This window comes from Gossypium arboreum, chromosome 6 (genome assembly GCF_025698485.1).
Source record: "Gossypium arboreum isolate Shixiya-1 chromosome 6, ASM2569848v2, whole genome shotgun sequence".
NCBI classification, from domain to species: Eukaryota; Viridiplantae; Streptophyta; class Magnoliopsida; order Malvales; family Malvaceae; genus Gossypium; species Gossypium arboreum.
The window spans coordinates 123,425,878-123,497,966 of record NC_069075.1 but is presented as its reverse complement, the minus strand read 5'-3'; the positions used below and the strand labels follow the sequence as shown (position 1 = coordinate 123,497,966).

At 33.6% G+C, this 72,089-nt stretch overlaps 4 protein-coding genes and 2 long non-coding RNA genes across 11 annotated transcripts; 5 read left to right on the top strand and 1 right to left on the bottom strand.

Annotated features, from left to right (window-relative positions):
* The first annotated feature begins 21,630 nt into the window (after positions 1–21,630).
* Positions 21,631–25,386, top strand: LOC108486793 (U-box domain-containing protein 34). 3 transcript variants are annotated; one of them, XM_017791030.2, is made up of 9 exons: positions 21,631–21,898; positions 22,038–22,159; positions 22,286–22,401; positions 22,603–22,724; positions 22,806–23,008; positions 23,137–23,226; positions 23,333–23,761; positions 24,065–24,814; positions 24,913–25,386. In XM_017791030.2, exons 1-9 carry the CDS (start codon positions 21,715–21,717, stop codon positions 25,105–25,107), a joined length of 2,211 nt encoding a protein of 736 aa, XP_017646519.1. In that variant the 5' UTR covers positions 21,631–21,714; the 3' UTR covers positions 25,108–25,386. The 3 variants fall into 3 exon arrangements, with proteins under 3 accessions (XP_017646519.1, XP_017646518.1, XP_017646520.1); XM_017791029.2 differs by having other exon boundaries at positions 23,125–23,226; XM_017791031.2 differs by having other exon boundaries at positions 21,785–21,898; positions 21,998–22,159; positions 23,125–23,226.
* LOC108486794 (glyoxylase I 4) lies at positions 25,335–27,193 on the bottom strand. Its single transcript, XM_017791034.2, has 5 exons — positions 27,016–27,193; positions 26,518–26,680; positions 25,995–26,078; positions 25,692–25,895; positions 25,335–25,540 (listed from the first exon to the last, which is right to left on the bottom strand). Exons 1-5 carry the CDS (start codon positions 27,061–27,063, stop codon positions 25,452–25,454), a joined length of 588 nt encoding a protein of 195 aa, XP_017646523.1. The 5' UTR covers positions 27,064–27,193; the 3' UTR covers positions 25,335–25,451.
* An 8,511-nt stretch (positions 27,194–35,704) lies between these two features.
* On the top strand, positions 35,705–37,620 carry LOC108484603 (protein ALP1-like). Its single transcript, XM_017788454.2, has one exon. It carries the CDS (start codon positions 35,811–35,813, stop codon positions 37,341–37,343), a length of 1,533 nt encoding a protein of 510 aa, XP_017643943.1. The 5' UTR covers positions 35,705–35,810; the 3' UTR covers positions 37,344–37,620.
* Positions 37,621–38,540: 920 nt separating this feature from the next.
* Positions 38,541–50,824, top strand: LOC108486305 (uncharacterized). Of its 3 annotated transcripts, none has more exons than XM_017790288.2 (16): positions 38,541–38,937; positions 39,884–39,981; positions 41,055–41,456; positions 41,525–41,804; positions 42,416–42,711; positions 44,736–44,918; positions 45,116–45,871; positions 45,995–46,089; positions 46,219–46,278; positions 46,393–46,481; positions 47,065–47,640; positions 47,973–48,047; positions 48,282–48,352; positions 48,457–48,514; positions 49,420–49,696; positions 49,863–50,824. In XM_017790288.2, exons 3-16 carry the CDS (start codon positions 41,164–41,166, stop codon positions 50,471–50,473), a joined length of 3,720 nt encoding a protein of 1,239 aa, XP_017645777.1. In that variant the 5' UTR covers positions 38,541–38,937; positions 39,884–39,981; positions 41,055–41,163; the 3' UTR covers positions 50,474–50,824. The 3 variants fall into 3 exon arrangements, with proteins under 3 accessions (XP_017645777.1, XP_017645776.1, XP_017645775.1); XM_017790286.2 differs by having other exon boundaries at positions 38,544–38,937; positions 40,925–41,456; XM_017790287.2 differs by lacking the exon at positions 39,884–39,981 and having other exon boundaries at positions 38,542–38,937; positions 40,925–41,456.
* Positions 50,825–51,019: 195 nt separating this feature from the next.
* LOC128293970 (uncharacterized) lies at positions 51,020–53,362 on the top strand. Of its 2 annotated transcripts, none has more exons than XR_008284132.1 (3): positions 51,020–51,120; positions 51,299–51,401; positions 53,161–53,362. It is a non-coding gene; the product is annotated as an uncharacterized LOC128293970 (long non-coding RNA). The 2 variants fall into 2 exon arrangements; XR_008284131.1 differs by lacking the exon at positions 51,020–51,120 and adding an exon at positions 51,131–51,163 and having other exon boundaries at positions 52,438–53,362.
* On the top strand, positions 53,361–54,035 carry LOC128293969 (uncharacterized). Its single transcript, XR_008284130.1, has 2 exons — positions 53,361–53,483; positions 53,558–54,035. It is a non-coding gene; the product is annotated as an uncharacterized LOC128293969 (long non-coding RNA).
* The last annotated feature ends 18,054 nt before the right edge of the window (positions 54,036–72,089 follow it).

The window sequence follows — 72,089 nt, the reverse complement described above, 5'->3', positions numbered from 1 at the left end:
TCCTTTAATTTTTAGGCTAGATAAAAAAGATAGTAATTACTAGTACTTTTAGTCCTTGTGGATATGATATTTCGGTTTTCACCATAACTATACCACTATTCGATAAGTGTGCTTGCCTTAGTCGAATTTTTAGTTAGTTTAGCGACCATCAGCCATTTAACACTTTCAGCTAGTAAAACAAATCTTTTGCACTTTATGCGATTTAGTTCTTTTTCGAAATTAAGCAAGAAATCGTTAAAATTAGTTCACCATAATTTCCAAACATTCATATAAACATGCTATAACACATAAAATAATATTAAAATAATTTCTCCGACTTTGGATTAGTGGTTCTGAAACCACTGTTCCGACTAGGCCTAAAATCGAGCTGTTACAAAATATTTATCTTCTAATAAAATGGTTTATCATGTGGGTGATGTTTATACTTATGTCTTGTATTATACAAATGAAATAGGTAAGAAAAGGTAACAAAACGATAAGTTCTGAGTTGAGATGTAATATGATGAAAAAGGGATTAATGAGTTGAATGATGTACTTATATGTAAAAAACTTACATATGCTATGGATGAATTTACCTAGTTCATGAATAAATATACTAATTAGTGAATTGATGTTGTTATTTAAGATTATGCTAAGTAAATGAAATGGAAAGTAAGTAAATGGAATGGTAAAAGTAAATGGTGGCTCATAGTATTATGAAAAGGCTAATGATTGAATAATATGTTTTATAAATCCTATTATGTTAGGAATGAAAAATATATGTGATATTAATCAAGTTACTCATTTATGAGTTGATGGTTATAAAGTTTGATAAACTTTGTGGAATTGGTATAGGTTTATAATTACCTCATAAGTTTATTATTAAAATGGTATGTTATGTTTAAAGTTTATACGAGCTTACTAAACATTCATTGCTTACATAGCTATTTACCTTTACTTTTTAGATTATAGGAAGCTCGATCGATTTGGAAGCTTGTCGGAGATCTATCACACTATCCAGCGATTATTTTGGTAGATTTTGATGTCTTGATCAAGGTTATAATGGCATGTATAGGTGTACTTGTGGTTTATATTAGTTGATGAGTTTGGCATGTATATGTCATTTTGGTTGATGTAACCTTGGTACTTTTGATGTCTTACTGATGTGTGTAACTTTGACCATGTGTTAATACATGTTTGAGTGGCCAAGTTGAGTTATGCTTTGAGGTAGATATGATTTATTTGTAATGGTATAAATATGGTCAAATATGGCAAGTTTGGTATGAAAATAGGTTAAATGTGAATGGTTGATGATTGGTTAAAAATACGCACGTTTAAATAGGTTTGATGAATTGTGTTTGAGGTACCTTTTGGTATATTGGTTGTATGGACATTTGGCATAGATATTTAGTCATTTTATGCATGATCAGGGCATGTTTTAAAGTCTTATTGCTATGTGCAAGTTACTTGTAGGTTCATGTTTGAAATGGTGAAAGAAATGGCTTGATTTTGACCATTTTCTTGTCTACACGACCTAAGACACGGGCGTGTGTCTCAATTATGTGTCCCCTGTAGGTTTTAAAGAATGCATTTCGAAAGTTACATGACCTAACACATAGCCTGGCACACGGGCGTATAGCTTGGTCATGTGACTCAAGTCAGTGCGTTACACGAGCATGGACACGAGCTTAGACACGGTCGTGTGTCCCTATTTTGAATGTTACACGGGTGTGTGTCTCAACCGTGTGAGTTACATGATCGTGTGACCCCTACAGTGTGAAATTTTCTATCTTTTTCCATAAAGTTCTAAATGTTTCTAATTTAGTCCTGAATCATTTTTAAAGTGTTTCTAAGGCCTTAAGGGCTCAAATAAGGAATGATAAGAATGTGTTTGAATGGACTATGATATGATTAATGAAATGTTTGGAAATGAATTTTTTTATGTTATGGTCTTTTAGTAATGCTCCGTAACCCTATTTCGACGACGGATACGAGTTAAGGGTGTTACATATGATTTTATAATTGACTATGATTTGAGTTAGAATTTAATATTATGTTTTTTTGGATTATTATGTGTAGATAAAGATGATGTAAGACCATCAAGAGGGAAAGGAAATGCGATAACTGATGACAAGTGACGCAAGCTTTCAGTTTATGTTTCTGTGATTCGATTTAATTTAATATTGCTTATTCATTTTAAATTACATGTTTTAGTTATGAGGTAAGTATATAATGTCTGTACGAGTTAATGTGAGATGTTTGATATGGTATACTGAGATAGGGGACTAAATTGAACAGAGTAAAGAGTTGCATGGTTTATCTGATTTTTGAAATTGATTTCAAATTGGATTGAGATATGTTGTATACAGTACTGGAATGGTGAATTAATGGTGAATTGAGATTGATAGAATCTGAAATAAATATATAATGAAATTGGAAATTGGTTTTCTATTAAATGTACAGGTTATACTTCGGTTTATTTGATGATACACTATGTGTACTGGTATAATTACTTCAGCTTGTTTGATGATGCAATGTGTGTACCATTATAATTGCTTAGGCTTGTAAATGGACTATGTTTTCTAGTATAATTGCTTCGGCTTGTCTAATGATGCACTATGTGTGTCAATATAATTGCTTTGACATATCCAATGATGCACTATGTGTGCCAGTATAATTGCTTTGGTTTATCCGATGATGCATTACGTGTGCTAGTATATTTCCTTCAATTTATCCGATGATGCACTACGTGTGCCATTATATTTCTTTCAGTTTATCCGATGATGCATTGCAATGAGATATTGAAATGTAAGTTGGTTAATTCATTTGAAATCTGGGTCAGGTCAATAGGATTATATGACATGGTTTGGTTAGGTTAGGTTATATGGTAGACTGAAATGAAATATGAATGGATTGGTATAATTGCTCACATATGAAATGTGATAGTCGATAGCATGTGAAAGACCATGCAAATTAATTAGAACGAGCCCCGAGGGTCGATTGAGTATTTATGAGCCAATAGACTTGTAAATGATTGAATTGATGAGATGAAATTAAATATGTAAATTGATGTGTACATATATGAGCATATGTTATAAATGGTGATATGTAATGATCAAATATGTATGAAGTGAGACGTATGGAAAATGGTTAAATAGATGTTAGAAAGAGAGATACGAAATACCAAAAGAAATTATTACTAAGTCATAATACAATTTTGTGTATGAATTAGTTGAACAATAGACTTGAATTGATTATTTAAAGTTGAATAACATTTATGTTATATTGACTTGAATTATAGAAATACCATCGAGTTTTATCATTTAGCATCCAGATTGTTTTTCGTACGCAGGTTAGGTTCAATTCGAGATCTCAAGCATCGACTTCAGCATCCAGTCAACAATCTCGGACTCAGTAAAGTTTGTATATCCCATTTTGGTTTTAATTTGGCATGTACCTAGTTGAGTCACTTTTTGCATAGCTTTATCTCTATATGAACTTGAATAGAGGTTGATAAATGTGAATCTAATTACTTGAGTTATTATATGTTCATATATAAATCTTATGGTTGTGATGTGTTTGATGTTGCAATGGTAAACGATTTTGATGAATTTGGTATGGTTGAAAATGACCATAGGTGACATATATTAGATAGCCTACTTGATCGTGTTAAGGCTTAATTTGTTGTTGTAATAAGGTAATGTAAATCATGTTTTGGATGTTTGAGGTTGACATATGATAGCTGAATGTTGAGTAGTATGTATGTGTTTGGATTTGGTAAATTGTATATTGCTGATCTATATAAAATGCAAAAATAGTATGTGACATCGCGACATCAAAGTATCACGTAACAATGAGAAATGACCTATAATGTCACAGTGCGATGAGGAACCCACCGTCCCGACGTGACCTAAAATAATCTATTACATCACGACGAGGAACTCCCTCACGTCTCGATGTTGTTCCTATAACTTTGAATTTTTTTACAATTTAAGCTTGATTCAATCTCGTGTTAAACTTAAAGCTTTCGTAAGCTTGTAATAGATCCGTGAATGATTATTTATTCTATTGTTTGCTTATAATTAATTGTTGGAAAATTTGGACATCACATATATAATAAGGATAATTATATGTTATTATTTACTATCATGATAGGTTAGCCCAAATTAAAAGTGATCTAATTTGGTTAGAATTTTATTGGGCTTTTAATTATTAAATAAAGTATGGGTCAAATATGTGTAGATACTCTTCTAATCAAATTCTAATTAATGATGGGCTAATTAGAATTTGATTAGAACTAATATACCAAGGTTATAAATATTAGGGTTATGGTCCCCAAATTACACACAAGATATCTTTTCTAATATCCCATCATTAGGAAAGAGAGAGCAGATATTCTCTGAATTTCTTGTGTGCTAATTTGGAAGATCAAATCCCCAAGATCCAGAAAGTTTCAAGGAATCCATGGATTCAGGTACGCTTCCACATCTAGTTTTGTTCTTGATTTATTCTTGATGATTTGACATGACAGATCCTAGTTTATTAAGTTGTATTTTAAATTTATTTTATAAATCTAACATTAATACGTTTGTATGCTTGATGATGTGAATCATATTAAATTTGATTATAGTTGCTCTGAAAATGAATGTGGCACCTTATAGCTCAGACTCGGCAATCGAAACGAGTATGGGTTGTTACATATCTTATAAGGGTAACACACATATGACTACGCCATAGGACGAGCACTTGAAAAAGTAATTTTTGTAATGATACATAATATGGAGAGCTCAGCCATGGTACTTTAGTGCAATAATTCTGTGACTATATAATGTTATAATTAATAGAAGAATAGTTGGAACTTAATTACAAATTATTTGAGCCCTAATTATATACGTCCAATTGATCCCTCCTCTAGCTCGGTATAACCTAGATGGTGTATAGTTGTCAAAGCCGCAAAAAAAATAAAACCTCCTTGAAAAAGAATAATTAGTAGAAACGGCAAGTAGGATTGAATCCACAAAGATTGGTAATAATTTTATTCCTTTAATTAAAACAAATATAATAAAAAATAGGGGTTTTTTTTAAGGACAACTTAAAAATTACAAATAAGATTTGGAAAAGGAAAAGAAAGAAATGATTAAAATTTTAAGAAAAATCAATAAGATGAAACTGTAGTTAAAGTAATTTCTTCTTTTACTTCAAGGGTTTGATCATTGATGCAAAGATGAATTTCAATGTTCTTTAATAAATTGATTATAGTTGCCGACGATCACCTAATAACCTAATCTCTTCTCACCTTCTCGATAATCAAGACAATCGCCATTAATTACTTCTCTTATTGGCAAATAACCCTATAATGATCACTTAGGAATTTACTCTATCAACAACCTTAAGAACAAAAGAGATTCGATTCTAACCAACAAACGCACAATAAGGGTTTATTTAAGTTAGACCACATGTCCACACTACACAAATAATCATGCAGTCGCCACAAATATTAGAAATCAATTGATTGATTTATTATTTAATTGACAAAACAATCATTCTAAGCTATTAATGTAACACCCCTAACCCTTATTCGTCGCCAGATAAGGGTTAAGAGGTATTACCGGACATATCAAAACATTTCGCGAGTACTTCACAATCATAAATTATACATCGTCATATCATAGTCAAATATCACCATAAAGTCCATTTCTTAGGTCAACGAGACCTTAAACATGCATTAGGAAGAGGTCGTAACTAAACCGAACACATACAAAATTTTTACGAAACTTTTAAAATTTTTCTTTGGGTCACATGGCCTATCACACGCTCGTGTGGCTAGCCCGTGTGTAAGCTTGACTTGAATCGAAACTAAACATTTAAGGACACGGTTGAGACACACGCCAATGTACTCAACCATGTAAGCAATTATAAGACATCTGTAATGCTAATTTGCCACCCATTTGAGTCCTCCCTACAAGTCCAACATCAAGCATCATATATGCAACATTTTCAGCAAAATTCAACTCCAAACATGTATTAATCAATCCATAATATCATCAATTAATTTCATGTTCACTCTCTATACCAAAACATACCAAAATCACATGACAAATTCATTCACTAGTACGTGATCAACATCTCAAATTACCATATCAATCTCATACCAAGATTATACCAAATCCATAACTAAATCATTACTCAACCAAAACATGTAACTAAGACACCATACATACATACCATGAAACATACGTCCCACAATGAGCTTATACCATGCTCGAATATACACAAACTTTAACAACATTAACAAGCCATTTTTACAAGGCTACATATATACAAATCAAAATAAACCATATCGAAACTAGCCTATACATGCCACATAACCAAAAAATCAAAGCTTTTATTTACCGAAGCGATAATTGGATAATGTGATGAGGTCTCCGACGACTTCCAACCTGAGCAAGTCTTCGAAACTCTATAAACATAGGAAAAACACACAGAGTAAGCTTTGAAAGCTTAGTAAGCCATAAGCAAATAAATGATCCCAATGATATTTATAATTCAATTTAATTAGGCCGAATTTAGCAAATCTCAACCACATATACATTCATCATACTCGTATATTCATATGACCATATTAAGTAACTCCACGTATTTTATTTATCAATCAACATATAATCATGCTTTCTAATTCGAATAATAACCATTAGCTCAATCATTTAAATCAAGCTCGCACATATTCATTACATCGCCAACCAACCATGGTCATTTATTACATATCATACATAAAGTTATATCAACTTCTTTATAAACACTTCCAAACTCAAACATCCATAATTCTCTTATTCACATATTCCAAATTCGTATACATGAATCATATAGCCAACCAAGATCAACTTTATTTTATTAATCATACATCACATACCAAGCATACTCCAACTCAATCATTTTAATTTCATTATCTGTTAAAGTTTTCGAACCAAGCAATCATACATCATAGCCATGTTTCATATTTCATAATTCTCATGTCTAAAACACAGGACCACAATTTCATATAATGAGCGTATATAACATATCATTCATTTGTATACATTTATATCATTCATTGTAATATATTTCATGTATGATCATATGAAACATACTCACCTTTCATTTCTGAATTCCATAAACAAATCACACATACCTGAATCGGATAATATTTCACATAGTTATTTATTTCTTCGAATACTCGTTGAACCATTCAGAATCAATAAGGATACTCGGATAGCTTATAAGCTCGTACAATGCCAACGTCCTAGACGTGGTCTTACATGTAATCAAATATCGATGCCACTGTTCCAGACAGGGTCTTACATGAAATCATATACGATGTCAATGTCCAAGACGTGGTCTTACACGTAAATCATAAATCGATGCCAACGTCCCAGACGTGGTCTTACACGATAACACATATCGAAATCCTATGTCATGACATATGTATCCTAACTATTCTTATGGTTCGTACGGGGCTTTTCAAACATCGTCACCTCATTGGAACTTTCTGAATTTCACATATTTAATCAATCCACGCTCGAAACAAATTCCCCAAAGCTCAATTCAATTCAACATATATATATATATATATATATATATATATATTTATTTACAACTTAATTTGGCACATATAATGCACCTAAATTTCAATTTAACAACATTTATTTACTTATGAACTTACCTCGGATAAAGACGAATGAACCGGGATGACTATTTTACAACTTATTTAATAAGGGCAATTTGTACTCAAATTTAGATTTCCCCCGATCCAATTCTAATTTCCTCTTTTCTTGATCTAAATTAATATAAATTAAACTTATTTAATCACACATGTACTCAAATTCAGCCAAAAACACATAAAAGGGAAATTTGTACTTTAGCCCCTAACATTTCACATTTTTCACAATTTAGCATTTACTTCACAAAACACAAAATACACATAATTTCATTAAACTCTAGTATAGCCGAATTTTAATAAGGTTCATAAAAGCCCATTTCTTTCAATTAGTTCACATTTTGACCACTCAATTTACAAAATTCACAATTTAATCCCAAATAGACAATTTTACTAAAAATCACTTAATTAAACATGGTAATCTATCAAAACATATTTATTTTTCATCATCAAACCACAAAAACAACAAGCTATCAACAATGGCAAATCTCAAAATCATCATCGAATTCGAAAATCAAGGCATGGGCTAGCTAAAACACGAAGCAACAATCTCAAAAACGTAAAAATTATCAAAAATCGAACAAAATCCATACCTCAATTTTAACTTCAAAGTGCCAAACCCTTGAACAAAGTAAATGGCTTCCTTTTCTTTTCATATTCGGTCATAAAAGATGAACACCCACTAACTTATTGATTTATTTTATTTATTTCTTATTAATATACCTTTTACTATTTTAACCTTTGTAATTTAATTAGAAAACCATATAAAATAAGCCCATAACCGTCCATCCCATGATATAATGGCCAAATTACAACATAAGGATCCCATCTTTAATTAATCAAAGCAATTAAGCACTTTAACAATTAGAATGCCACTTTTACATTTTACGTGATTACGTCATTTTATCAAATTAGACAACTAATCGATAAAATTAAATCACGAAATTTTCACACATATCAAATAACATGCTGTAATTACTAAAAATAATATTAAAATAATTTTACGACCTTGGATTTGTGGTTCCGAAACCACTGCTCCGACTAGGGTCTAAACTGGGCTGTTACAATTAAAACCGACCGAATATTTAACAAACCTAAACAATTGTAATTAAACCAAAAGGCATGCAAATACTAAAGAATAAAGAAAGATTAATAACAATTCGATCTCAAAAACTTCATAAAATAAAATTTTGAATATTACTTTGACTAGAAAAGAAAAGTTTAGCAATCCATAAAGGAAAAAAACACAAAATCAAAATAAAGTTGAAGAGGAGACAATCTCGCCTCCCCTAAAAAATCCTAATTATAAAGTTTATCTGACTTAAAATTAGGGTTACAAACTTGCTTGGATTAAATATTCAAAAATAAGAATTTAGCCTTGTATCCTAGGTTTAAAATAGTAATCGGACCCACATGATATAGACAGTGACACCATGGCTTGGAAGAATAGCGCTACAATGCGAGGGTGTGAGGATTTGGGGTGCAACTTGTTGGGTTGGGGCGTAGCTTGCTAGGCTAGCCCTGAGCCGCGATCCACTCATCTTTGTTTAGGCATTCTTTTGAACTTGCTTTTTTTCATTCCCAATGACTTGCAACATTGCATTCCAAGCTCGTACATACCTAATTTATGTCATGGAAATACTCGAAATAATCACTTGCAACTACCTAACATAAAATCAAACGAAAAATAGAGAAAATAGAAAAACATGCGGAAATGACACTAAATGCACAAATGAAGCTAAGACATGATAATCCACTCAAGGAACAATAAAAAGTAAAGTAACAGGGGTTCAAAAATATAGGAATTATGAGTGCTTATAAGATGTTTTGCATTAATCAATAATATGGAAAATGTGAAATGACGAACTAAAGAAATAGATCCCATGTATCATTATATGTATTGAGTGCATTTTCTCGCTATGAACAAGAGATGACTTGGGAATTAAATTAATTTCTTTGAATTATTATTTAATTGTTAATTAAATAAATTATGTTCAAAGTGGAATTTAAATTAATAAAGCCATCGTAGTTTCATGAGAACAAGTTAATTAAATTGATTTACTTATAGATTCTAGTACACTAGAGTTGTCATGACTTTAAATGAATTAGAATTGGGTTGAGAAAATAATTTAATCAATTTAATTAATTAATTTAGTTAACTAAATGAAGAAATAATATTTTAGGGTGTAGGAAAAATGTTTATTGGGTTGGAAAAATTATATGAGTTGGTTTGAAGACCAGGTAACACATATAATTGACCCAATAAATGGAGAGGCCTAGCTAAGTCTAGTTTAATAGAGAGGGTTGGCAAACCCTAGTCCCAAAGAGGGTATGCCACATCCCTTCATACATATGCTCCTAGAAGGAGTCTTGTTTTCTATAAAAATATTATTACTCAGTTAAATCTCTTTCTAATGAGACTCTTGTTATTTTTTCTATATATAAAGACTAAGAGCTAGGTCAAAGACATATCTCTCATACGTTGATATTCTGACAAAATATAGTCAATTTATTTTCTGCATAAATTCTATAGTCAAAGGCACATCTTGTTATTTTCTTCTGGAGTTTAAGTTTCTCTTATGCTTTTACTTGTTTAGAGCATTCTCCTAGATAGTTATTACTTTCTGCTTTAGCAAACACTCTAGGATTTTTCATAACAACCTTCCCTTCACCTATGAAGCCTAGGCTTCCTCTCATCTGATCTCTTTTTCCAACTAATATCATTATATTCAATTTGTCAGTAATGAAATGAAATTTCTCAAAAGTCTACCTTGTATCTTCCAACTCTTCTTCAGGCTTTTCAACCCTTTTTGATTGCTCATTAAGCTCCATTAACTTTGCATCTACTTGTCCTTCAAGCATGGATACTCCTTCTTCATGAAATCATTCTCAATTGAGAACTTTGAGTTAACTTCACTGAGAAGATTTCATTTTTTCCAACTTAAGATTGTAGGCTTTCAATAATTCCTCATGTGCCTTTTCCTCATTGCACTCCATTGATTCACAATCAGAAACATATGATTCATCCAAATTTTAACAAAATTGCTCACTTGTTCCACATTAGATTTTGATTCTAAGTTTGTTTCCTCATCGCTCCAAGTCACGCACAAAGACTTATCCTTCTTCTTCTTAAGATTAATTGCACATTCTGCTTGGATGTGCCCAAAGCACTCATGGAATTGAATTTTGTAACAACCCGATTTCCAGTGATATTGAAAATAGTGGTTTTGGAACCCCCGTTCTTCGATAATTGAGTTTGTAAATATTATTAATTAATACTTATGATTTAATTATATTATTATATTGGAATTTGGTCCAATGACTTTGTTAAGTGGACAGTTATTTAAGGTACAAGTGTATTGATCCTAAAGTCAGTGGTTTTGAAAATTAAGGTATCGAGATCTCATTTCCATAAACCAAGATCGTAAATATTTTTATTAAATATTTATTGAGTGATTATATAATTGAATTGCATTTTAGATAGGTAATTTTGCCAATTTAATGACTAATTAAGGTTCAATGACTAAATAATAAAAATTGTAACAGTTAATCGCTATTGATTTTTATTAGTTAAAAACGTTTAAAAGGTAAATTATTGAGTGTTTATGTGTAAAATTGACCATTTTAAATTTAGTGGATGGTTAGTGCTTTATTTTTAAATGTTTTATATTTTAAAATTTTCTTAAACTGTTAATTTTATATGTTTAAAATAAACAAACACCATCTTTTTCATTTCTTCTCTCCCACCTGAATCCTCCATTTTTAAAGCTTTAAGTTTTCGTCAAGCTTTTCCCTCTTACATGGTAAGAAATTCAACCATTTTTTTCGTAAATTTTATATTTTTAATGACAGTTTTGAAATGTTTCCATTGATGTTTTTGTTGTTAAATGGCTTGGTTGTAAGATTAGATTTGATTAAGAACTAGATTGTAAAGCGAAATTTATTAGTTTTGAGCTTAGGGACAAACAAAAATATTTCAAAATTGACATGAAATTTCTATAATTACTAAAATTAGAGAGATTTAGAAGGATGTATTTGAAATCAGATTGTAAAACGGGGCTTAAATGTGAAAGATATGACAGTTTCGATTTTAGGGACTAAATTGAATAAAATGCAAAATTTTAAGAAAATTATGTAAAATGAAATTAAGTTTTCATATGCCTTGAGTAAGATGATATAAGGTAATTGGCGTTGATATTTTGAAATTAATTATTGTATAGATTAAGAATTGAATCAACCAGTAGATAATTGAAGAAAAGAGAAAGTTGTGAATTAGTCCCTAACACTTCAATTTTTGTTGTTGGTACCTAGTAAGTTCATATCATATGATTGTATTTAAATTTTTACATAACTCAATTATGATATTATGTATGTTAGATAGTAATTTCAACTTTTTTGCAATTTGGTACAAAATGTGATATATGGACTAAATTGTAAAGAAATGATGATTTGAATGAAAAATTGAATATGATGATTTGGAGTTTATGATATTTAATGAATAGATAGCTAATTATTATTGATTAATCATATTGGTATGAATTTGATTTATTATCGAGATAGAGGACTAAATTGAAAATAACGTAACTTGGTGAAATTGGCTTGAAATTGAGACAAAATTATGCTATGCTATGTATGAAATGAAATCTTGTTTGAAAAATTGATGATATTGAAATCAATAGAATGAGAATCAAACTTATAAGGAAATTGGATTACTGTTTACCCTATCCACTGTCAGCACTTTGGTGCCTACTGATTTGCACTTCGATGCCTATTATTCAACAATTCGATGCCTACTGATTCGCACTTTGGTGCCTACTACTCAACACTTCGATGCCTACTGATCAGTACTTCAGTGCCTAATGGTGTGGGATAGTTACCTTCGTATTTGTATTTGTTTATTATAATCCATCTAGCTAAATGTTTTAAAAAGGAAATATGTATATATTGACTAATTCTATGTGATGTTTGGAAATGATGATGATGGCGGTTATATGGATATATATGGTTGAATTCAATAAATGATTTATATGTATGATGGTTCTGATAGAATGATAAGGCACTGCATCATACTGAACGAATTAATAGTATTATGGCTATATATGAAGTGCTCACCTTGTGCTTATGAAATATTGTGATAGGAAACTTAATTAAATTAGTTATTTTGGGATGTTTTATTATGAAATGTGGTAAATTTATCGTTTATGTACCCATGAACTTACTAAGCATATCTAATACTTGCATTGTTTCATTTTTTGTTTCTGTAGTTGACATTTTGCGGAACGCATTTATTAGATCATCCCCGGAGCTCACACTATCCAGCTTCAGTTTTAGTATTCTTTTGATTGTATTAAACTCAGTTATGTGGCATGTGTTAGGTTTTGTTGTGAATACATGTTTGTTTTTAAAGGATGATGAAATGATTCATATAGTATGTTTATAATAAATGTACATATGATTTCTATATAGTTTTGAAGTGTATAATGATTTGCTTAGAATGATAATGGTTTTGATCCTTATAAGGTACTTATTTTAAATTCTCCTTTAGTATGTTATAAAGAGTTGGAAGGTAATATGGTAAGTTATGAGTAAAACATATGAATAGTTAAATGTGATTGTGATAAGTGAGTTAATGTGATGCGAATATTTACCTAATTGTTTGGATGATTAGTTTTGATTCAATTGAACATTGTGCATTCATGCCATTGAGGCACATTAGTTAAATGATTAAGAATGTTGTATGTTATGTCTTGGAATGATTTTGGATTGAATTGAATGAGTTTTTTTTGCATATCTTGATGTATTTATAGACTACTTTCTCTATAAGATTTATGGTTTGAGCATGAAAGGTTCCAAATTTTGCTATTTTTTACCATTAGGGATAAAGTATTGATACCATGGATCAAAGTATCGGTACTTTACCAAATGAACAATGTTTTTAAAATCAACAGAATGCAAAAATGGTATCGGTACTTGATTTGAGTATCGATACCCACACTCATATTTTGAAAAGTTTACAACTTGGTTCTTTTTCATGCTTGGATTAGTTTAATCACATTTATAAACTCGTTTTAATCTCGTTTCTATTGGTAAATGATATTGCACTTGAAATGTAACACCCCTTACCCGTGTCTGATGCTGGAACAGGGTACGAGGCATTACTATGAGGCATTACTATGAGGCATTACCAGACTTAATCATTCACAAACATTCAAAAATCAGGCCATAAAATTTCTTTTAATACAAAACTTTTCAAACACATGCATGTCGTCCCTTATCGGGGTCTACAAAGCCCAAAACATACATCGAGACTGATTCGGGACTAAACCGAGAACTTGAGAAGTTTTAGAAAAACTTAGAAAATTTTCCCCTGAAATAGGGTCACACGACCTTGTGGACATAGGGACACGCCCGTGTGCCTTTGGCACACTTGTGTCTTCAAGCCGTGTAACTCTCTATTTATGACGTCAGCATGCAAGTCGAACCACAGGGTCAAGCCACACGCCCGTGTCTCCAGGCTGTGTCCCTCACATGGTTGAGACATACGACCGTGTCTCAGCCCGTGTAGCCAACACTTAGGCTATTTTCCAAGCCTTTATGTTACCCATATACCCTTACAATATTATACATATTAAAACCACAAGTCATGGCCTCATTTTAGTGATTAAGCACTCTTTATTTAGACAGATTCATAACATTAACATGTCCTCTTATAAGCAATGCATCTACTCATGCAATACCAAGTCTAGATTCCTTAATTCACATTCATAAGACTTGTCATTTTGATGATCACTTCTACCATTATACTATGGTTACCAACCATGCATGGCAAACAAACATAATCACATCATAAACATTAGACATGACACGAATAGCTAGGTTTACAAGCCATAATCAATATGAGTCGCATCTCATGGCCATATATGTATAATTCAATATAAGCCAATACATTTGGCCAAAGCATAATAATACATGTCAATAAAATAGATCCCCATACATGCCACTCAGTTGAAATTTCTAATATATGCTTCATTATTCCAATGGTAGTGAATTGATAGTGTGATGCTGTCTCCGACGATCTCCAACACCGAGCTAACCTGTCAAAGCTAAAAGAAATGAAAACGAGAGGGTAAGCTTTATAGCTTAGTAAGATGGTATGAAAATAATAAGCAATTTATCAATATGCTTCCACCAATTCTTACAACATGATCTCAAGGTAATACTATCATAATCGTCTTTTTTTTACCTATGTTCTGGTCAAGCTATTTTCTCAAGTCATAGTCACAAAATTACCTATATCTAGAGTTACGAGACTCCAAATTAAGATCCACAAATTTTTCCCAAAACTAGACGCATATATATTCTTATCATAAAATTTTCAAAATTTTTGGTTTAGCCAATTCGTACATTTTATTCTTCAAATTCACCCCTATTCTGCTGCTTGACAGCTTCCACTTTTCCTTACTAAAAATTAATTAACTCCTCACACGGGATTAGAATGAGGTTCTTGTTTGTTTCTTTTGAAAACAGACTCATTGAGGATTCTAATCATATAAATTGTAACCCATAATGATTTTTTTACACTTTTTAATGATTTTCAAAAATCAGGACAGGGGATTTCAAAATCATTCTGACTATGTCTCACAGAAATTTAAATATTTCATAATATGAAACTCTTTTGCTCACACCGTTTCTTTTATGTGAAGCTAGACTCATTAATCATTAATTTTATATTTTATTCAGCCTCTAACTAAATTTCCACAATTTTTGGTGGATTTTCAAAGTCGGACTACAGCTGCTATCCAAAACTATTTTAGTGTAAGTTAATGATTCTAAGTTTATTACACCTTATTAATTCATTTTCACCACATTGGTAAAAATACATGTTTATACATCATAAGTATAGACCTATAATCATAAGGTCATCACAATATCATTTTCACAGGCATGACTTACCCATTTACATCCTCACCAAATGTGTATCATAAACCGAAATCATTTCTCATGAGTTTGGCATACATGTCCTGTGTTACTCAACATGATCATATACTTACTCATATTCATCCCTTATCAATCATACAACATGAATTAGATTCACATCTCATCAATTTCATGTAAGTGCCTGTACCACTCACACATAGCCATAAGCTCTATCATTCGATATAAATCATACATCTCCCGTTAAACCATTTGGAATACTACAGGATATTCAATAGCCCTAAACATGGGATAAGATGCCGATGCCATGTCCCAGACATGGTCTTACACTAGCTAGCACATCAAAGTCGATGCCATGTCCCAGACAAGTCTTACACTGACACACAACAAGCTGACGCCATGTCCCAGACAGGTCTTACACTAGCTTGTATATCTCGAGGCCGATGCATGTCCCAGACATGTCTTACACTGGCTCTCATAATGTGGCCGATGCATGTCCCAGACATGTCTTACACTAGCACACATTTCACCCAATGTCATGGTATGAATAATCAAGTCTATTCCAAATGTTCAACCGGAAGTCTTTGTTACATTAATTCTCATAATTCACGTTCTCATCACAACTCAACAATTCATGCTGAACTAATGATATAATACATGATAAATTAATTTGCATTATTTACGTACAACTTACTTGTTCCAATGGAATATCATATTCCATCGAATTTTTAAGCATTCAATCAACACATAAATGTTATTAACAATTTGGCATCACTTTCTCATATATATTATTATCAACATAAAATTTAATACAATTATAGCAAGATAGATTTTCAAGTATATTAACAATAGCATGGATATCATGCTTATTTAATCACAAGGACTTACCTCGAATGCAATTTCAGCTAATTACGCCATTTTAGTCTATAACCTCGTACTTTCTGATTTAAGCCCGAATCTCAGTTCCTTGATCTAAAATGATGAAATTCACTCATTTAATCACTAAATAAATTTAGACAATAAAAAATTCACATTTTTTGAAAAATGACCATTTTGCCCCTAAACTTTCACAAAATGACCATTTTACAACCTATGCTCGAAAATCGATTTTTATCGAATTTCTTCATGTATTAAGCCTAGCCGAACCCTTTTTACTCTTATAGCAACCCAAAGTTTCCATTATTTCACCACATTACTATCTATTTTACAATTACTACAAACTAATCCTTTTTAGGTGTTTTTCATGAACACCACTTCACAAAAGTTGTTTATTAAACAACTAAGATTCATTTTCTTTCATAAAATTTCAGAAAATATCACAGATTCCCTCATGGTAAAACCCTATACTTTCATCCATTTTTCAAAATAGCCCCCCTTTAGTTAGCTCGTGCTACAAGTGTCCCAAAAACACAAACATCAACAAAAATGACCATCAAAATCACTTACTTGCAAGGGGTGGAAGTTGCTGAAATTTTTAACTCTCTAAATCCCTATTTTGCTGGTATTTTCAGTGGAGGAAGGAAGAAAGATGAAAAGATGACATCCCTTTTCTTTTTGTTTCATTTTTAGTCAAAATTAAGCTACAAATTACACCTAACTTTGACTTTTCTACTCCTATTTGTCTCTATGGCCGGCCAAGCTAATAAAATGGGTCTATTTGCATTTTAAACACCCCAAATTATGGTTCTCTATAAATTTAACATATTTAGCTAGCAAATCACAACTTTTTCCCTTTATGCGATTTAGTCCTTTTTCGCAAGTAAGCATGAAATCGCTAAAATTATTTACCAAAATTTTCATGCACTCATATAATCATGCTATAACACATAAAATAACATTAAAATAATTTATCCAACCCCGAAATAGAGGTTCCAAAACTATTGTTCTGACTAGGCTCAAAATCAGGCTGTTACATGAAATTATCAAATGATTCAATATTTATTTGATGTTAAATGTATAATTTATGAATTTGATTATTCCAATAATTATAGTAGCATTATGTAGATCAAGTCTGGCGACCGGACCAAGTAAGGGTCACTACAAATTCCCTATTTCTTCTCCTTAATAGATTCACTTGATTCAAGTATAATTATTTGAAATTTTCGGGAATGAAGTATAAACAGGAGAAAATTGAAGGACCAAAAGAGAAAATAACGTAAATTTCTTATGACATGAAATTGGTGTGTAGGGACTAAATTGAATAAGTGAAGAAATATGAAAGACTAAATTGTAATTTTTGCCAAAAGTGAATAATGACTCAATGGCTGAATTTTGAAGAAACATGAAGGATAAAATTGTCATTACTCATATTAAATTATTATATGGTGTAATAATTATGAAAAAAAAGTGTTAAATTATGATTGGTTGAATATTTTATTATTTAATTGATAAATTAAATTAGATATTTGTATGGAAACATGAATAAAATTCTTCATGCTTCCAACGCCGCTTATATATGCATGAAAGGGAATTTTTATTTCTTTAAAATTTGGTCCCTCACCATGAAATATCAGTTTTTATCTCAAAATCCTTGAAAATTTCCCTTGCCACCCAAAAGGAGGAGTGAAATAGAGATACGAGAGAGTTAGAATATCATCTTGAAATAAAGAAATTGGAAATGGAAGTGGAGAAAGTTGTGGAAAAAGTGAAAAGATCAAATAAACAAGGTAAGTACTTCAAGAATTTTATTATATTTAATTTTAAACAAGTATAGATTATGCTAAATAGTTGAATTAATTATGAATAAACTAATATTATGTAACGAACTTATTTGATATATTGAAATAATAATAAAAGGACTCAATTGTAAAGTGGACAAAAGTTTAAGATTTAAATAAAGTGTTAAGATAAAGAGTTTAAATGATGTGTTAGGTATTAGTGCATTAATTACAAAGTGATATCAAAGTGAAATTATGGTAAACAATAAATTTTCATGATGCTAATGACTAAATTGTAAACTTTGAGAAACTTAAAATTAAAAAAATTGAATTGAGAAGCATAAAATTAGATATGTGAAGTAAGAAATAATAATGAATTATTTTATTAAAGTTTTATGTGATAATGAAATTGAACAAAAAGTGAAGTTGGAAGAACAATTATAATAATTCTTGAGTTTTTGTAATGTTAAGGACTAGATTGAAAATAATTAGAAATGACTACATGTATTAAAAACATAAGAAATTTATTTCTAGTATAGGTACTTATTATGTTTTAGTGTTCATTAAGTGAGAATGAAGAAGAAGTAATGAAAATATTGTAAACTGTGAAAAGAAAGTGATATGAATTATAGTATGAAAAGTGAAAATGTAATTAAGTTTACATGTAAGCTTTAAGGACTAAATAGAATAATAATCAAAAGTATAAAGTTATGTACAATCAAATGATCTTGTATAATAATCTAAGAGTTTGATAAATGAAATAAGTGTTAAATGTCGATATGAGTGATAATAAGTAAATTTTTTACTAAAACAGTTTTAAATAACAGCAACAGTTCAACGTTGAAAATTCACCAAAACATTGTAGAGATCGCTTTAGAGGTTAAAATAAATATGGAATTAAATCTTATTAAGTCTAATTTAGCATAAAAGAAATGGTGTAAGTAAATGAATAGTAAATCATGAGATATATGAATTTTTTAGAGACAATGTTAGAATGATTTCGGGTTCCCCAAATTTTACAAAAATGTTTAGGAGATGAAATTTATATGCTTAAAATATTGATGAGTCTACTTTTAAGAGAAACAAACAGAAACATTATATGAGTCCTATACTGAAATATAATTATTTTTTAGTAAAGAAGGGTTAAAGTTGCCTAGCAGCAGAATAAGGGAAAAATAAAAATAATTTACTGTTACTCAAGTAGACAGTTTTGCTAAAATTATGTAAATAGTAAAATTGAAATTAATGTTGCATATAGGCATACAATACTAAAAGGCATAAATTATTGTATAATTACATGTACATAAAGAATGAGGAATGGAGAGGAGGAGGATAAATAACGGAAGAGTTATAATAGTAACAAATTGTTGCAATGATGGATTCGCTAATGCATAAGAGAAGTTTAAATGTATTGTTGAGGTACTAAGTGAGTTCTTGTTATAAAATGAATTAAGAAAGTCTTAAATGATAAATTGATTGGTATATGTTAGCAATAGTTATGGTATGTAAAAAGAGTAAACTATTCTTTTATAAGAGTAAGTCCTCTAAAGGACTTATTTGTAAAACTTCAATAATTATGTTACTTTTATAGACATTGTTATCTTTGATCGAATAACATGTTATATTATGTGGACTTGATGTGAAATGAATTGGATCGATTAAATTTTAATTTTTGGATAGGGATTTAAGTGGAAAAGTTTTGGAGACAGGGAGCATGTCACAACAACGGGAGAACCATCCCGCAACAATTATTCAATTCAGTGAAGTCAGTGATTGATGCCACGGCGTAGAACCCTCTATGTTGCAACGTCACCCCAAAATTTTGCAAAATTTTTATTTCAATCCTTGTTCTCTATAAAAAAAGGCTAAAAATCAGCATAATATACTACTTTCATAAAAGTTTTGATTTAATTCAATGTCTTCAACACATGAAAAGTAACTTTTCTTATTTAATAAGTAATCTGCCTTGAGCCGAAGAAATCAATTTTTAAGCCTTCAATTTCAACTTAATTGGTCTTCAAGTTATGGGCTTTACACGTAAGACAAGTAAGACAACTTTGAAAATATGTGAACTTTGAAAATAGACAAGCAACACGATAAAACTGTGCCGGAAGATATAACCACTTTATCAGCCAAAGAAGCAACTATGAAAATCACCTTGCCTCTAACAAATACTTTCATAGAATAAATAAGTAGCTTGAAAATCACCTTGCCTCTAACAAATACTTTTATAGATTAAACAAGCAGGAGCCTCCAATGAATGGGATTTTGCCATTAGTATCATCTTTTTGAAAGATTTAACCATTCATATTTCATATACGTAAGATCGATTTATGAATGGTGAACATTATTGTTGTTATGATGACGAAACTTTATTAAATAATAAAATAATAAAAACAAATGGAGGGGAAGCATCGGCCCGATTAATACTAATCATGTATTATGAGAGGTTTAAACCTGGTGTACATGATCTCATATATGTGATGTCATCTGGTAGATCACCACCAATTCCCAGTTTTACACCTTCTATAAAAGCCCTACAACCTCTCACCATTTCTTCAAAGTAACAAAGATTCTCAGCTCCTGTAATACTAAATCTACAGCTTTTGTTCAGGGATGAAGCTCAGGCTAGCAATCACGTGGTCGTTTCGATGGATGGAACAAGGTAAGGTAGTTAGGTAGCTAGAGCTTGTCATGTTGGTAAGTTTTAGAGCAGGAAGGTGACAGAAGAGAGGGAGCACACAGGGCTCTTTTCTTGCATGAGAGGGTCATGCTTGAAACCTTATGTGCTTCCTCTCTTCTGCCACGTAGCTCTCTCTCTCTCTCTCTCTCTGCCTCTCTACTTGCTTTTAAGTGCATCATCAACTTCTTGTTCATTAATTTCTTCTAAAGTTTTCTTAATAATTTCAACATTCTTTTCTTGCAGCATATGTAACTATATAGTATATATATTGCTCAGCCATCAAATTTATTTTGTTAGAAAGGAAAAACAACTGAAGCAGTGGACCTACAGCACAACACTGTCAACAACAAGACAACAGAAAAACACCATCAATGCAGTTAACAAAGTAGAGCAAAACAGAAAACACAAGTAATCAGCTAAGCAAGACAGCACCAACTCAACTATATATATAAGATACTTGGGTCTTTGGCTTAAAAACATTAATGAATGAATTAATGGTAGATGGAGGACACCAAATAATGATTTCTGATGCATATTATGTGGAGTTTGAAGTTGAATAAGGTAGGTTACAAAATTTCAATAAAAATAAATTTAATCAAACTTGATTTATGGATATTCACAGAGTTGGGTTCCCATTGAAGCCCAAATTGGTAAGTGTAAAGTTAAGTTTGATATTTATAGCCCATACTTAGTCTACTAATAGTTAAAACAAGTCAAAACATCCTGTCGTCAACGCTACCTTCAACAGGGTTTCAAAAAAGGCAACGATGGAGATGAGCGTTGGCAGTGCCAACACTGGTGGTTCTCCGACAAAGCTAACTACCGTTGCGATTGCCGTCAAGAGTGGAAGTGGTAGCAGACGTGCAGTTCGATGGGTCGTGGAGAATTTGAAAGCGGATCGTTTTGTTTTGGTCCACGTGATGCCAGCAGTCACCTCTATCCCAACACCATGTAAGTATTGATTACAAGGTTGATCAAATATATTAAATTTTAAAAAATGATAAAAGGAATTTTGACAATGAATGATTATGCTGAAAAAAGTGTTTATAGCTTTTGTTGCGTTAAATTGTGTTGGAGATGATTACTACAGCAGGAGATCAAATACCTATCACAGAAATGGATGAAAATGTGGTCGCAATGTATGTTCAAGAAGTGAAACTTAAGTTTGGGCAAGTCTTTATACCATTCTTGAACTTATTCAAAACAAGCAAGGTAAGTTTTGGCTTCTATTGTAAATTTAAAGATTCTTTTCAAACTAATCTTGCAAATGAGGTTTAAATCGGATACATTTTTTCTCATCTAATTTTCTTTAATAAAATTTGATTCGTTTTTGGGTAGGTGGAAACAGTGGTGCTGGAGGATGACCATCCTGCAGTTGGGCTTCTAAGATACATTTCTGAGTTTGGGATTCAGACTCTGGTATTGGGTTCTTATAGTTCCAATTATATTAAAAGGTATGCTTATGCAGCTCTTTGTTTGCTGGTAAAACCAGAAATCTATGTATGTACTGAGCTTAATGGCATCTATTTATTTGCAAGTTTTGCTATATGAGTTGAATACAAAGCTTTTGAATAGGAAATATTGATTAGCTAGTTTTCAGATGCATATTAGCTTTTTCATGGCTATGGAGTAATCTTCAGCAATGTGAACTATAGGAAGTTGAAGGGTCCTGGGGTACCTAATTCTGTCCTCAAGTGTGCTCCAGATACTTGTGATATTCGGGTTGTTTATAGACAAAGAATCATCACAAAACAAGCTAATCCCCTATGGACTAGCGGTAAGAAATATTTGTGTCTACGTTGCAGCTTTCTTAGTCAGTTTACTGACAGTTTTGTTTCTGTCTTTCGCAATCTCACAGGGACCAGTTCCAGTGGCATGAAGAAACATATATATGGTCCTATTAATGCTTCTGCAGAATCTACAGCGAAAAACTCCTTTGGGACAGCATCATCATTTGAGCTTAACTACCCATATTTACATGCATTTTCATCTAGGGGATCTTTAACAAATGCTAGTTCTATTAGTCACTGTCATTCATTGGGTTCTACACAGAGTGAAAAGGTGAGTTTTCTTGGGTTCTACACAGAGTTTTCATCTAGGGGATCTTTAACAAATACTTGTAATTTTGGTATTCCTTCAGTTTCATGTGCTATTCGGATGATTTTTTATATGTGCAGTTGAATCTGCAGGCTGAAGTGGAACAGCTGCGTCTAGAATTACAAAATACTGTTGCCATGTACAAAGAAGCTTGTGAAGAGCTTGTCGACACCCAGAACAAGGTGACGAAACAAGCACTTGATAATGTTCTCTTATCAATGCTCTTGCAACAAATTCTACATTCTTATACAAAAGGTTCTGCATAGCCATTTATACTTTAATTTGCAGGTCCGATTACTTTCTTCAGAATGCCTAGAGGAAGCAAGTAGAGTGAATGCTGCTCAGGAAAGAGAAGAAGCATTCAGAAAAATTGCTGCAGAAGAGAAAGTAAAACTTTTGCAAGCAATGAAGGATGTTGAAGAGGCAAAACACTTGCTTTCTAGAGAAGCTAATGGAAGGCAGATGGCTGAACTGAATGCTCATAAAGAATCCTTGGAAAAGCAGAAATTTGTCGATGCACTCTTCTGCTGTGACAGAAGGTACAGAAAATACACTAGGGATGAAATCGAAGTGGCAACAGATTTCTTCTCCGTTAGTAATGTGATTGGTCAAGGAGGATACGGGAAAGTCTATAAATGTAGTCTTCATCGCACTCCTGTAGCTGTTAAGGTTCTTCAATCCGATGCATTAGACAGGAAAGAGGAATTTCTAAGGGAGGTAAGCTTCTGCAGCGTATACTTTATCGCTGCAGTCACGTTAACCAACTGATATGTTTTTCTGACGACCATAATCTTTTTGAAAAAGATTGCTCCTGCTCTGACCTCTATGCCATGTTCTTTTTGCAACCATAATATCGTTATCCATAAAGTTCATGAATTTTTATGCTAAGTCTCCATTTTGTGTATTAAGGGTTATGGTTAGTTTCTATTTTCGATTAAGCTTTTGGAGAAATGCTCCACTGGTAGCTCAATGTATCACTGCAATTATGACATAACAATTTCTCCCCGAAATTTGTTGCAGGTTGAAGTTCTAAGTCAGCTACACCATCCACATATTGTTTTGCTTCTTGGAGCTTGTCCAGAGAATGGTTGCTTGGTTTATGAATACTTGGAAAATGGTAGCCTGGAGGAACATATTCTCCAGAAAAGTGGAAAACCTCCTCTTCCTTGGTTTATTCGGTTCCGCATAGTTTTTGAAGTAGCTTCTGGACTTGCGTTTTTACACAACTCAAAGCCAGATCCTATTGTTCATAGAGATTTAAAACCGGGTAATATACTGTTAGATAGAAACTATGTTAGCAAAATTGGGGATGTTGGGCTCGCTAAGCTTATTTCAGATGTTGTGCCTGACAATATCACCATGTACAAAGACTCTATTCTTGCTGGTACTCTCTTCTACATGGACCCCGAGTATCAGAGAACCGGCACCATCAGACCAAAATCAGATCTATATGCTCTTGGACTTACAACACTCCAGTTAGTGACAGCTCGGCATCCTAATGGACTTCTACTGGCAGTTGAAAATGCCATTAAAAATTGCTGCTTAACTGACATTCTAGACAAGTCAATTACGGATTGGCCACTAGCTGAAACTGAAGAATTAGCTCGAATAGCATTAAAGTGTTCAAAGCTTAGATGCAGGGACAGACCTGATCTTGACACGGAGGTTCTGCCAATTCTCAAAAGACTGGTTGATGTTGCAGATGCTAGTTTAAAGTTGGGAAAGAACAATGTATATGCTCCAAGCTACTACTTCTGTCCGATCCTTCAGGTCAAAAACTGTTAGCAGATCCTATTCATGTCTTAAGCACGATCTTGTATGGTTCATTCTCAATTATTTTTCTGTTCTTTTTCTTTTTGGTGACACAGGAAGTGATGGATGACCCTCACATTGCTGCTGATGGTTTTACTTATGAGCATAGAGCAATGAAGGCATGGCTTGGGAAACACAACGTATCACCGGTTACAAAGCGTCAGCTTCAGCATTCTGTATTGACTCCTAATCACACATTACGCTCTGCCATACATGACTGGAAGTCACGGGTGACATTATCTAGTACGTAATATTAAGCAGGTGGCGGTTCCTTTTCTTGGAAGTTACTAGACATTGTTGCATGATGAAAAAGAAGCATCCATCTCATTCCCCGCAACCAAAGAAATCAAATGGGAAAAATGTGGGCACGGGCTGATGTATACAACAACTAGATTTGCACATAACATGTGATTTTTGTACAGCACAGAGTATGCACGAAAGAAGACATTTTTTTCCTTAAAAGGAAAAGAAGACACTCTTGTATAAAGACTTTTCTATTTATTAAGCTATCTTTAGAATATAATTCAAAATGTGAATACTTAGCATTATCAATTATTATATACATATTTTGTATCCTGGAGTATTATCACAGGCTTCAAACTTGTGTGAATTCTAGTGCATTTGCATCTGGATCTCGTGTAAATATTGCTGGCCTCCCGGATCGGCTAAGTGTGTAGGGAATACCTGCAATTTGGAACAATATTGCACTAAGATATCCTCTTTCTGTTTATAACCACAGAATTGCATGAGAATCTGCCATCAAGGCAAATTATTAACAAACAATGAGATATTGCTTGACATGGATGACCCTGGAATAAGGAAAAAAGGATTTTACCGGCTTTGTCAAGGATTGCTTGCAGCTTAGATACATCTCGAATTGAAATACAAGCATGACGGTCTCGGCCTCCATGTTCAGGTCTTCCGATTAAGGGGTCTGGGTTTGGAAGTTCCATCAAATGTATCATCTCAGAACCCACCCACAACCAAGCACCTCTGTATGGAAGCTTATCATGTGGCCTAGCCTCATTTATTTCAAGACCTAATTTAACATTTAGAAGCAGATGCTCAGTTTCTCTCTTTCTTTCTTGCAAAAATAAATCAATATCTATAATATGAGTATAGAAAAGAGATTACATACCTAAAATATTCTGATAAAATTCAAGCGATCTTTCAAGGTTTTCACATAGAATTCCAACATGGTGAATACCAACAACTCCATAATCTACATCAATGACAATACTTAAATGTAATTCCATCCAAAATTGAAGAAGCATCAGATGTAGGAGAAAGCAACAAATATAATATACACTTTATTTTGCTTGTAAAGTCCACCGTAATGTGGCAAACTATGAACTAAGGCACCAAGGCAACTGCGTTTTGGATTCAATCCTCATCAAAATGATCCAGAGAGAGATTTTGCATTCATCTTGTGTTATAAACAAATTAGGAATGAAATACAGATGACATGTTAATTTCCTTTGATGATTTTAAATAAATAAAAAAATTCAAAGATGCTTCAAAAGCCAGATGAACTATAACAGGGTTAGAACTGATGCCAGTTTCATTCTCCATATTTCAGCTCTGAATAGCTTAAGAGAAACCATGGCTTCCAAGATTGTTTTCCCTGAAATCAGATATCTAATGAGACAGCAAGCAGTTACCTATCTTGTCACTGATACTAGCCGATTCTTTGTCAAGTACATTTCCTTCAACTGAACCCGCAGCTTTGGTCTTGAAACTTAACCTTTGACATCTTCCATTTCCAGGAAAAGTATAACAAATTTTGGAGGGTGTATTTGCAGATACGGCACTTGAACGATTCAACTGCAAACCAAAAGAAAAAGAAAAAGAAATTGAAGAACAAGGGTATTAAAAAAAAAAAAGAACCATCGAACTCAAGCTTTGTCTCAATCTGTGTAATCAAAGAGTACTCTAGAATTCGAATTGCAGCTCTCCTAACCCTAAGACCAAGTTTTTCATATTTGGGTCGAATAATAAATCCCAGTTTTCAAGAAACCAGAGATTTATTTAGTAAAAAATAAAATAAAATCAGGTCATCAGCATACTTCTCAGTCAAATCTTAATCACCTTCAAATCATTTACCGAAATTAAAAGTTTTAATTGAATGATAGAATCTTTTTGGCAGCTAATGAAGTTACCTTGAGTCGAAGAGAAATTGCTGCAGAGGGACTGAGAAGAGAGGCCATCGCTAAGCTTCAATCTCTTTCTGTTAATCCGTTCTCGTGTTCCCTTAAATGTTTAACTTGTTTTGAACCCTCTGCAAGCTTAAACCATTCATTTATCCGTGGCTCAGGTTTCTTCACAAATGAACAGAAGTCACAACCACTAGTTGAGAATTGGGGTAATTCTGCAATAAACAACAAATTCAAGTGAATTTCGTAAATATCGTTAATCATTGGGCATCTGAGCAAAACAAAAAGAACCCAAAAGATGTGACAAGGAAAGCAATAGTCCAATTCTTCTTTCAGTCCTTTTACTATTCATACATTTAAAATTTAGTCCCTGGCTTGTTATTAATGAGCTTCAATTATTAACTTAAAATAATAAAGAAAGTAAGTATAAAAATCAAAGGTAGAGATATTTAATTTAGTAGTGAGATATAAGAAAATGAAAATGAGAATGAGTGTTGGCTTCTATGAATATCCATGTGGTGGAATGGAGTCAAAGTGGCTTGTTGGTTGAAAACGTGTAGGAATCCAAAGTCATAATTCACCATTAATAATTATTGTATTTGTGCATGTGTTTTTCATTTTGCTGCTCTCTATTTGTTTAATTGAATAATTAATAAAAGTGATATAATAATCATCTTGATTTCATGCTTGAAACATGGCAGACATGGTAGGCAGTACAAGGATGTTCCCATCAATCTAGTATACAACAATTCAACACTTACCCATTTTCCCAATTATGAATATGCAATCAACTTTTTTCCTCTTCTTCTTCTTTTCTTCTTCTTCATCCACATTTTCTTGAAAAAGGAATAAACTTTTAAGTTATTAAAATTAAATTAATGTAGTCAGTAATAACTCAATTAGTATCACGAAATTATTTTCAATGTAAAAAAATATAAATTTAAATGCAATGAGATGTATAAAAATTAAATTAATGCAATTATGTACCACTAGAAAAATCAAATTTATGTTTTCCTTTCACTAAAAAATTTATGTTTTCCTTCTCCTTTTAATAAAATCTATTGGATCTAAATTAAAAAAAAAAACAATTGAGATTGTTTGTTGCTTTTGGTATAAATTGCCTTTTTCATAAAAATTATTTAAAGAAGATACAAGTTTTATTTTTTATGAAAGAGCACATAGATTCACCTTAGAATCCGAGTTTTGAAAAATAAACTTAAAGTGCGACAACAATATATGCAAAACAAAATGAATCAAAAAAAAAGGGGGGCGATTGAGGTGCACCACAAGCATAATCTAGGGGCTTATAGGCCGTATAAAAAAAATTATTGGACTCCAAAACAGTGAACAACTATTTTATTGATTATTTTGAGCGATCTAAGGGTTATGAGTTTTATGATCCCACAATTATGAATATCTTTGAGACGGAAATTGCAACATTTCTTGAGGATGTTGAGTTTGGATGGAGAAATAAGGTTAAAGACATTGCTTTTGAGGAGGATTTGGATTCTAACTCAGTTCTTGCTATCACTTTTAATTTAGGCTAATCTTTTATAATAATAACTAATAACATGTAATTACTCTTATTATATGTGTGGTATCCATATTTTCCAACATAATCACGAAAAAAAGCTATAGCCACCTTGAAGAAGCAAACTAGGATGAGCTTAGAGTTGAAGTTGAACATTATATTGCCACAATACAAAATAAAAATTGAAAATAAAACTATCGTAGTGTCATACACTACAAAAGGCGGTTGATTCCCTAGTCAAACAAAAAGGGCAAACTCCCAACAAAAACCTTTAACAATGATGAGATGACAATAGAAGGTTTTCAACTTGTATTCAAGCTCAATTGTTACTATTTTTTATTATAATATTGTAAAAAACTATTTCTTAAAAAATATTTTTTTCCCAAAAAGAGAGATCTCGGGATGTTGAGGTCTATGTAAAATTCAAATATAATAATTTTTCGATAAATCATATTTTGTTTTATTTGAAAATATATATATAAATTGATGGAAACCAAATTTTTCATATATATATATATATATATATATTTTTGGCTTGGTGAAAGTTTTGTTTTATATATATATATTGGTGTAAAACAAAACCTAACTAAACCAACTACCTAAAGTAATCATTTTCCCTACCATTCCAAGACTCTCTTAATATATCAGGTTCTAAATTGACTCTTCTGGACAAGTCTGAATTATGCACTATGTTGTATTGTTTTACCCAATTTATCGAAATTTTAATGGTGTCCATAAAATTCCAAGATGTACCTTGAAACACAAAAAGATTCCTATTTTTCCATATGCACTATACTAGTAAACCAAAAAGAGAAAACCAATGCACCCCGTTTCCCAACGTCCAACTAGACATCTCCAAATTTGATCCAATCCACTCTGAGATATTTTCATAAAAAAACTGTGGCTGATAATTCCTTGGCACAAAGTACTTCCAAACATTTTTAGTATCTAGGCAATCTCTAAGGACATGTAAAATATCTTTAATCTCGTGATGGCACACTGGGCAGGACGTACTTTATCCAATTCCCCTTCGTACTCGTTATTGGTTAGTAAATAGTCTTTGTTTGTAAACGAGCCATAAGAACAAGAAAACATAATGCGGTCCTTGATAATTTTAGACGGCTTTCCACTTAGTATCCTTTGCAACCCACGTATCTGCTTTTAACATATGATAGGCACTTTTAACCGAAAATCTTCCATTTGTTGTATGTACCCAAAAGATTTTATCAAGGCCAGTTAGAAGGTATGATGGCAAGATAATTGCAATCCTTTTAATAATTTCTTCTTGCAAACGTTCCTTAAAAACCTCCATATTCCATGCTCCATCCTCTGCTACCATATCTTTAAGAAAACAGTCCATAATAGGCCTATCTGTAGGGGGTACATACATCTTTAACAGCCCTACTTTTAGGATCCAAAAATCTTCCCAACAGCAGACTGAGGTTCCTATTCCAATGTTCCAGCACAAGTTTTCCTTCAATAGTAGCCACACCTTTTTAATCCCTCTCCAAATAGTTGAGCAACTCCCTCTTTTAATATCTTCAGGGATCCTTTCTTTTAACCTATATTTGGAGTGTAAAACCCTGACCCATAAATCCTCTTCTTCGGTGACAAGATTATATCTTAATTTTAATAAAAAAAAAGAGGCATTTTGGTCTTCTAAACGCCGAAGCCCAAGGCCGCAACATAGGTGAGGTTGGCATACAGAGCCCTAGTCCACTAGTGCTAACTTTCCTATACCAGTATTAGAATCCCATATGAATTGCCTTGCCAAACACTCAATCTCTTCACATACTTCTTTTGAAACTTGCATAGATTGCATAAAGTAATTTGGAATAGATAGAAGGACTGATTGTGCCAAAGTGAACCTTCTTGCCATAGAGAGTTGTTTGTATCCCAATTGCATAACTTAGCTCTGACCTTTTCAACTTCAAATCTTAAGGTAGCATTAGTAATTCTTTTATGAAAAAGTGAGATTCCTAAATAAGAGCCTAGCTTGTAAACCTTTTGGAATCCCAAAAGCCTACTCAATCTGTTACTTAAGTTATCATCCACCCCTCAGGAAAAAGAACATATTAGTTTTTCGTGTATTAATCCAGTGCCTTGAGAAGCTACAAAATTTATCCATGATGCTTTTGAGTAGTAAACCATGTTTTATGTCAACTCTTAAAAAAATCACCAAGTCATCTGCAAATAAAAGGTGTGATAGGGGAGGTCCTATCTTTGTTAGCTTAATAAGAGTCCATTTGCCGGAGGCTTCAGCTGCTTTGATGCTATGCACTAACCACTCCATACATAAAATAAATAAATAAGGTGACAAAGGGTATCCTTTATGTACTCCTCTTTCTGGTTTGAATTTCGCTGTGGGTACTCTATTCCACAAGACTTGCATTATAGATGTTGTAACTGCAAACATAATCACTTTGCGTAGAAATTCCAATATAGTTTTTGCCTGAATAGATTTATCAATAAAGTCCTATGAACCCTATCATAAGCTTTTTCTAAGTCAATTTTGACGGTCAGCCACTTTCTACTTTTTCCTCTCATAGAATGGATAACTTCTTGAGCAATGGTAATATTGTCAGAGATATTCCTGCCTATGATAAACCCCACCTATTCCGGTGTAATAGGCTTGGGAATCACTACTTTGAGTCTATTAGCTATAACTTTCATAACCAGTTTGTAAAGAACGACACAGAGACTGATAGGTCGGAATTACGAGATCGCTTCAGGCTAAGAAGTCTTTGGGATAAGAACAATGAGTGTATTGTTTAATTCCAGATCAATAGGCCTGTCTTTGAAAACTTCCTTAACCCAACCACAGATTGTGCTCCTAATGCTATCCCATTGGTTCTGAAAGAATATGGCATGGTAGCCATCACTACCGAGAGCTTTTAATGTGGCCATGTCAAAAAGTGCTATTTTAATTTCATCGTTTGAGACTGCTTTATCTAGAAAGTCAATGTCACTCTACTCCAGCTGAGGAAAATGACTAACGGGCAAGTCCCCAGTCCCACTTGGTTTCTCTCAATACAGCTGTTGAAAGTAGTTTACTGCTTCAGTTTGGACTTCCTCTAGGTCGTAAAGCCATTCTCCGTTTCTATTACGTAAAGCATTAATGCGATTTACTTTCCTTTTGTGCAATGTATGACTATGAAAAACTTCGTGTTTCTATATCCCATTTTGAGCTAATCACACATCGACTTTTGCTTCCAGAGCAATTCTTCATGGTTAAGTACCTCCTCAAGTTCCTCTCTTATTTCCATCTCCTTTTCAATTATCGACTCTGAGTTTGCCCTCTCCATTTCCTTTTGAATATGGCTTAAGGATTGTAGAAGTTTTCGTTTGCGCATCCCAATGTGTCCGTATACATTCTTATTCCACTCTTTTAGCCCTGTCGTAAGGTTTTTAAAGTTTCTAACATATCTCCACTATAACGCCACAGATCATTAACTACACTTGAGAAATTTTGATGTTGTGTCCACCCAGTTAGAAAACAAAAGGGACGTCTTTTTGTTAGATTATTTTATATTTTAAATTCAATACAACTACAATTTTTTAATAATTTTTTTTATAATTTCAAAAGTAAATTTTCAATTTTTTATAAAATTTTTATATTATTAAAAACTTTTTGAATTTTTTTTGAAATCATCATCAAAGATTTTTAAAATGAACGGCCAAATTAGGTATTAACATTATATAAAACAAGCCATATGATCGCTTTGTTAAGGATTAGAATATTTAACAAGTAAGTGATCAAAATTTAGTCATATTTTTTAATTTTTTATAGCTTGGTGACCGAAACGAAAACAAAGTAATAGTTGAGTGATCCTGATGTAATTTACCCGTGTTTCTTTTTGGTACGTGAATAATTGCATCAGAATGAGAGTTGTTCACGCAATGAAACGGAACCATGTCAAGTCAAAGTGTCTTTTTCGTTGAATTCAAAGATAATTACTTAATAATCATGTTATTTCCGCATGTGTTATACATTTTGGTAACCTAATTGAAAACAAGTTATTGGATTGAATCAAAGTTAGAATTAATTAACTAATCACACAAAGTGATATAATCCTCTTAAGCTTGCTTGGAACATGACAAACAGGGTGGTTAGTACAAGGTTGTTCCAATCAACACTTTCCCGTTTTGCCATTTTCAGAAAAACACAAAAGTCATTGAAACTAAATCAATGCAGGACAAAGAAAAATCAAATTTATTTATGTTTGATGTTGGATTGGGGTATTTGTTTCTTGTTTGTCTTATTAGAAAAAAATGCTTTTTGTATTTTCTAGGCAAAGTTATAGAATGAAGATTTTCCATTAAAAAAACAATGTGGATTTGCTCATCAAAATGAAACAAAATTAAGATTCTCCTTTTTTAGAGGTTGTTAGGAATTTGAGATTATTTTAATTATACAATAATATTTAATACGCGTTTAATTAAAAACATAAATTAATTAATGGTTTGTTGGCACTTAATTACATTTTCTTATAATTTGTTGACCACTAAGTGTTGTTACATCGCAATTCTTTATTTCATTTTTATAGTACAATCTGTAATTATATAATTATACAACTTATATTTTTAAAAGATTTAATTACTATAAAATAAACAAAATCTGATAAAAAATTCTAAACAAGTAACAAAAATTAAAATCAAATAATCATATATAATATGCTAGTCCAAGAACATAGTCAATAACACGATTACCAAAAAAAATAAACATTATATGCAATTTCATGTAATTGATCTAGCATTTCATATTGTTGGGCTATTCGCTCTTTAACATTTAACATATATTACATTACTCATTATCATCATCTATTAATTGTATCATTGAGATTGCATAGATCTCCTTTTTTTCATGTACTCTTCAAAGTATGGATATCTCAATTTTACCTATGAATGAGGTTACGAAGTATACAACATGCTAGTACAAATCCAACTTTGTTTTTTTATGCTCTACTAAGATGAATTTTTTTTTTTAGAATTAATAAGGTGATATTGTTAATATGAGAAACTTTTTTAAAACAACTAATATCCTCTCAACCACATTTTGAATGTTTAAATGTCTCGAATTATCTCAACCACTTTTCACATGTTTAAATATCTCGAATTAAAGAATTTACAAGCCATCTCTAATGCTTGTGTTTAACTTCATCATTTTAAAAGATATTGTACCCTACAATATAGTACAAGAAAATCTTGCATCTACTACATAATATTTATGTTCACGATGCAAATAATATATAGCTTCCATTATAAAAACCTAATTTAGAGAAAGACTTTTGCTAGTTATAACCCTTTTATAATATGTAAATTACTTTTTTTTCATTTAAAATTTAATCTTACTTTTATCTCGAGAAGTTTAGACTCTTTACTTTTTATTTTAAAATTTAAACTCATTTATTAACATTGTTAATTTTTTAGTATAACATTTTAAACTAAAATATCCACTTGATAATTATCGAACAAAAATAACATTATAATGAACCTAAATTTAATAAAAGAATTTTACCAATATTAGTGACTGAAGTTCACTTTTAAATCCAAAAGTTGAAAAATTAAAATTTTTAAATAAAACCACAAATACTAAATTCCAAGTGCATAAAGAACATAGAAACTTTTTACTTTTTAACAATTAAGCTTGGACTTAAAACTAATTTAATTTTACTTTTTTCTATTATTCTCATATATTTAATTTCACTGTTATATTTTAAAAATTTAACAAAAAAATTTAACTATTTATCCAATATAAAAACTATTAAATATTTGGTATACTATTAGAAGAATTTTAGACTTCACAAGTAATTTTATGGGTTGATAAGTGTCATATAGGAGTATAATAAAATATTAAAAATAAGTATTTTCAAGAAAAGAGACACGAGACAAATTTTTAAGGATACTTATGGGATAAAAAAATACACTACTAGTGCATCAAATACAAACCCTTAAAATATTTATTAAAAATAAAAAAATTAATTAGGAAGTATCATACAGAGATATCAATATTAAAAAAAAGACACATACCAATTTTTAAAACTATTTGTGGAATAAAAAATGCTACTACTATACCAAATATTCACACTAAAAATAAATATGGATATAACATAAATGAATTTGATTTTTACTTGCATAAAAATGCAATAATTAATAGTAAACAAAATTATTAAACTATTAGATTAGAACGAGGTAGAAATAAAATGGATGTAAAAATATAATATATTTACATCATATATATTGATAATGTAGAATTAGAGTGTTAGTATTGATGCACTCACATCATACACTTACATATTATATCTAAAAGAGAGTTTTTCAAATAAAACTTATCATTTCTTCTTTAGGTAAATTTAATGGGTGGATATCCTTTAACAATCAAGTTAATCAAAAGAGTTCCTAATATATATATATATATATATATATATATATATATGAATGAAACTTTGTTGAAATAGCAAAATTGAGGATTTGAAAATTTTAATATTTTAAATTCTAAGTGCCATGATTTATGATTTGTTTTGAATTTAAAATGCATTTTCTTATGGTGATATTCAAGAATTATTTTAAAATTTTCTTTGATTAACTCATATTATAAATATAATAATCAAAGGATTAATAATAATGATTAATTAACTAATTACGTGGCAACATCTAATTAGCTCTTTGCATAAACAATTGATTTTTATTTATAATTTAGTATTAATTAAAGAGCTTTTAACCTTTAAAGCTTCTTCTAGACATTGCACACACAAAAAGGCGCGCTTCTTCTGTACTAGGGGGCCCTACAATTACAACCTTTTTCTAGATTTGTAGGTCAAGTAGTTCCCTTTTCAGTTTTATTGGCCAAGGAGCGAATAGGGATAACCTTATCCTTATTCTTTCCTCCCCCTTTGCTTTTGAGTTCAGTTACTTCTCTTTGTCTTCCTACACTTCCCTTTCCCTTTTAACGAACCTTCGCCCCAACTTTCCTTATGCCCAAACGTCTGCGCACTATACCGAGTAGCGTCATTATTTTTAAAATAAAAAATAAAATAAATTGCACATGGGAAAAAGAAAAGGGAAGAAAGTCAAATCAGCGTCAAAGGCCACCGCGTTCACACATGCCCTTCCCACGCGCTTCTCCTTTCTAGCTAACCGTGTGCGCTGATACGTATATAAAGTAAACCCAAACCCTCCGTTCCCATCTCCAATTTCAGATCATCACACTTACCTTTTTCCCATTTCGTCAATCGCGGCATTCAATCAAAATCAACCTTTGTTTAGTTACATGGAAATCGGGTCTTTCACATTTCTTTCTCCCGAAGATTTTTCTTTTAACAACAACTACAACAGCGATTTCTCTTGGTTTCTGGATATGGAAACTGGGTTCAACAGGAACACCAAGAAGAGGGGTAGAAAAGACTTTGAGGAATCTCTTGTTAGCGAAAAGAGTGGGTTTGGTGATATACTTTCCTCGATTTTGATGTTGGATGAGGAAGCAAAGCAAGAGCAGTATCAATGGGTGACTAACTCTGATCAAGATAGTGCTTTCTTCCAAGCCAATTACAAGGGAAATGTTCAGGAAATGAATGGGTATTTTGAAAACCAGTTTTCTGAAATGAACCAGTTGGATAATTCCAGTAACAAACGCGCCCGCAAATCTGGTTCACCCGCTGCGGCTGCGACGGTTTCAGCCGGGTCCGATAATGTGGGTCCATCGCAATCGGGTAGGGGATCCGGTCAGCAAAGGCGGTTATGGGTAAAAGACCGATCCAAGGACTGGTGGACTAAGTGTAACCACCCAGATTTCCCCGATGAGGAGTTTAAACGCGCTTTCCGTATGAGCAAAGCCACATTCAATATGGTCTGCGAGGAGCTCGAACCTGCAGTTACGAAAAAGAATACGATGCTTCGAGATGCGATCCCAGTTCGTCAGCGCGTGGCGGTTTGTATTTGGAGGTTGGCCACGGGTGAACCGCTTCGGATGGTGTCGAAGCGCTTCGGGTTGGGGATTTCAACTTGTCATAAGCTGGTTCTAGAGGTTTGTGCCGCAATTAAAACTGTTTTAATGCCCAAATTCGTTCAATGGCCTGACGAACACAAAATGAAGAGTATCAAACAAGCATTCGAGTCCGCCAGTGGGATCCCCAACGTGGGCGGTTCAATGTACACTACTCACGTTCCCATCATTGCACCAAAAGTCAGCGTCGCAGCGTATTTCAACAAAAAACACACGGAGAGGAACCAGAAAAATTCGTATTCCATTACCCTTCAAGGCGTTGTCGACCAAGCCGGAGCTTTCACCGACTTATGTATTGGGTGGCCCGGTTCGATGTCCGATGATCAAATTTTAGAGAAATCAGCGTTTCACCAAAGAGCCACAAGGGGACATTTGAAGGACGTTTGCGTCGTAGGCAACAAAGGGTACCCACTAATGGACTGGGTTTTGGTTCCTTACAGTCACCAAAACCTCACTTGGGCTCAACATGCTTTCAATGAGAAAATCGGGGAGATTGAAAAGGTGGCCAAGGAGGCATTCGCGAGGCTGAAAGGGCGGTGGTCGTGTTTACAAAAGAGAACCGAGGTTAAGCTTCAAGAGTTGCCGGTCGTGCTTGGAGCTTGCTGCGTTTTGCATAATATCTGTGAGATGAGAAACGAGGTGATGGCTCCGGAGCTTAAATTCGAGCTTTTCGACGATGAGGTCATCCCCGATAATAATATAAGGTCCATGGCTTCCGGACAAGCTAGAGATCACATCGCTCACAATTTGTTGCACCATGGGCTTGGCGGCCGTGGTACATCTTCCACTGCTTTTCTATAGTGTTGATTTAGGAATCTTTTCTGTAGTTTGCTTGTTATTCTTTTGGGGTATGGCAATAAAGATTATTCCTGATTTAATTTCCATTTATGGATTTGCCAACATTTTTCTATTTACTTTTTTAAAAAATTGAAATTTGTGACCAGAGTGTATGCTATGCTACACTTACAAGAAACTCCTGAACCTTAATTTTATTCCCCGTGGATCAAGTAAAGTGTAAATATTTTTGGGCATTCAAGTCTGCTTAATAACAATCCATTCCTTGACAGTGGTAATTAAATAGGTGTCAGCATGCGGAACCGCATATTTTAGGTAACTTTAATATAATTTTTAAAATAATTTTGGTGATTTTTAATATAATGTAAAATTGTTGGTAATAATTTTGATAGTATTTATTTAGTTTTGGTAATATTTTCAAAAAAAAAAACTTTAGTGAAAAAATTAGATCTAATTTTATTAACACTTAATGTAAGTTTTCATTTAATGTTCAATTTGTCATACAAGTTTTTTGTCTTTGTTAAATACTTGAATTTGGTTATAATGTTTAATTTGATATTTGAATTTTTTATCTTTATTAAGTACCTGTATTTTTATTAGAGTACATATGTTAAACATTCATGAAGTATTAAATTGAATATTAAAGTCAAATATAAATACCAAATTAAGACAAAAGAAACTTAAATACCAAATTGAAAGTGTGAATTGGCATATTATCGCTTAGCTTGTGTGGGCCTTGTGAGGTGGCCGAGCTGAGCAGGTTAGATACAAAATAGACCTCGGACGCCTATATACAATAAATAGAAAAAGTTAAGCCAAGATGAATTAAACTGAGTTGCTGAAGTTTCATGATTGGATATGAAAAATTATGGCATTTACTATGAGAATAATTATTTATATTACCATTACAATTACGTGATGGCTATTTAATTGACATCCAACTAACTTTTTATTAATAGCCTTTAATTTATCTTAATTATTTTTTCTTTTTATATCAAATTGCAAAATTTCTCACCTTTAAATATTTTAATTTCATCTAAATTTAGCAATTTTGTCAACAAAAACAAAGAAAAGATTTTTAAATATTTTCTTTAATCAAAATGAATCTAGTGTTTTATTTTGAAACTTGTTTATATTAGTATAAAAATGATTTGAATAGAGTTATAATTAACTAAAGACAATAATTTACTTAATATAATAAAAAAATATTTAAGACACTAGTCAATAAAATAATCCAATTAAATTTCACAAAGAGAAGGACGAGGCCACGAGGCACAAGCTGTCTTAGGTTAGGAGCCGGCTCAACATATATATATTTTTTCGTTATTACCCAAAAGCTCCCGTTCAGAAACTCGACATCTTTGCATCCCAAGGACAACGAACCATGGGCATAATAGTCATTTAATTGAACCAGATTTCATTGCCGATCAAAATACAGGCTCGCTTTCCACCTCCATGGCCATGTACGAACTTTCCACTTTCAGTTTTGAGCTTGGAATCAATCACGTAAACCAAAATCGTGTCCCTAATTTAAACAATCTAATTAGCTTGCTAAAAAATTACACCCTCCTTCGTCACCTCTTCTCGCGATTCATCGAAGGTAGATTTCTACTCACATTCTTGATTGCAAGCTCTAGGGTTTTCTTTTTTCTACTTTCTTGATCAATTTATTTTTTTGTTTCTTTGATTGAGTTTTTATTTCAGTTTTATTCTCTAATTTTCGTTTTGATTTAATTGTTAGGGGTTTCTGCATATTTGTATTAGTATTTAATTTTTTATTTTGTTCAATTGCTGAGGTTCGACGAATTAAGTAGGATTGAGATGTAAACTTGAGGAATTAGAGGATAAATTGGTAATTTTTGAGCTTAAACTGGCTTTACTGTGTTAAACGGAGCATTTCATTTGATGAAACTAGATTATGTTGATTAGTCAAAAAAATGAAGAAACATTGAGGAATTTAACTGAGATAATATTTTGTCTCGCTTTTTTCTCGTTTGATTCAATCTTGGCTTGGATTTAATTTAAGCAAGGAAAGTGAAGTTGAAGGCAATTATTCGTATCCTTCTGCCATGGTAAAAAATACTAGGAACACAAGAGCAACGATTAGGGAATAATTCAAATGGGAATGCTTTCTTACCGACTACTATGATCTATAAGTATCCTCCATTTGAGATCACATTGAGTTCAGCCAGTTAAGTAGTGTTGGTTATCTTAAGTTATAATCTCGGTGAGATTGATATTTAATTTATTGATATATATTATATATCTTTTTAGTCTGTTGCTCAGCTGGAGGTATAGTAAAATAAATGGCAGTGTTCAGCTGCTCGAGTTTGGTTATTTTGCTGAAATTTATTTGTTGGGCTAACGTTTTTTGAACTATGATTCTATCTTAAGTCATAATGTGTTAATGATATGGTTGTAGAAGGTTTTTCCACACATAAACCCTGATTTCTAACTTTATATCAATCTCTGATTCATGATTCTGATTCTGATTCTGATTCTGATTCTGATTCTGATATGTTTGTTTTATTAAATTTGTGCTGCAGAGATGGGCAAACAGCCTTAGTAGCAATTTTTGTTTTGATGCATGAGAGGTGATTTACATAAAGGAGTTATACAGTTTAGAAACTTATTTAAATAAAAGGTAAATTGAATTGGTGGTTCAATCATGATTTTACTTTCATATGGGTTTTACTGGCATGTGCCTTAAGTAAACTATTATAGTAGATTATTTATTTTAAATGTAGTAGTCGACTATTAATGAAATGAATTCTGATGCATTGGAGAAAATATTACGTAATATGATAACATTTTTTTTGAAAGTTAATATGATAACATTGAAGTGTGTCCTTTGGGGACCTTTTGACAAAACCCTATTTATATTCAAGGCATTTTATGTTATATTAGTTTGTCTTTAATTATTTACTGAGTGTGAGGCTTGTAGAATACCCTAAATATGAGTCTCGTCCACTATTCATGCTTGGGCTTTGGGCTTTTGCTCAAACTATTACGAGTCTCGTTCAATTGACATTATCTTTTTGTGACAGCCATTTGTACTAGATTTGTTGTCGCCTTTGTTTTCTAAAGGTTTCCTTTTTGTTGTTGCTGTCTACTTGTATTCACTCTTTCATTTATTGCATTTATTTGAGGTACCTTTGCTATGTTACTTTTTCAACTATATATATAAATCCCTATATTTACTATGCATCCATAAATTATCTGGTCATTATTGATTTAGTCATGCAAATTGATCGCTTTTCAACATGAATTGAAAAAGTAAATTCAAGCTACTGGAGTACCATCCTCTAACCTTTGGGAACCCCTTTCTTGTAACGTGACAGTAAAAAGATTAATCGTACTCGCTGTGGACGGTGATCAATGTCATCTTAGTTCCATGGCCTCTGAATTTCTTTATAACTAGTATTGATTATTTATGACTTAACTTTAATCTGTTACTTCTAGTTGTATTTTCTGTGTGTGCAACTGTGCATTAAGCATAGAACAGTGTGTATTTTGAGGTAGCTTTGAATTGATTTGTTCTAGTAGATAACTTACATGCTTATCCTTAGTTTTTTTCTCCTTTGCAGATTAGTAGTCTGTTAAGAGTTTAAATCAGCCTTTATGTGCTATTGTTCTACAATATTGTAATGCACTGCTGTATTTATTGGCCTTGTAAAATTGTGGATTTGCAAAATCTGATGCAATGGCGATGTCCAGCAAGTTTGATCTGTCTTCTGGTAGCCCAGACAGGCCACTGTATACCAGCGGGCAGCGTGGAGCCCTGTTAGCTGCTCAATTAGACAGATCAGGTAGCTTTCGTGAGACCATGGAGAATCAGATTCTATCTTCTCTGCCAAGTATGTCAAGAAGCAGTTCAGTAGCAGCCCAAGGAGATGTATCCAGCTTCTTCCAGTGCTTGCGTTTTGATCCCAAGGTGGTTGCTGCTGATCATAAGTCTAATCGTCAAGGAGACTTTAAACGGCACATTAATGTTGCTCTTGGAATTTCTGCTGATGAATCTACTACCATGTTGTCAAAAGGCAAGCTGCTGCCTTCTCCTATTCCAGAAGAAATCAAACGAGTTAAGACTGGTCTACGTGATTGCTCAGTCAAAGCAAGGTATTCTTCATAAATTTTGCATTTTAGATCGAAGTTGTCATTAGTTATTAAAGTGAATCAGTTAACAGGGAGCGCGTGAAAACTTTCAATGAAGCCTTATCAGTATTCAACAAGTTTTTCCCTAGCATACCATCTAAGAAGCGATCTCGATCAGAAAGCTTTTCTAATGACCGGCCTAATGCCTTGTTATCTGGTGATCGGTCAGTCTTGGGCCCTACCATTGGTAAGATGGGAATGCATAATAACTCTGTTGCTGGAGGTTTTGAATTTGAACAGCAGAAGTCTGAGGAAAGGCCTAAAAGTACTATTCCAAATAAACGTACTCGGACTTCGTTGGTGGATGTCAGGGTTTGTATCTTTGATATTTTCCATCTCTATTCATTTCTGTCTTGTTAATATTATGATTCCATATCTGCTATTAGGCCTGATATAAGTTTTTCTGTAAACTTACTCAATGTCTATTTTATTTCATTGCCATATTCAAGTTTGATTGGGTTCAAAAAGTGCCTAGTCCAAATTTAATTATTGTTGTCACTACTGCTTCTCTTATTTCTTATCTCTGGTGTTTCCTTCATTTTTCTATGCTAGTAGTTGATTCTTTTCCATTTGTCACTGAACCCAAGCCACACTTCTTTCTTTTGATCCAACTTGTGGTGGTGGGTGGTTTGTTCTCTTTACTCTTCCTGTTCAATTGATTTCCTTTGCATTTCAATCATTGAGTTAGTACGTAAGTGAGCTCTAGGAAACCTGTTTTCTGTTACAAGAATCTTCATAACTTTCTCTTTTACACAAGCAGTAAAATCTATATGGTTTTACATCTCATATTCTTACACTTCTGCATAGTTGTGATATCTTTGGTCTCATCTTGGTGGCTTGGTGCCCAATTTGCATGTGGCTCTCCTTTTTTTGCATTAGTATCTCCTGAAGAGAAGAATTGACATTTGTTCTAATGAATCTAGATGGATATGCGGAATAATGCTCTATTCAGGCAGCCTGGTAATGCAGATAGAGATAAGGAAATGCTCAGGGTTTCAAATAGTGGCTCAGTTCAGGGTGAAGATCGAACTTTATCAGGCAGTGTTGATGGATGGGAAAAGACAAAGATGAAGAAAAAACGTTCTGGGATAAAACCTGATGTATCTCCAAGTATGGCATCAACTAAACTTGAAGGGTATCGAGAATCTAAACAGGGAATACAGCAAAGGGCTGTTTCTGATGCTCGATCAAGGTTAAGTAATGACTCCCATGGGTTCAGGTAGGTCTGCTGAAAGTACTATTATTGTGCATATGCCAAATGGTTATTATTTGAATCTTTTTTTCTTCGGCTCTTCATTTTTGTTGAATTACTTGTGTCTGAGTCCATATAGGGATAGGACCTCCAAGGATCCTACAAATTTATGGAAAAACTTAGAAATGTTTGACTATACCCATGTTAGACAAGTACTTGTGTCTGACACACTCAACTTTGAGTAACATAGATCTGAATGCTTGCCTTAATAAAATCTGTTAAGTGCTTGCACATGGGGTGCTTGGAGGACAACCACCCTTGAGTATTTTAAATTTCATGTTTGTTATCATTCGAAGATTTTACTTTAACAATCATAGAAGAACTAGATTGCAGTTGCTGACTGGACTTGTCAAGAATCAGTCAGTCAAACCAGACTGTTAGGAACTTTATGTTTTGGTCACTCAACTTGAAAATATTACAAAATGGTCACTGAACTATTCCGAAGTTTTCATTTAAGTCACCAGGCTGTTATAATTGCTGCTGCATTAGTAACTTTATGTTTTGGTCACTCAACTTGAAAATGTTTCTCACTGAACTATTCAGAAGTTTTCATTTAAGTCACAGGGCTGTTATAATCGCTGCTGCACGGCCTTCTTTGTTTGCACTGCCTGAACCAATCGACTTGAATATAAGTCGTGTTCATGGGTATTGATCCATCATACCGATAGTCAAATCGTCGCTTAGAGCTCGCTAGTTGGACTTTCTTTTTTTAAAAAATAAACAACCGAGTGACTTAAACAAAAACTTTCGAATAGTTTAGTGACTTAGAAAAGTTTCAAATAGTTCAGTAACTATTTTGTAACTTTTTGAAGTTAAGTGACCAAAACGTAAACTTACTAATAGTTTTAAGTGGTGAGATATGAACCTTTGATCACTTACCTTTGCATTATTGGCTAAAGCATTGAGTCAAATCCATTATTTTGTTAAATATTTACTATATTCAGTGCTTATTCAAAATCATGCTTCTGATTGTAGCAACCTTCTTTGATGGGATCGCCTAGTTGAAATGGTTGAATCTAGGGCCACATCAGTTCAACATACTGTGTGGTTTTAAAAAATTGACTTGATTATAATCAATACTTCCAGTCCACTGCCATGAGATTTGTGGGAATAAGGGGCTTGAATCATAATAATGATTGTGGTAGCAGGTTTTGTCAGTATTCTGTTATAACATAATTTATCAGCTGGAAATGCAATCTTTCTTCATCTTTGTTTTTATTTGCTATGCTGTGGAGGATATACTGAATTATAGATGTCAAGCTTATATTTTAAACTTCTGAGGTTCCTTTTGATCCCCCTTCCAGTTGTATATTTATTTTTGAGTTTCTATTTTATTTTTAGCATGGTGTTAATGATAGTGCTAGGGTGAGTGACTATATTTTTGGTAATCCTATGTTCTTTCTTTCATGTTCATTTATCTTTTGTAGCCACACTTTATCATCCTATGCTCTATTGTCCTTATTTGGCATGCTGTTTTGGTTCAGATCTAAATCATCTGAATGCATGATATGGGGGGTTAGATTAAGCAGAGTTGCTTATGCCTTTAGTGCATAGGACATCTAAACTAACGCCTTAAATGTGCATTTACCATTGCAAATATTTGATGTTAGAGCCACTAAGTTTTCTGAACTGTGTTTTAGATCTGAACAGTAAACCATATGATTTAAACCATCTTGAAAAATAATGCTTGAGAGGTAACTTCAATCTTGATTTGACTTATCTTCTGATTAAGATCCAAGCGCATGATTTTCAGATGCATAAAGAAAGAAATCTTATTAGGGCCTTTGCTACAGTATAGCGAGATGTAATTTCCTTAATAGATGATCATAATGGTGGCTGTATGGAAATTTATTAGGGGTTTTTTTGTTAGAAAATTCCTTCAAACCTTCTACTCGGAGCATTTTGTGAATTGAACCTTCGTTTTCATTTATTTTTAACATTTTGATGTATCTTATTCTTGATTCTCTATTAATAACTATAAATTGTTATAGGTCAGGAATTGCTAATGGATCTGTTGGGGTTGGAAAACCTGAAGGCATCTCGCAGCAGTCAGGCTTGGGTCCAAGGTCATCTGTTCCTAGGACTGACCCGGACACTAGTTCTCTTCTCAATGATAGGAGGGACCGTACCGTTGCTTCTGATAAAGAGAGAGTGAATCTCAGAGCCACTAACAAGTATGCTTATTTTCTTGATGAATATTTTGTTTTCCATTTTTTAGTGTAAATTTCTCTGTAAAATTTGGATTTTATAGAGCCTTTGTTTTTGTTATTTGGGGCATCTTTATTTGAGGCACTTGGAGTACTTTTCCTGTTTGGGCCATACTGCTGTATGTATACTTATTTGTATATCCTTTGTTCTGTACAATGAGCAGGATGAGTGTTCGTGATGAATTTAATTCAGCCAGTCCTACTTCAAGCACCAAAATGAATGCATCTATTCGTGGTCCACGATCAGGCACTGGAGTTGCACCAAAGTTGTCACCAGTCGTTCATAGAGCAACAGCATCAAATGACTGGGAGCTTTCTCACTGTACAAATAAACCACCTACTGCTGGTGGAGCTACTAATCGCAAGCGCACAGCATCAGCTCGGTCTTCATCACCACCTGTTGCCCATTGGGCCAGCCAGAGACCACAGAAGAGCTCCCGTACTGCAAGACGAACAAATATTGTTCCTTTTGTTTCAAATAATGATGAAACTCCATCATTGGATACTGTGTCTGATATGGCCGGTAATGAGATTGGATCAGGATTTGCTAGACGCTTCTCGAGCAGTTCTCCGCAACAAATTAAACTAAAAGGTGATGCCTTATCTTCTGCTACTCTTTCTGAGAGTGAGGAGTCTGGGGCTGCTGAAATTAAATCTAAAGAAAAGGTGAAAAAGTCTGATGAAATAGATGAGAAATCTGGACAGAATGTTCAGAAAGTATCCACATTGGTCTTGTCATCAAGAAAGAATAAGCTGATGACTGGAGAAGATATTGGAGATGGTGTACGTCGACAAGGGAGGACTGGACGGGGTATTACTTCTACAAGGTCTCTTATGCCAATGACAGTTGAGAAGTTTGGCAATGTGAGAACAGCAAAGCAGCTCAGAAGTGCCAGGCTCGGCTTGGATAAGACCGAAAGGTTAATATTTTCCTTCCTACGTGACCACATGATACCTTCTCTCCAATAATATTTCTTTTATTGTGGTCTAGAACTGTTATTCTTTGTGATTGAAATCTCATAGTTTCATGAACATTCTCTCAGCAAGGCCGGTCGTCCTCCAACTAGGAAGCTCACTGATCGCAAGGCCTATTCGCGTCAGAAGCATGCGGCAATGAATGCAGCTGCAGATGTTCTTGGTAGTTACACTTAAAACTAAGAAATTTACTTGGATTTTAAAATATCCACTCTTTAACAAAATTTTCTGAAGTTCTAAATCTGTGATTACATATACATGGCTTCTAATTGCCTTTGGTACATTTTTTTAGTTGGTTCGGAGGACGTGCATGAAGAGATAGTAGCTGCTGTAAATGCTCTTGTTGGTTCTGGTAGTGTCTTCTGAAATTTTTGGTCATTTTTTTGTTGAAGTTTTGGGCTTTTATTTTTTTTATTATTTGGTTTGAAATTTCTACTCGCATTGGTTGATTTTACTTGCATTGCAGCCCATGCATTTCCCAACTCCTTTTGGAGGCAGATGGAGCCTTTTCTTGGTTTCATATCTGATGCAGATATTGCCTATTTGAAGCAGCAGGTACCAGAACCCTTTAATATATTCCCTTTTTAAGGAATAAAAAAATCATTGGAAAATATTATTGGATTAAATATTTATTGAAATGCTTAATATGAATTAGTGGTTGCAATTTATGTTTCTTTTTTACCACGGTGGGTGAAATTTTTTCAATAAGGTAGGGGAGAGGGGAATTGAACCTAAACCTTTACCCTCCATTTCCTCTAGGAGAGGCATGGGTTCTTGCCTTTATTTATGTTGTTATCAAGTTTTGAGCAAAGGCATGAGATAAATAAGTTCCTCTTGACTTGCTGATTTATGTTAGGCATTGATGGCTAACCATGTGATTAATTTTCAAGAATTCATCTCTTATTTTATTTTGTTATGCAATCCTAAAGTTACCTTTTCAAAATTATTTATTTAACATTAGATAATGAGTGTTCTCTTCAACCTCATCCTTGTAACACTATCTTTTCTGAATGCACCTTTTTTCGTGAATAGTTAGAAGTGCCTTGTTTCTTATTGAACTTCCATCAATTGTTTTTGGTACTCAAATACATCTTTTCACAAATATTTTGGTCTCTCTAAACTGTTTTGTATCTTTCAGGGAAATCATGAAACAAGACCGGGATCAACACCCCTTCCTTCTATTGCAGATGGTTGTAGTACCATCTCCAATGGATGTGGATTGCTTGAAAAGGAAAGAGCTGGCAGAATTGCCGCTGTAACATCTAATGATGAACTCCTTTCACAGCAGTTGTTTTTGGATAAAAGGGACAATAATCTGATACCCCTCTGTCAGAGATTTTTAGCAGCTCTAATTCCAGAAGAAGATAGTAACAGTGGAAATGAAGACCTCCAATTTGACATATATGGAGCTGGATTTCAGATGGATGGAGAATTGGGATCTAATGGTTTGAGTCATATCGTTAATTTCCAATCTACTGAGCATGCTTCTTTTAATGGTTATAGGACATCTGGGAAGCCAGAATGCGATGATCCTGAAATTAATATGGTGGGAAAGACAGGAATTGGCTCAACTTTTAGTCATTCCCTGAATGTCACATTTCTAGACAAACCAATGCCTGATATGGTTTGTTCAGAATTTGAGTACGAGGGTATGAAGATAAATGAGAAAATCCTTTTGGAGGCTCAAAGTATCGGAATCTTCTTAGAACCAATGGTTGGTCTACTTCTACATGAATATTTATATTAAATGCTGCATTATCCCTATCTTTTGATATTATTTCATCCAACATTTGGCAATTATCTCTCTCTTGCGCTCTTTGTTGTTTCAAAATCAATATCATGATGTAGCAATCTGATCTCCATTTCCATCATTATCTGAATGGTTGGTTGTCAAATAGTGCATGTATGCCCACGACATCTTCTCATTATCTCAAAGGGCTTGTTTTTTCTGACTACTGTTATGCTTGTGTGTCTGGTTTGTTCTATTTCAGCCTTGACATTAAGATTGTTAATGTATTTAACTTTACGTATTTCACTCTTTTTCAGCCTGACATAACACAGATGGATGATGATGAAATCTGTGAGGATGTTAGTAAGCTAGAGGAGAAGCTTGATGAACAGGTAGTTTCTCAAAGGAATTATTGAGGCTCCAATATGTAATCTTGTATTTATATTATCTTTTTTCTTCGCAGTATTGTTTTCACCTGTAATTTTATGATAATTGCCTTTAGATATTCAACGATTTCTATCTTTCTTCCATGCCACACCGCTATATTTAATTGTTGGACTTTCTAACATAAGGTTTAAAACTTTTTCTGAGAAGTTCAATTTATAATTTTGATGTGAATGCAATAGGTTTCAAGGAAGAAAGGCTTGCTTGATAAACTGTTGAAAGCTGCCTCAGAAATAAGGGCACTTCAGGAGAAGTATTGTTTTATCCTTTCTCTCCAGATAGTTTTGTATTCATTTTCCTTTTAACATAAAGTCATTGGTACCTGGTATATGTATAAGCATATAATTTTTTATATAGGGAATTTGAACAAAATGCTCTTGACAAGCTTGTCACGATGGCTTATGAAAAGTACATGGTAATTCTCCTAATATCCAATCTCCTTTTCGTTTTGGTTTTCATTTGGGCACACCCATAATGATAATGTTTAATATCTTGAATGCACAGAACCAAGTCTGTACAAAAGCCCTTTAACATAAGGATATAGAAATCCAATCTTTAGTCTAGAATAAACTCACAGGATTTCAAGGAAATAATTGTCTGGCTGGACTAAACCTAACAAAGCAAGAAAAAAATGGAAATGGGCAGGTTGACTATATTATTAACCTTAACTGAGTCAAAGTTGGTGAAAATCTTCTATATCACAGGAGTGAACTACCTCCTATTGGGTTGTTCAAACTCCTTAAAATAATCAGATAGTGAAGAGACAACATCTCAAGATGGGTCCAGAAAATTCTTTTGGCCGTTATCTTAGCTCAAGTGGATAATGCTTCTCCAGTCCTCCTTATCTTATATCTGGAATCTGTTTTGACTATGTGGTTGAAAAACTGAGGTAGTGTACTTTCCCCTCCCCATTCCCAGTATATATGCTTTGACGTTCTCAAGAATCTATTATTTTTTAACCTTTGAGTATCTGGGTTTTGGATTTTTTTTTACAAGCCCTTTGAAGTATTTGGCCGTCAGAGCTTTAGCTAATAACTCTTCTGTTCTCTCTTTAGCTACATGGATGACAAAGATAGTTAAAATGCTAAGAACTGAATGGGTAGTTGGGGCTTTTTGTTTCAAAATTTATATTATAAATGGAATATTGTCTCAAGTTTGAGTTTGCTTCTAGTTTTTCTCCCCTCTTAGAGCTTCTTACCAAGGTGGATAATTTTGCTTGGTTTTCTCTGTTTATGTTACAGCTTTTCATTTTCCACTGAGAATTTTTCAGTATCATGCTGGTGTTCTATTTTTGACAATTTATCCATTATCTTTTAATAGAGTTGTTGGGGTCCTAATGCTACTGGTGGGAAGAGTTCCAGTAACAAAATGATCAAGCAAGCTGCCTTAGCATTTGTTAAACGAACATTAGATCAATATCATAAATTTGAAGATACAGGCAAGAGCTGTTTCGATGAGCCCATGCTTAGGGACATTTTTGTTTCTGGATCTTCCCGGCTAAATGGTGCACGACCAGTAGATACTCCTACAGATGGCGGCGAATCTGGGAAGCCATGTGCTTACAGCTTCACCCGTTCTCTGGAAGGTAGAACTTCAGGTATTTACTGTGGTGCCTATGGAAAGACTGAGAGCATACACTTTAATTCTTTCTTGTCTAGTTGTGTCTATTCATGTGTGTTCCATCCCATGTAATGTAATCATCTCTAAGATGTTCTTCATTGGTACTTTTTGCTCTGTCTTCTCACACAAAACAACTCTGGCAGGTCAAAGTGGGGATAGCTATCCTGTTGATCTGCTTCCACCCACAAACCGATTATCCGACCAAACCACTGTTAAAGATGACTCATGGTCTAACAAGGTGAAAAAGAGAGAGTTATCGCTCGAGGATGTAGTTGCTGGTACTATTGGTGCTTCTAGTGTTCAGCCAGGCATTGGGAGTTCTTTGTCAAGCAGTACAAAAGGAAAGAGGAGTGAGAGAGACAGAGATGGAAAGGGACTTGGTAGAGAGGTTTTACCTAGAAATGGAACTAATAAGATTGGTCGACCCGCATCCAATGTGAAGGGGGAAAGGAAACTAAAAATAAAGCCTAAGCAGAAAATGACTCAACTATCTGTTTCTGTGAACGGCATTCTTGGTGAGATGTCAGAGCACCCCAAACCATCAACCTCCATATCAAAGTCAAATGAGATAACTATCAATAATAATGCCAAAGAAAAAGATGATTTTGGCCTGGATGTACTGGATGACTTGCAGCTACCAGGACAAGATTTGGGTTCATGGTTAAACATTGATGATGATGGATTACAAGATCATGATTTCATGGGCCTTGAAATTCCCATGGATGATCTTTCTGACTTGAATATGATGGTTTGAGTTTGCTTTCTTTGTATAGTCTTGTTCATTATACCGTTGACAAACAAAAACATAATCACTGTCATCAAGAGATTACTGTTACATGGATAGTTGCTTGGCTGTCCGTTCCACAATTAGGTTACACAGATTCTTTATAGACTCCCCCAGAAGTTGATTTTCAAGTGAACCCATTTGGATATCTTGAATTTTTCTCTTAAGTTGATGACTTCGACTGTAAAGATCTTTTGTTCCTACTAGTATGTCTTAGCAAAAATGTATCCTGGCTGTAGCCTTTACAAATCAGAAGTAATGCTCAGATTGTACATAAAATTTATATTCTCAATAAAATTAGTTATTTTTGTTCAATATAAATACCTTATAAACGTAATCTTGTAGGGTTTTCTTTCCTGATTTTCTGTTTTCTTGGTTTTCATTTTCACTTCCCAACTGCAATGGCCATTCAAAGTTATATGAGATGTGGTAATTTCTCCTGAGGTTTGTTTATGAAGAAATTTCTCTTCTAAGGATAAGAGGTAAGAATGTTCAATTCAAGAAAAAGATGATTTGTGATACTGACGGGGGACTATTAGTTCTGTATTTTTTCCTAGGTTAATACTTGAAGTTGCAGGTTCTCACTATCAGCTGCATTTATTAACTCGAACTAAAAGGTTGTTGCATCAAATTTGTGCTTCTCTTTACTGTCCTTCTAGGGTACTGACTTCTCACAGTGTTACACGCACTAGGTTATGCTTTAAGTCATTATTTGTAATCAATTTTGCATTGCACTCTTCTATATCTCTCTCTCTCTCCTCCTTTCTCCTAGTAAGAAATCTACAATGTTTGCAGGTAAACTGCTCTCTTGGATTTCCTGATTGAAAGACCTATATACCTGGGATTCAATGCTAGATTGCCATCTGCCATGTTCTGATAAACCTGCATTGCCACTGAGGTAACCTTTGTCTAGTCTTCACCATAAACCTTTCCAGGCATTTTATATTTTTCTTTACAATTATTTTTGCAAGAGAAAATATCTACATTCTTTATTTTCGTTCTCTTAGGGAAGGCGAGTCATTATTTCTAGGACATTGCCTAAAGCTTGGCAGTGCTCATGTTATGTAATGTTCATCCCCTGCAGTTTAAAGCTTACATTTGATTTAGTTTTTCATGCATCTCAACTTGCTTTATATAAAAAGTTTGATATACTGGATGGGCGCATAAGGAATCTTGTCATGTTTGTACTGAGACATAAGTTCTTTTTGTAATTTCTCCTCTAGGAAAGTAGACTTTAGGCTTGAGTATACGTTTGCTTTAGTTGCTATCATTGTAACTCAAGCTGTTTACTGGTATTTGGTTTAATTGTTCATATATTGGCCTCTTCAGTTATCATGTCTAAGCATTGCTGAATTCATTATAAAGTTGAGATTCTTTTGCGTAAAAATTGCACACCTTGTTTGGATACCACGGTAGGGACTAAATGATTCTGAGGTGCTTCTGGTATTTACTTCTTGAGAACTTTGATTTGGCGTCCTGCTTTGCAGTGCTTCTCAGTGTATGGTTAGGGATGACTATCGTTTTTAACTAATTTTGTTCAGTTTCTTGGAATCATTCCTGTATGTCATGGTTCGAAAATCAAGTTGCAAAACAAAAGAAATCGTTCCTGTATGATGTGGTTCAATAATCAAGTCGCAAAACAAGAGGAAATTGTGGAGGTTGGGTTGTTTCCTTTGTTCATTCATCATATTAGTAACTAAGCAGAGACTGCCCTCCCAATTTGCATTCATATGACCTTTCAATATTTATAAAATTTTCCTTGGAAAAGAAATCGACCCTGAGAATTAATTGTGAACCTGTTTCTCAGTTCTGTTTAAGCTTGTAAAGGTCTAGTTATGCTGGGAAATTCTGCCGCAAGAAGAAGTTCTATTCTGGGGATGGAAATATACACTCATAAATGTTTTACCTTGAAATACTTGTGTATTGAAATGCAGGGAAGTTTCAACCAATAATATGTGGGCTATATTTTGCATTTTTGTGGCTGTCAAGGATTAATTTTTTGGTGACTGAGTTAAAAAAAGGTCCATACTTTGTACCTGCAATCGTTAGTTAAACGCAGAATTGAGCCAATTGCGATGATTCAAGGGCAGATTTCTATCATACAAAACTTCCATGACATTGTCTGTAGATCACAAAGCAAGACATTTTTCCATACTTTATTTCTTAGGAATCTTCTCATTTGGTTATTGTATTATATATGTATTATAATAGTTGGACATAAAATAAAAATAATTCTTACAAATTTAAGCTTGAAATTAGAAAGATAAAGTAAAAACTCTTGTCTTCCTTTTATTGCTAGAAGTCATGAAAATAGTTAAATATTGTTAATTGAATTAATTTATTACTAACTCATATACTAAAAACGTGTAAAAAATACTACTCTTATTATTAATGATTTTAGTAATCTTTTATGTAATTAACGCTGCACCACTGGTGTGGCTGTTAGCTTGATGGTAAGGATTTTGGAATTTATTATTTTTTTCATGTCATTTATTTGATAAAAACTAAACAAAATAAAAACCAATTCCATCTCTAGTAATCTTTTCTTTTCTCGTCTTCGGATTTGCTGGCGGTGTCGTCGTATTCTTCTTCTTTCGAACAATCGTTTCTTGTTTTTGGGTGAGTAGCTCGTTTGTCACCTTCTGTTCTGGATGTAGTTCGTTGCGGCCATGGACAGAGAAGCTGAGGTGGCAAAAACGGTGCAATAGTGGGAGTGGAACTGTTGCAGAAACGGAGCTGGGAATAGTGTTATATTTGCTCTTCAGTTTTCAAACATATTAAAGTTTCACTATGATCAATGTTTCCCAATTTGTGTGTGAGACAAGAGGGGAAAAAGAAGAAAAAAAAATTGAAAATCAACAAGATGGTAAGTAAAGGGACGAAACGGAGCCGTTTGAAATTCCATCACAATAAAAGAAATTTAAATATAGCTGATGGAATACTTGTCATGGATTCAGAGAGACTTTTATATTTTTGTTTGGTAAGCTTCTGCTTTGCAAAATTTTTAAGTTTGATCCATTCATGCTTCTGGTAATATTGATATTCTCTATGCAGGTGTGGATTTATCAATTTTGCTGGTAATAGGAAATGTTTATGCTGCCAGGAGGCAAGGCCCAAGAGATAGTTAAATCTTGCGGAATGGGAATGCCCTCCGTATGTTTCTCTATTTCCAGCTCCGCAACGGTTCGCTCTCACTGTCGTACCATTGTTTTCCACCTCAGCTTCTCTGTCCATAGCCGAAACGGACTACTCCCGAAGAGGAAGGTGACGAATGAGCTACCTGATTAGAAAGAAGTGAGGGTTGGGAAAAACAATTCGGTGAGGCTACTGACGAGTCTAACGGCGAAAAAAATTGTTCTGGCGAATGTGATTGAGAGGATTATTAGAGATGGACTTGACTATTATTTTGTTTTGTTTTTATCAAATAAATGACATGTAAATGTGTTAAGGATATTATTATTATTATTGTGGGATATGTTTTAGGAATATTTAAATATAGACAAGAATAAGGTAATCCCATTTTATTTATAAAGCTTAAAAGTATACATCATTTTATAGGAAAGATATATAATATATTCCTAAATATATGTCTAAAAGATATACAATATATCTAAACAAAGATAATATCCCATAATAATATATTTCTTAAATATATCGCAATAATAATATCTTAACACCCCTTTCAAGTTGGAGCATGTAGATAATAAATGCTCAACTTGCTAAGAAGATATTCAAATTGCGGTTTATCAAGCACCTTTGTAAAATGTCAGCCAATTGAATTGAGGCTAGAACAAAAGAAGCCACAATCAACCTATCTTGGATTGCATCCGATAACAAAGTGACAATCCATTTCAATATTTTAGTATGATTTTAAAATACAAGATTCTGTATAATATGCAACGCAAATTGACTATTACAAAATAAAAAAAAATAGCTTTAGGATGATGAACACCTAAGTTCAATAGCAAGGCCTTCAGTTATTTGAACTCACAAGTGACAAAAGCCATAGACCTATACTCATCCTCAGTAGAAGAATAGGAAACAATATGTTGTTTCTTTGTTTTTCAAGAAATAGGAGATTATCCCAAAAATACAAGCTGGCCAGTACGTGAATGCTGAGTTAACGGACAAGTAGCTCAATATGAATCACACCATCCCTTTAAGGACAAATCACTATCAGATCTTAATAGAACTCCTTGGCCAAGAGAGCCTTTTAAGTATTGGACAATCCGTAGAGCTGCGTCCCAATGCTCCTGCCTCGACTCATGCATAAACTAAGATAAAGACATGAACCGAGTATGCTAAATCAGGTCTGGTCACTACCAAAAAAATCAAATGATCCATTAACCGTCTGTACAACTTAGGATCAGTTAAAACCACCCTTATAGCATGTGCCAATCTATAATCTTGCTCTATTGGGAATCCTGCGGGCTTTGCTCCCAAAAAACCCATCTCTGAAATAATATCAAGTGCGTATTTCCTTTGAAAAAAAAAACCCAAAGAACTACAAGTTACCTCTATCCCCAAAAAATATTTGGCATAATTGCAAAAAATACTTGGCATAATTGCAAAAAATACTCTTAACGTTTAGGGGTTTTTGGTTTTGTTGCATTGACCTTTTATTTATTGTGGCCCTTAACGTTGCGATTTTTCTACAATTCAGTCCAATTTTAACGGGAAATGCCAGTTGACCTTTAGTTAAGCATCGGTCAACAAAACTGTCTATGTGGCGTGCCAAGTTGAAGATGACGTGTCAAAAAAAGAATTAAATATAAAATTAAAAAGAAATAAATAATCTAAAAAAATAACCTCACATCGTGAAATCCCAAATCATCCCAAAAAACTATAAATCCCAAATCGTGAAATCCCTAAAAACTATAATTCCCAATCGTCGTTGAATCCTTAAAACTCTTACAATAAAAAGGAAAGCTTCAACAATTTCCAATATTCAAGAAACTTACGACAACAAAAGAGTTTGATTGTAAAAGAAATCTTAGGGGAAGGAGGGGGAGCCAAAGATTGATATGATTAGGACAGACTTTGCAACCCAAATTGAAAGGTAGGTGATTTTTGATTGGGTTTTTTGGGACAATGTTCTGGTTTTTTTATTTTTAATTTGGTATAATTTAGATACCCAAAGTAAAAAAATGTTATGTTGTTGTCTGTTGTAGTTTCCATTGCCACAAAAATGGGTTTTTTTAACAATAGTGGTGGTTGAAAATTGTTAGTGTTATCGATTTTTTATGCGATAATGAGGTATAAGATGTAGGGACCGAACTACATAGAAAAACAATAATTCCAAGCAAAAAGCTTTTCAAATATATTTGAATATCGAAAAAGAAGGATGCCTACTATGTTCTATTGTTTACTTTTAGTAATGTCTTAGTGCTTGTTGATGTATTCAAAGAAGTGGTCTTGTTTTGGATTTTATTTTATTTTATTGCTGGTTTTTGCTGAGTAAATTGTTTGTTTATGGTTACAGATGTCGTGGGATGAGAAATAATACCTTATTTTGCACGTGGGTGGGCACTTTTTACAGGATCCATATGTTAGATATGTAAGTGGGGAAGTGATTAGGCTTAAAGAGGACCCAAGCGCAATATCCTATTTTGAATTATGTAAAATATTGAAAATTAGGTTAGGGTTTCACACTGTCATGTTAATATATTTTCATGAGCCTGGTACAGTAGGGTTGCAAAATAATCTAAGGGTGATTTATGATGACACTTCCACAATAGCTATGTTAGACTTTTGAGTTAAGTTTAAGGAGATTAACCTATATGTTAAACATGAGGGAGATATGTTACTATTGATTGTTGGGGAGAGTGATTTTGAAGATGATATGTTACTATTGAATGCTGGAGAGAGTGATTTTGAAGGAGTAGAAGCTGATGGGGAGGGTGATGTTGAAAGGGTACAAGCTGATGGAGAGGGTGATGTTGAAGGGGGAGAAGCTAATGGGGAGGATGATGTAGAAAAGGTACAAGCTGTTGGGCAGGGTGATGTTGAAGGGGTAAAAGCTGATAGGGAGGGTGTGACTGCTACACAGTTTGAGGCAGATGAGTATGATGGTAGGAAGATGAGTTTAGGACCAACTATTGGAGAAGATAATGGTAGTGGTTTTGGATAATTTTTTGGTGATGAAAATGATACTGATTTTGCAACATCAAATGGAATGGACAATGTTGCTATTGCAGTTAGTGGAGAAGAGGAGGATGGGAATGAGGATGAGGTATATGACTCAGATGAACATGGAAACTTGGTTAGGTCAGATAAAGATGAAGAACATGGAGATGGTGAGAGAAGGACAAGCAAGTTTCCCTTATAGAAAGACCGGCTTGATCCGTTAAAATTTAGTTTGGGAATGTTGTTTAAGGATAGCAAACAATTTAAGAGTGCAATTCGAAACTACTTTAAAGAATGTAGAAGACAATTGGAGTTTCTTAAGAATGAATCGAAAAGGGTTGCTGTGAAGTGCATTGCTTCCCCTAACTGTCCGTAGAGAATTTTGTCTAGTTACAGTCCTGTTGCCAAGTGTTTGCAAATTAAGAATTTTCAGAAGGAGCACCATTTTTTGGCTAGTTTTAAGAACAAAATGGTGACTGCTGCTATGATTGCTCAACATTTTGAAGCAATTATCAAGGATCACCCTAAGATCTTCCTGAGCGAAATTCAAAGAAGATGTGCTTCAGAGATATATGTAAATGTGAGCATTGACTGTTGTTATAGAGCTAAGAAAATAGTGAAGGAGAAAATGATTGGAAAATCTAAGGAGGAATTTGGCTGGTTATGAGAGTATGCTCATGAGTTAAGGTCAAAGACGCCGACAACATAATAAAAATGGTTGTTCAAAGGGCGACAACAGATTCCCCTCCTCATTTTAAGAGGTTTTATGTATGCTCTGATGCACTAAAGAGAGGTTGGAAAGTAAGGTGTAGGCCACTCATTGGGCTAGATGATTGCTTCCTAAAAAGCCCATTTAAAAGTGAATTTCTCGCAGCTGTTGGAAGGGACGTAAACAACCAAATGTTCCCTATTGCATGGGATATGGTTGAAGTGGAGTGCACTGATTCATGGGTCTAGTTTCTTAGTCTTCTATCAGTTGATTTGGGCTTAGAAGATGGGTATGGGTACATAATTAGTAGTGACCAACAGAAGGTTAGTGAATTAACTAATTTGGTTTTGGTCTTGTCTTTTTATTCTGTTAAGTATTATTAACTATATTTTTCTAACAATCTATCTGGTTCATTATGACACAATTAGGGCCTTGGGATTGTAATTTTTGATATACTGCCAAGGGTGGAACATAGGAATTGTGCGAGGTACGTGTTTGCAAATTGGTCAAGGAGGAAGCTAAGGAAATCATATGAGTATGATTTTTGATAGATTGTGAAGTCCACGACTGAGAGGGAGTGGGAGGAACTATGTGTATCACAGAGAAGAAAGATAATGATGCTTATGATAGTTTGATGAGAAAGTCTCCAAAGGTGTGGACTAGGGCTTTTTTGGGGACTACTTGTAAATCAGATATAGTTGACAACAATCTATATAAAGCCTTTAATTCAAACATTGTTGAAGCTAGGTTCAAAAGCATTATCAAAATGCTTGAGGATATTAGGACCAAGATGATGACTAGGATAGTACAAAAAAAGAAGTTATGTACTGGATGGAAACAAAATTATGGTCCATTGGTGAAAGCTAAATTTGATGCCAACAATAAGGGCTGTGTAAAGTGGCAATTGATATGGAATGGTGAAAATGGATGTGAGATGAGAAAATGAAGTTATTGATAAATGCCAAAAGTAACATGTTTTAGCTTCTTTCTAAATGCATTTTTGGATATTATTTGATTTAAAATGGTGAATTTTATGCTCTCAATCCTTTAAATTCATGTTTTTACACTTGGGAGAGCATTTGGGAGCAAAAAGAGCAAAAAATGATCGAAAAACAATAGAAAATCAAAAAATCGAAGCAAGTTTCAGGAACCACATGGGCTAGGCCATTCTACACGGGTTGGACACACGGTCGTGTGGGTCACACGGGTTGCCATACGACCATGTGCTAGACCATGTGGATTTTACAAATCGCACTCTAAACATGCGGGAAAACACAATTTTTAGGTTTTTTTGGGCATTCTAAGACATATATATGACAAAGCTAAGAATATGAGAGTGAGTTGTCAATGAATATTGAAGAAAACAACTCAAAAAAACAATTGAAGCCGAATCTGAAGCAAATTTCCATTAAGATTGAAGATCTCCTTTTGATTTCTTTGAAGTTTATTAGGAATTTCTTTATTTCTTGTGGTTATATTATCTTTGAGATGTTTTTATTTGCTATCATGAACTAGTTCTCCAAATACCTAGGGAGATGAACTTTAGGATGGATTCTGTTATTTGATTTCTATTTTTATGCAATAAATACTTGGATCTTGTTCTCAATTATGTGTGCTTAATTTTTGGTTTAATATTTCTAGATTATTAATCCATGTTTGATGTGCTTGAATCAAAGGAGGAATAAACCCTGTTTAAGAGTAGATCTAGCATAATTGAGTGGAGTTGCATGCAATCCTAGAAATAGGACGACATAAATCTACCATATTAGAGTCAAATCTAATAGGGGGTCCATATATCGAGTTAACGCGATTGTGACAGCCCTAATTTGACCCTAGTCGAAAAGTGGTTTCGGGATCACAAAACCGAGTCACAAAAATAATTAAATGTTATATTCTGTGTTTATTATATGTGAAAGTGCATGTGTGAAAATTTCATGCTTTGATTTTGTCATTTGAGAGTAAAATTATAAAATAGGACCTATGTGAAAATTTCTGAAAATGCTATAGGCCAAATTGTAGTGGCCAAATAATTTGTAGTGTAAAATAGGAGGATTTGCATGTCAAATCTCCCATTTTACATGTAGTGGCCAGCCATCATGTTGGTGGTAGACAACATGTGCGAATTTTTTTATTGAAATTATGGCATGAGTATGGCACAAATATTATATGCCATTTTGTGTCATAAATTATTGGGTAATTAGAATAATAAGAGTAACAAAAGGAAGTGAAGGAAAAGTTTTGTCCATCCTTGTTCATGGTAGCCGAAAATGGAAGAGAAAGGAGAGGAAAAGAGCTCTTGAATGTTCGGTCACTTGGGGAAGAAAATCCAAGGTAAGTTCATGGTGCTTTGCTTCTATTTTGATGTTCATGGGTTTTTCTTGTTTCTACCTTAACCCATGAAGCATATTTTTGATATTTGGTTGTGTTGTGAGCATTCGGTCATGAATGGAAATAAGAGAAATGGTTGTTGTTTCATGTTCTTTTGATGAAAAATGGAGAATAGATAAAGTTGAGCCAAGCAAATGAGCATGTATGTGCCTTAGATGCTAAGGGGAAAAATCGGCTAACATGTTGTGTGTATTATGGCCGAATGTGAACTTGGATAATATTGAGTAATGTTGTGCTTTAAAATGATGAAAGGAAGATTATGCTTAAGTGAAGTTATAGGTATGTGATGATTGATTTGTGATATGCATGTTTAAATAACATGCATGCAAGGTATGTGTGAAAGAGTGAATTGGTAATAAATCTGCTTGGGACAGCAGCAGTAACGTGATTTTGGAAAATCACCATAAATTGTAGGAGATCATTTAGAAGCTGAATAAATTATTTAATTAAAGCTTAATGAGTCTAGTTTCTTATAAAAGAAACCGTGTAAGAAAAATAATTGCCGATGATGAGATATTTGAAATGATGTGGGACAGGGTTAGAATGACTTCTAGATCCTCTGTTCTGTTTTTATAAAATCATTATAAATTGTAAAAAAATGGTTATAAGATGAAGTTTAAATGCTTAGACTCCTTAATGAGTCTAGTTTCAAATGAAATAAATGAGAACATATTTTGAATTTTTTACAATGAGAAATTTTATTCGAAGTGAAGAGTGGTCAGATTAGTCAAACAGTGAAATAAGGGAAACTTTAAGAAAAATCTGGTATTGATTGGCCAAACCAAAAATCCTGAAAATTTTATGGGTAAAATATATATGGGTCTATTTTCAGAGAAAATTAACAGAACTTGATCTGGAGTTTCGTAGCTCCAGTTATAAATGATTTAGTGACTGTTACTCAGGAAGATAGCTTGCAGTGAAATTATGATTATGTGGTAAACATTGACAAAAATTTGTTAATGAGTTGCTTATTGATTTCTTATAAGCTTACTATGATCAGTAGGTGTGAAAGTTGAATACATATATATTATATTTTGAAAGTGATGCTTGAATAGTCAAATAATGACTATTTTAAAATCTTTAAATTTTAAGCTCAAGAGCATAGAGGGGCAAATTCGGATAAGAGAAAAGAGAAAGTAATCGAATAGCCGTTGTAATCATTCGGCAACATTTGAGGTAACTTCTTAAGTGTTTAAGCTTGATTCCTTTTTATATGCCTAAGAGTTAAATTAATATGGTAAAGGGAATGTAAATTTTATTTAGTTAATGTGCCGAATATGTAATGATTTAAGGCTATAAGCCGATTATGGCTATTATGCTTAAGTTGAATTGGATTTGGAAATTTGATGCACTAAATGAGTGTTACAATGAATAAACTATGCCGTATATGTGCTGGTGGAGATATCACGATTTGTGATTATTAAATACCTAAAGGAAACCATGATGTGTATAAAATTATTATTATTAGTCCTTTGTGATAGCGAATATGGCTTGGCACTAAAGTGATTAAATGTGAACTTCGATGAGGTAAACCATTAAAAGTGTGGTGCTATAAGACTATGGGCTAATACGATATGTGGATTCGTTCCGTAAAGTAAATTATTCAGGTATGCGATATGTACTTAGGCATGTTAAATCGATTGGAATTGAATCATGAATGTGAATTGAGAAGCATAGGTAAAAATGCTTATGACATATATGTGAGTAAGGGTAAAACCATTGTAAATTATCGATAAGGATGGGCTATGTGCGGAACCATCTTATAATTGCTAATTTGAAAGGTTGTGTGCGAATCAGTGAGCAATATGTATATATTAGATGAATCGTGACCTTTTGGTTCTACTTGAACTAAGTTGCACGATAAATAATTTATGCATATGACTTATAGTCGAATGGTCACTATGGGTTAAGTTTGAATGGTGAAATGGAAATGTGATATGTTGAATGAGATGTGTTAATATATAATTAAATATGCATGATATTTGATGTGTATCCGGGCTTAAAGACCCGCAGGCTTCGTGCTAGTAAAATATCCGGGTTAAATCCCGCAGGCTTCGTGCTGGTATTATATCCGGGATAAATCCCGCAGGCCTAGTGCTGGTGTTATATTCGGGCCTTCGTGCCTAGTAGGCTTCGTGCCAGTGATGTGTATTCGGGCCTTCGTGCCTAGCAGGCGTAATGCCGGTGAAATGATATGTTATGTGAATTCGGTGTTCCTTGTAAGATAAGGGTTTAGCCGAATGTTAAAGATGAAATGATAGTGTATTGTATCATGCTTATATGGCCTAATGGCAAGTATAACATGTTGGTAAATATGCAATGTGCTTTTATAATCGAATGATAAGTTTGAAATGAATGTGAGTGAAATGTTATGCATAAGCTATCAAATGTTAAGTGTGAAAATGAGATGAAAGAAAAATGTTTGAGATGTATAATTATATATGCGTTCGAATGATGTTAGTACTCAATTGATATGAATATGTTATATGGAACTTGTTGATTTGATTATTCGGGCCTTTGAGCTTAGCAGACTATAATGTCGGTAAGATACTATTTGGGCTTTCGAGCCTAGCAGGCTATAAAGCCGGTGAAATGATATCAGGCCTCGAGCCTAGCAGGCAAAATGCCGGTGATTTGAAAAAAGCCTATGACTAAGGTACCTCGTGCTAGATTGTCAAATGAATACATTTAATACGTAAAGTGGGCCAGGTACGCAGTATGTACTCATATGTGAGTTTGATTTGAAGTGAATCATAAGGGAGTAATGTGATACGTACGTGAATAAATGTTAAAACTATACCTATGATCATGATACACCTGGTTAGGGTGTGAAAGTATGTGAGGGTATTTGATAAAAATATGTTATATGAATTCAGATTAAGTGTGATAAGAATGCTGAACGTGCATTATGTGCTTGTGTATATTCGGCCAGATGGCAATATCCCTAGAATTTGGCCTCTTAAGAAATTAAATAATCGAAGTATAATTGCATTTATTTGTTTGCATTGCTTAAGACTTACTAAGCTTATGAAAGCTTACTTCGTTGTTACATTTCTCTGTTTTATAGATTGTTAACTTCAGTTACCTGCTCGGGTTGGAGTTCGCCGGAGATATTATCACAATGTCGAGCTCACGTTATCGGTGTAAGTAAATCCTAGTATTTCGAGTCTATGGCATGTATAGGGTTTTAATGTTTTGGACCTCGTAAGCTCATATATGGGATAGATTGCATGTGAAAAGAAAAGTTTTAAATTGATTGAAATTTTTCAGCACGGTTTTTGTGTGATTGACTAAGTTTAAGTCAGGTAACACCTCGAACCCTATTTCGGTGAGGGATACGGGCGAGGGGTGTTACAGCGATAATAGGTATTTTAATTAGAAAGAAATTTTAATTAATCAACCTAGAGTTAGTTGCTCTTAGTCTTGAAGAAAGATATTAGCATAATTTAGAGATTTCTACAGATCAAGGTACTAAGTGGAGAAATTACGTGGTTTAGATTAATAATGGCATATGAAGTCTAGGTGGATTCTTTCTTGGGTATTGTCTCACTTCTTGGTTGTTAATAATTTATTTTACTGATTTGTTCTTTGTTGTGTTCTTTAGTTAATTAATTTAGTTAACTTTAGTTTTAATCAATCACTCCAATTTGTCGGTTAAATAATAGAAAGACGGTAATTACTAGTACTTTTAGTCCTTGTGGGAATGATATATTTCCTCACTGCGGCTATACTATTAATTCATAGGTGCACTTGCCTTTTTCAAATTTTTAGTTGGTTTACAACTGCAATCAATTATCAATATACAGTGGACCTAAGTCAAAGGATATGTAGTTGTAGAAATTGGAAAATTAATAGGATTCCATGTGCCCATGCATGTGCTACCACGTATCACCTAGGGCTTCAACCAGATGACTATCTGCATGAATGTTATCATATAGAGACCTATATGAAAGTTTAATCATTTCCAATGCAGCACATAAATGGGCCATATGATTGGGAAAAAATTGGTATTGAGCTAGTGCTACCTCCTATTGAAAGAAAGATGCCTCAGAAGCCCCAAAAGAATAGGAGGATGCCTAAAGATGAACTGAAGAAATTGAAGCCTGAATACTTGAGTATGAAAGGCCAAATCATGACATTTACTCAATGTGGCCAACATGGCCATAACAAGCGGTCTTGCTCACAAGGAAACGAACATGCTAAACAAGTACAATGTTGTTTTTCACTTACATATATTGAGTAAATTTATTTTGTTTAACCACTTTCATTGTGGTCCATGTTTTGCAGCAAGATGCACAACCACCCAAACAAAAGGAGAAATATCCCATTAAAAAGCCAACAACCTCAGATTAATCTAAAGGAAAGCAACCCAAGAAAGGCAAAATACATGGAACATGTGAAATAGTCCGTTTTCAGTGATTCAAAAATAGTGGTTTTGAAACCACAATTTTGACGAGTGAATTATTATTTTAATATTTATTATAGGTCTACAGGATTATATTAAGGTCGTATTAAAATTTTGTTAAGAAATTTTGCTGTTTAAATGGTTAATTAAGCGAAAAGGACTAAATTGTAAAAAGCGTAAAAGTTGAGTTCTATTAGTTAAAAGGGTCCAATGGATATGAAATCTTAAACTAAAGGACTTGAATTGTATATAGACCATTTAAGGTGCCAGTGGATGTGTATGGACAAGCTTTTAATGAAATTTTGATAATTTTTAAAGGTTTAAATGGTAATTGATTAATTAAAAGAAAAATTAAGTAAAGAAAGATGAGACAAAGTCATCATCTTCTTCCTTTCATTTTGTTTCAACTAAAAATCACCATTTTTTTAGGGTTTGAGCAGTTGACTAGGCTTTCATCTTGCATGTAAGTGATTCTGGGCCTCGTTTTTAATGATTTTTATGTTTTTGAGTTTGTTTTAGCTTAATCTAGCTAGCCCGAGGGCCAATTTGCAAAATTTTTAAAGGTTGAGGGACTTTCCATGAATTTTTTTGAATAGGTTTTGATGTTAGTTGATAGATTATTAGTTTTGGTTGTAAAACAAACATGTTTTGTTCAGTGATTTTGATGAAAATGACAATTAGCGATTAAATTGTTAAAAGTGTGAAACCATGAGTTTTGTTGTGAATTTTTGATAATTATGAGTTGCTTTAAGGTCCCTTGCTTCATGGGTTAAGTTGGATTTAGATTAAATTGGTTAAATTTTAAGTTATGGGCTTAAGGAATAAATTGTGAGAAGTTAAAATGTTAGGGGTAAATTTGTAATTTTACATAATTATGAATTATGGATTAAATTGAATTCTAGAAGTATTTAATTGAATGAAATTATTTATTTAGATCAAGATAAACCACAATCGGATCTAAACTGAGGACAAGCTAAAGTTTTAAACTAGTTCGACTTTACTTCTATGCCCTGGTTATTGAGGTAAGTTTGTATTTGAATGTTTTCTATGTTGTAATATAAATGAATTTGAAAATAAATCTATTCATTCTATGATGAATTGACGGATGATGAGTCCCAGTTGAACTTTAATAATTCTTGGGATGCAAATGGCATGTCATTAGGGATTTCATGTTTCGGGTGTTGGTCATGAATGTCCTACCAATGGCTGAGGTCCTGCATTTGTTGTGAATTCTCCACAGCTCATTGAGCAGCATCGTGTAGCTTACATTCCGACCCACAACTCGTGTGAGCAGGCCTATTTCACAACTCGTGTCAGCAATAATGTAAAGTAAATGTTACGGTTATATTTAAAGACACACTATGTGTGTGTAACAGCCTAATTTTCAATGGTGTCGAAGACAGTAATTTGAGATCACTAAATCTGATGAGTGAGTTTAAAAATTTAATAAATTAATATCTATTAGTCAAGTGTGGTTTTAGAAGTATGCTTGAATTAGTAAATTTTGTGATATAAAAGAATTTATTAGGTAAATTGGGTAGAAAACGAGGTACTGAGACCTTGATTTCATGAACCGAGCCGTAAATATTTTTATAGATATTTACAGAGTATTAGTGAATTAGTATTAAAGTTTCGTTAGAAAATTTTAATGTTTTGATAGTTAATTAATTAAAAAGGACTAGATTGAACAAGGTGCAAAACTTGTTAATTAAAGGTTAAATAGTATAAGTGATAATTAGGGAGGACCAAATAGGTAATTAGACATACGAGAAATTTTTGGACGACATGTGGGAAGAAGAAATGGACAAAATTAGTGTGAACTAAGGGTAAAATAGTAATTTGGTTAAAAAAACAAGTGAGCAAATTGAAAAATCTAGACATTTCTTCCTAATTCTTAGCCAAAAACACCATAGGAGGTCTCCAAGAAGCTAGTTTTTCATAGTTTTACTTCATATCAAGAGTCCAAAGAAAATCGAGGAAAAGAAAAATTATCCAAATAGTTCCTGAGCTACAACAAATTTTACAAACTAGTACAGGTAAGTTCGTATGGTTAAATTTTGATGTTATTTATTTAATTGATGATTGGTATTTATGTTTATTATTGAAAATAAAATATTATTGAAATTATGAAAATTGAATTGAAACGTTCGAAAAGGATAGAACGCTGGATTGAGTACAATCGTTCAGTGCAAAAGAGGAATTGACGGCAAATTACCCAAGTAAACTGAGGTTCAGCATTTGTTGCGGACTTTCGTGTTTGTTTTTCGTTTAGCTCACATGAGCTTCAGTTAACTCATATGAGTTTCAGCTAACCCTAATGGGTTTCAGTTAAATTCTTACGAGTTTCAGTCTAACCTTACTAGGTTTTCGTTCAGCTCTTATGAGCTTCTGTTCAACCCTTACGGGTTTCCGTTAGAACTTATGTGCTTCTGTTCAGCCCTCGAGCTTCTGTTTATGATGTACTCATATCCGTAAGACGTTCATTAGTCTGATAAAGGTTGATAAATCGGTAAGTGATATTTGATACTAAAGGTTGAAGATTCAAAGATAATATTGGTTTTGAGATGAAATAAGTGAATTCATCAATTGAAATTGTGGTTGGCAGGAAATAATGAATGATTTATTTACATGCATTGTTTTAGTGTGTTCGGTAATGTAACAACCCGATTTTGGGCCTAGTCGGAATAGTGGTTTTGGGACCACTAATTCGAGGTCAGAGAAAATATTTTATTATTATTTTAGAGTTAAAACATGTTTGTTATAGTGCATGAAAAATTTGGTGAATTAATTTTAGCATTTGAGAGCTTAATCGCGAAAAATGACTAAATCGCATAAAGTTCAAAAGTCTTGAATTGATAGCTAAGGGTGTTAAGTTTCCATGAAACTTAAACTACGGGTATTTAAAGGGCAAATAGACCGTTGGATTTTAGCTTGGCCGACCATGAGACAAACAAATTAAATGGTCAAAGTGTTAGGTATTTGATGATCTAATATGTGATAAAATAATACTAAAAAAGCTTAGCCTTCATCTCTTTCCTCCATCCTTTCTTCTTGATCAAAAATATTAGCCATTAGGGGAGCTTTTGAAGCTTTAAATTTCAGCCACTTAGTCTCTCTACAAGTAAGTGATTTTGAGGGCTTTTCTTAAATATTTTTGTACTTTTGAGGTCTTTGTATCTTGAGCTTTCTAACAAGTGGACTATTTTACAAAATGGTTGAAAGTCTAGGGTTTTTCCATGATAGTAGACATGTTGTTTTCTGAAATTTTATGGAATAAAATGAATCATGGTTGTGAAATAAACAACTTTTGTGAAGAGATTTCTCATGAAAACCCTAAAAAGGACCATTTTGCATAAGTTATAAAATAGGTGATAAATGTATGAAATATTGAGAATTTTGGACTACTTCTAGTATAAAAAGTAATCTTCTAGGCTTGATTAGTGAGAAAATATAATAAAAATCGATTTTTAGACTTAGGGGTAAAATGGTTATTTTGTAAAAATCTAGGGGCAAAACGGTTATTTTTCCAAACTATGAATTTTCGGGTGTCTAGAGTAATATGCTGATGAGATGAAACAATTTCTATCATTTTAGATCAAGAATTACAAAATCCGGGCCTAGACTGGGGAAAAGCGAAGCAAGTGGACTAAGCCGAGCTAGTCATCTATAGTTTGTAATCCGAGGTAAGTTGTATGTAAATAATGCAATTATAATGTTATTATATGTGTTTGAATTGATATAGCATAAATTTCTTGGTTGTGGAAATGATTATGTATGATGAATATTGAGATGGTAGAACTCCCGTTTGAACCCTAAGAATAAATTGGATATTTGTGCCATGACATTCGGGCTATTTGTGTGCCAGTGTAAGACATGTCTGGAACATGCATTGGCCACATTATGAGAGCCAGTGTAAGACCATGTCTGGGACATGGCAACGGCATTAAGACGAGAGGCAATGTAAGACATGTCTGGGACATGCATCAGCCTCGTGACATAAGCCAGTGTAAGACATGTCTGGGACATACATCGGCTATGAGATGTGTTAGTGTAAGACCATGTCTGGGACATGACATCAGCACAGATATGTGGGAGCTAGTGTAAGACCATGTTTGGGACATGGCGTCAGTCTCAATTTCGATAGTCAGTGTAAGACCATGTCTGGGACATGGCATCGACTTGATGAATGAGCTAGTGTAAGGCCATGTCTGGGGCATGGCATTGGCATCTTATCTCATGTTTGAGGCTTAATGAATATCCGATAGCATTCCAAATGGTTCAACGGTGAGAGTTATAGTTTAAGTTAAACGAGAAAAGTATAACCATGTTGTGAGTGGTACAGGTACCTATCTGAAATGTATGAGATGTGAGCCTAGTATATGCTATGTGAATCGTATTGGATAGTGACGAGTGAGTGTGCTTATGCCTACTTTTGTATTAAGATCATGATGATAAATGGTAAAGTTGTTGTTATATTTATTTTCATGCAACTTATTAAGCTTTATGCTTACCCCGTTTCTTTCTATTTTCTTATAATGCCGCCTAATTAGCTCGTGGATCAACGGTCGTCGGAGGTATCGATTACACTATCAATCGAAGCGCTTGGTATAGTTAGATCTCTTTATTTTGATTATGGCATGTATAGGGCTCTTTGATTTTGTTTTGATGTCACATTGTTTTGGCCAAATGTGTTGGCTTACTTTAGTATTTTGATTCATTTTGTATAAGGCCACAGAAATGGATAAAGTTGAAAGTTGTTATATAAATGCAAGAAGTTATTTCATGAATGGGTAATTTGTTGGTTGTTTTAGTAAATATGAAATGTGTAAAGGCCTTAGATGTGGTTTTTGGATTGAGGAATCATATTATGATGATTTTTAGCATGATGGATGTTGTTATGTTGTGTTTCAGGGTGGCAAAGGGCTTGGTAGATAGCCCTATATTGTCCACACGGGTAGACACACTGGTGTGTGTCTAGACCGTGTGTGACACACGACCAGTCCCACGGGTGTGTTGTCCAGCCGTATGTCCCCTGCACGTAAAGATTTCAAGTCAGAATGCATGGTAGTAAACACACGGGCAGAGACACGGCTGTGTGTCTCAGCCATGTGGAGGATATGGCCTTTGGCCACTGGCGTGTGCCTCGGCCGTGTGTCTTAAATTGGATGCTGACGTCAGAAACAGAATGTCAAGGTTTTTAGATACGGACTAGGACACGGGTGTGTCATGGCTGTGTAAGAGACACGAGCCATAGACACAGACGTATGTCAGGCCGTGTGAAAACCCTGTAGGTTTGAATTTAGAATTTAATTCACACGGGTATGGGACACGGGCTTGTCCCTAGATGCTTAGGCTATGTGTGTCACACGGGCCATCAGCACGGCCATGTTATAATGACCACACGGGTGTGTTGCCCTTCCACACAGGCGTGTTGCCCTTCCACATAGGTGTGTGCCTTGTTTCAAGAATCATTTTTATTAAGTCGGTTCAAGGACCCGAGTTAGTTTTGAGTCGTTTCCAATGAATGTTTAAGGCCTCGTAGGATCATATTAAGAAGATTAAATAAAGTTAAAATTTTTTTTAATTTAGATTAAGTCTTGATGACTCAGAAATGATCGTGTGCATGTGTTAAAGTTTAATAACGCTTCGTATGCTGTCCCAGGGTAGGGCACGAGTGTAGAGTGTTACATTTAGTGGTATTAGAGCTATGGTTTAGTAGGTTCTAGGACTAACCTAGCATAAGTACGAGTCTAGCTATACATGCCATAGTTGTATATTGATAGTGTGACGACTCCTGACGATTATAAATTATGTTTTTCATATAGTAAATGGATCCTGACGTAGCTACGGCAGATGTCGTGGAAAGTAATATGCCAGCTCTCGCTGAAGGGACTGCACCTTAATGTTTTGCAAGTTAGAGAGTTACACGAGCTTGGAACATGGCCGTGTGACTTGTTTTATATACCACACGGTACCACACGGCCTAGGACATTGGTGTGTCACTTGGCTGTGTAAACCAAACGACCTACCCACACGGGCGTGTGACCTTTGTATGTGGGAAAAATTAAAATTTTATGAAAAATTTTCTAAGTTCTCGATTTAGTTCCGATTCAATTCTAATACTCGTATTGGGCCTCGAGGGTCTATGGCAACATGATTAGTCTCGATTAAAAATAATAAATGACAAGAATTATGTTTAATTATTCTGTAAACTCAGATAAAACTCTGTAACCCTGTTCTGGCAATGGATACGGGTTAGGGCTATTACAGTGTGAGCTTTTTTGAGTATCCGATGAAATTCTAGATGGTTCAATGGGTAAGAAAAAGGAAATGAAATGGTAAGTATGCAAATGGAATGAATCATGTGTATCATGAACAAGTATACTAACTTGTGAATTTGGTGATGTTGTATAGGCTTTTAATAAGCTTATAGCATTGATGATGATTTATGTTTAATTTGTGAATTGTATAAATGACATGGTAAGTTATATTTTAGTTTATACGAGTTTATTAAGCACTCGTTTCTTACGTAGTTTCTTTACTTTGTTTTATAGATTATTGGAAGCTTGACCAGTTGGAAGTTCGTTAAAGACCTATCACACTATCCAACAACTAAATTGGTAGATTTTGTGTATTTTGGCCAAGGTTAATAATGGCATGGATAGGTTGTTTTGTAATGGTGATTTGGTATGTTTATGCTTTTAAGTCTATGGTTGATTCGGTACACTTTAATGCTTTACCAAGTTATGTCAAATTGGTCACTTTTGAGTACTTGCAAATAAGATTCATTTGGTATGTTTATGTTTTGATGCTATTGTGGTGCCTTTGAATGACATATTGGTTAGGTGGTTTAGGATGATTGAAATGACATGTTTATATATGTTTGAATGGTTTTTAAACCCCTTGAATGTATGCCTAAATGGTTTGAATGATTAGGTATGAATTGAACTTGTAATTGCTTGATTTTAGGTAAATTTTGGATTCACACGACCTGAGACACGGGATGTCACATGGCTTGGCAACACAGCCGTGTGTCATTTGAATTTTCTTAGTATTTCAAGTCAGTGAGTTACACGGCCTAGCACACAGACATGGGTGGCAACTCAGAGGGTTACACGGCCTGACACATAGGCGTGCGGGGCATCTCAGTGAGTTGGTGGGGACACGACCTTGCGTCCCTTGTTCGCATGTTACACGACCTGGGGTGATGTCACAAGGCTTGCCACAAGGCCATGTACCCCTGTTTTCCAATTTTTGCAACTTTTTCTTAAACTTCCTGTTTTGTTTCAAATTAGTCTGAAATTGCTTCTAAGCTATTTTTAGGGTCTCGAAGGCTCGATTTAGGGATAAAATGCATGTGAAGGAATGATTTATGATATGTTTAAGATATTTAATGTTATGAAGGTAAATGTTTTTCGTTTGTACAGTAATGCTCCAACCCTAATTTGGCAATAGAGACGAGTTTGAGGTGTTGCACTAGGGTTGTATACAGACTTGAATACTTGGAATCAAACATTTTATGAGAGTTTTCTTCATTTTACTATTGATCAAACATTGTATATTGTTTTGATAAACTTAAAACACTCTTGTAGTCTAGTAAAACCACAAGGAGCATGGTGACAGGGTCATGTAAGGATGGTACTAGACAATCTTCTTCAACACCTAAGTCGCCAAAGAACAAGAAAAATGCTCCTCTTGACTAGAGGTGCTCATGGGCCTGTCTAGGCTGGGCTCAACTAAAAATTTAGGCCCATTTACTGGCTCAGACCTGGCCTGGCCCAAAAAGTGGGCATAAAATTTTACCTAAGCCCAACCCGGATAAAAATGCTAAAACTCGGGCCTGACACGGCCCACCTATATTAATTTTTATATTATTTTATATAATTTTAAATATATATAATATATCAAAAATACGAAAAACATCAAAACAAATATTTCCTAACAAATTAAAAATAAAT

Coding starts and splice junctions, on each gene's coding strand:
- LOC108486793 (XM_017791029.2), top strand. CDS start 21,715: ATGGAGATGAGCGTTGGCAGTGCCAACACTGGTGGTTCTCCGACAAAG. Junction 23,009..23,124: donor GTTCTACACAGAGTGAAAAG/GTGAGTTTTCTT, acceptor TTATATGTGCAG/TTGAATCTGCAGGCTGAAGT. Junction 23,227..23,332: donor TTGTCGACACCCAGAACAAG/GTGACGAAACAA, acceptor TTTAATTTGCAG/GTCCGATTACTTTCTTCAGA.
- LOC108486794 (XM_017791034.2), bottom strand. CDS start 27,063: ATGGCCTCTCTTCTCAGTCCCTCTGCAGCAATTTCTCTTCGACTCAAG. Junction 26,681..27,015: donor CAATTTCTCTTCGACTCAAG/GTAACTTCATTA, acceptor TTTGGTTTGCAG/TTGAATCGTTCAAGTGCCGT. Junction 26,079..26,517: donor TAGTATCAGTGACAAGATAG/GTAACTGCTTGC, acceptor TCATTGATGTAG/ATTATGGAGTTGTTGGTATT.
- LOC108484603 (XM_017788454.2), top strand. CDS start 35,811: ATGGAAATCGGGTCTTTCACATTTCTTTCTCCCGAAGATTTTTCTTTT.
- LOC108486305 (XM_017790287.2), top strand. CDS start 41,041: ATGGCGATGTCCAGCAAGTTTGATCTGTCTTCTGGTAGCCCAGACAGG. Junction 42,712..44,735: donor AATGACTCCCATGGGTTCAG/GTAGGTCTGCTG, acceptor AAATTGTTATAG/GTCAGGAATTGCTAATGGAT. Junction 46,279..46,392: donor AAATGCTCTTGTTGGTTCTG/GTAGTGTCTTCT, acceptor CTTGCATTGCAG/CCCATGCATTTCCCAACTCC.